A 70,026-nucleotide genomic window follows, 5' to 3' on the forward strand; every position below is an offset into this window, starting at 1 on the left:
GAGAATAGGTGGTGTAACTTTGCATTAGTGACAGTCCTAAGGTTTGATTTTTTTTTTTTCCATCTGTGAAATGGGGACGATAATGGTCCATCTCACGGTCGTGAGGATGAAATTAATACAAATGTTGGCACTGGAAGCTGGGAACACCCCACCTCCAGCTGGGAACTGGGGCTCACTCCTTGAGGGGACACCCCGCCCCCAGCCCAAGGACTCTCCCGAGGATCTCCTCTCTAAAGAGTGATTTAAGCCCCTTCCAGCCCCAAACACTTCTAATGGTGAATTGAGCCCTTCCTTTTGGCTCCTCTCAGCTTCTCCTCCCTCATGTCAGGACTTGGACATCTTCTCCTCACTTAGCACCTCAAATGTATTTCCTGCAGAGCACCCCCTTTTGCAGCCAGACACCCCATAGCTGGCTTCTCACATTCTCAGACTTGGGGCCTTTCCTCCTGCCCCTACGGTTGACTTCTTGGGATTCTTTTGATGGTCTTTCGGCTCCCTCCAGTGCCTTTGCCCTGCCCCTCTGGGTCATGGTTCCTCGTGGACTTCTCTCCCCTAAGAGGATGAAGCCTGTGTGTTGTCTCACAGCACATGGACTTCTGGGCACTCATGCTGCTGGGCACAGCTAGGTCCCCAGCTCTGGTGGGTCATAGAGCCTCTGCCAAATCTCACTGACCCGTCTGGCCAGTTGAGAGAACCACAGAGGTCCTGTCCTTCTGAAGAGCAAACTGTTTCACGGCTGAACCCTACGTGCAAACCTAGACTGCGCACTGGTTGTGCCTACAGGGTGTTGCCCAGAAAGGGGCAGTGGGCACCTGCCCTGCGGTAAACCACCCCGAGCTCCAGCTCTGAGGATATCTCAATGCCGGGAGCCGAGGGCCGTGGCTGCTCTCCTCCCTGTTCCTGGGCCCAGAGGGGACACGTCACCTTTCCTGTCTTGGCTCAGGCTCCTTCCAGTAGGCCCAAGAGGTAACCCCTTGCTGCTACGGTGCTGACTCTCCCTCCCCAGAAAGCAGTTCTGCCACAGTGGCTAATAACTGTTCCTTAGTGTGTGTGCTTCTCCACTAGGGAGCATCTCAGGTCAGGAATGTGTGCGCGTGTAGGACAACTCCACCTTCCAGAATCTTCCGCTCGAGAGCAAAGGTATATTAGCTCCCAAGGCCAAAGCAAAGCCATATTAGAGAGAAGGCAGGAGAAGGCAGGAGAGGGAAGGCCAGGCCCAAGTCTCAGCCATCAGGAGCTTCAAAGCAGAGCCGAGAACCAGACGAGTCCCAGGGTCAGGTTCTTCCTTTTCCCCTTTCTCTGTGCAAGGCAGCTTGTGATATTGTTGGCCTGGCCTGAACCCCTTCTCACAGGAACTTGGGATGCAGGCTAACAGAGCTCTCATGTCCAGCGGTCCAAAACTGGAAACCCTCGCACAGTAGAGAAAGGCCCAGACAAAGTCCGCATCCAGGCTCTGGGCTTGGCTCTCCTCTGCACCAGGCAGCTGCAGCTCTCATGCCTGAGTGAAGGTGAGAACGGACGGACAGCCTGCAGAGGGCCCTGCCATCCACTGATCCCCAGGCCGGGGCACTGAAGTGGGCTGAGGGGCTGGGTCACTGCAGGAACCTCGCCCAGGCCTGGCATGCTCGCCACCATTCTGGCTGGCTGACCTCCAACTCTGACCAAGCTCTGGAGTCGAGACCACTAACTGCTCCAGCTGTTCAACTAGGAACCTCGCTGGTCCTCCATCTCTCGCCCACTCTCCCTGCCACCTCCAAGGTGGGCGAGAAGCTCCTGGTTCACTCAGTCCAACCCTACTGCCGCCCAGTCCCCAGACCGCCCACAAAACTGACATTACAACTTTGCTCAGGCAGGATCAGACATTTATGAAACACATGAATATTCATAAACAAACTGTGGGAGAAACACACCTTCCCAGCAATACAAAACCTCTGTATAAAGTGCATTTGGCCTCCTCCCACGCTGGCCCTTGGATCAGGAGTTGGGGTGGTGCTCTGCAGGGCCAGCAGAGGGGAGACACGAAGCCGTCACCGAGCTCCAGGCCACTGGATACCCCCTCCTCATTTCCAGTCCACCGGGAAAGGGCCAGCATGCCAGGCATGGTAGGGAAGTAGGGGGAGGTGGTCCTGCCAACGTGTACCTTAGGGAAGAGACCCATCATCAAAAAGGCAGGCAGAGGGAATCATCCTGCCGTCCAAGGTGCCGTCAGACAAACACCCACTCTGGCCCTGAGCCCTCTGGCCGTCCGTTTCTTCGGTCAGCCTTTCCAGGCTTGCTCTCCCCTCCTTCCGACAGCAGCCCCCAATCCTCTCTCCTCCTGGGGCTAAGCCAGCAGTGAAGCCCCCAGCCCAACACTGCAGAAAAGGCCCTGTTTCCCCCATATGATTACAGGACATTTCTTGGGAGGTGACACAGACGCAACGGCTGGACTCTAAAGGCAGCTCTCCGGCTGAGGAAGTCTGAGGACATCTCAGGGAGAAGCCTGTCAAGGTGCTGGACAGATGCGGGAGGCAGGGGCCTGACCCAGCCTTCGGGTCCCAGGACGGAGGAGAGGAGGGCAGGGCTGGGGCAAGCTCATGGGGGAGGTGGAGAGGTGAAGGCCCAGGGCCAGCTTAATGGGACGTGTGAGGACAAAAGTCCCAAGAGGGGCTGGTCTCTCAGCCACACACACTCCTGCGCACGCACACACTGTGGCTCGAGTGTGGGCCACGGATGGGAGGAAGACGTGCTCCAGCCAGCGGCACAGTCCTCCTTTCCGTGGGGTCCTCCTTAGCACAGACCTCCAGCAGTGGGAGGGTTAGGCGGGAGCACTGGCTGCCCCTGGATTGCAAGCCCTTGGCTTCTCTGGGTCAAACGCCCCACCTGCTGCTTCCAGAAGGGTTGGCATGCCAGGCGGGACCTCGGCTAGGACCCTTACCAACTGTTCCTGGCCGTGCACCTGCCTGGGCCCTTGATGTCCAGCTACTGGGAGGGCTGACCAGCCCCGGGCAGGCTGCAGAGGCCGACAGGGTGCAGACGGTAACGGCTTCCCTGGCTGGTGTCAGCCGCCCTCGGGGGCAGGACTGAGGTGCCGTGGAGTGTGGCCAGGGGAGTCGGGGGCCCTCCACCACCAGGAACCTGGCCTCCTCCTGCCGGGGGCTCTGGGTCTCCAGTCCGCGCTGACGGAGAAGGAGCAGTGAGAGCAGGGATTAACTCCTAGCCTCGGGTTTTCAGCCCCAAAGAGTGAGATGCTCCTCTCTGCTGTTACCCTCACACTGCACACCCAGCACCGCGGTCAGTCCCTGGTGCGCTTCTCTATGAGGCAGAAAGGCTGCATATCTGCCCACAGCTCAGCCCCAGCTCCCCCAGGAAGAGTCTGGGGGATCGAGTGGCAGGGAATTTTAAAAGCAGCAGCCAGGCCAGGTGACTGTCTGGGCAGCGCCTGTCCCCCCCAGCCTGCCCAGCCCCCGGGGTCATAAAGCAGGAACTCAGAAGGTCCCTGGCTGCCTCGAGAATCCCAGCTCTGCACAAGAGCCAGAGATGCTTCCCCCTGCTCCTCAGTCTGACTTGGGGGGGTGGGGAGGGGGAAGGGGAGCAGGTGTCGGAATCCCACCTAAGGTCTGACCACCATTCTAGGCAGACGAGGCAGCAGGCCCCCAGGGACAGGTCTGGGGGCACCGCTACCACCGTGACCTCTAGTCAGGGGTCTAGAGGCTGAGGTGAAGGTGCTACCCATCCTCCTCCAGCCCAGACAGCGTTCAGAGACACACGAGTGTACACAGACACATGCACACGCAAACAGGTGGCCCTCCTTCCTCCGCACGCGCACACACACGCACACACGTTCGCTCCGTCTCTGCAGGTGATCGGCGGCTCTGCAGTTTGCACTCCGCTGCCACGGTGGCGGCTCGGGCACCCAGGCTTTGCTTATGGAGCCACGGCACTGCAGCTGCAAGAGAGACAAGGGTGAAAAGCAGCGTTCAGGAGACTCTCCGTTGCCCGGGACACGGCTCCTCGGGCTGCTTCTCTGGGGAGACGGGGAGAACCCAGAGCAAAGCGCATGGGCCGTGACACCTAGGGACAAGGTGGTTGCTGGGATGCCAGTGGGTGCCCGGACGCTGGCCCTCTCCCTCTGAGGTGCTGAAACGGACCAGCTCTCCCTGGAGGACTCTCTGGGCCTCCTCTGCCCCAGGCCTGAGGATGGCAGAGGAGGGGTCACTACCTGAGGCCTTGGGTGACACTTACTCAGATACGACAAGGGCAGTTACTGAATCAAGGCACAAGGGCTGCTGCCAGAGATGGAGAATCAGAAGAAAAAAAAAAAGGCTGGAAGAGAAGCTAGCCAGGACCAGTAATTTTGAAGATGAAGGCAATGACTGAGTTTGGAATCAGCGGGTGAGCGAACTTCCACATAGAGATAAAAGAAAGCTGTCACTGTGCCAGAAGACTGGGGGGTGGGGGAGAGGAGACACAAGGATGAGTCATTTTAAAGATTCATAACATCCTGGATCTAGGGCAGAGGGAAGAAAAGGCCTCGTGCCTGATAACAGCACAGGGCAAGCCCATCACAATGCTAGGTTGCCTGTTTCAAGAGGTCCAGGGTGTCTGAGAGCATGGAGACACACGGGCCTCCATTAAAAGACTGTTCCTCTTAAATGATGGTCAGGTGGATAACAAGACGGCCCACTGAGCCTACTACGGGTCAGGCACTATACACGTGTGTTAGGGCACACAACTCATGTGCCCCCAGATTCGTATACTGAAGCCCTGAGCCCCTCAGAATGGGGCTGCTTTTGGAAGAGGGTCTTTAAAGAGGTGATTAACTTAAAATTAGGTGCTTATTGTGGGCCCTGATCCCAAATGGCTGGTGTCCTTATATGAAAAGATTAGGGCACAGACACACACAGAGGTCAGAGCCTGTGAAGACAGGGAAACAGCAGTGATCTACAGGCCAAGGGGAGAGGCCTCAGGAGAGACCAACCCTGCGGACAACTTGACCTCAGATTTCCAGCCCCCAGAACTGTGAGAGAATGAATTTCTGTTGTTAGAGTCACCCAGTCTGTGGCACCTTGTGCGAATCCAAGTGAACTAATGCAGCTTGCGACCCCATCAACTCTGAAGATACAGCCTCCATTTTTACAGATGGAGAGAATACGAAAGCTGCCCAAGATGACAGCATTCAGGAGTGACAGAGCCAAGACAGGAATTCAAGGTCTGTCTGCTTCCGCAATCTATTTTTGCCACTAAGTAATCACTACATTATCTCCCATTTAAGACTTTAAGAGGATGTAACAAGAAATTCAACATGGTGGCATGAAGACTAACATTCGAACAACATCAATGGAAGTTCAGATGTTAACAGAAAAGGAAAAAACGCTCTCGAGAGTCGAAGACATTGGAGTCAAGGGGTTCAAAATCAGTCTCTGACCCACGCAGCCCTTTTCAGACAAATGCTAAATCCGAGTAAGATTTTAACTGGATGATGATAATTTCTCTGAAAGTTGGGAAGAATCAAGAACAAACGCACAAGGATACCTAGATACCTGTATGGGCCAATACTGAGTACCTCTTCAAAATATTTTCAACAATTTTCTCTTTAAGTTTGTACTATAATGACCTAGTCATATTTTTTCACTACAAATGAATATATTCGTTACTAAAGTGTACACATGTTTATGGAAACATGCTAATTGACTCCTTCTGAAGCTGAAAATTTCAGGACTGGAACGTAAACAGGTGCTCTTACCCACTACCTCCATTTCTAGTGTTTTCTCCACCTTCAGGGATGAGGGAAGATTAAGGGTGCTTGAGGATTCCTTAGAACAAGGGCTCTTATTCTGGGGTTCCTGATCCTTAAGGGGTCCAAGGACAGGCCCTAAGGGGCAATCCACAGAGACCGTGAAGTTCTGGGTACATTTCACTGTGTGTGGGAATAGGTGTAATTTTCTGGGGAGAGGCTCCATCCCTCATCAGACTCTTCAAAGCATGGGTAACCCAAAGAGGGATTAAGAACCAACGCCTCAAAAAAAAAAAAAAAAAAAAAGAAAAAGAACCAATGCCTCAGCTTAGATGCTAAGGAGATGAGGTGCAGGCAGGCAGGTGTAATACTAAAAATTCATTCAGGCCTATGCTCACCTGGACATGGATTAGCCATGGGGCAGACTCGTGAAGGGACGTGGCAGTGACTTGGCCTCAGATGAGCCCCAGGACCCACGACCCTCTGTGATGGCTTCAAAAACCCACATAGAAAGCCAAGGTTTGGAAGAACCAGCTTATCCTTGTCTACAAAGCTAGTCAAAGGCCTGGTCAACTACTTACTCAAGCTGCTCAGTCAGCAAATAATTAGATGGCTCTGTGCTCTTCTACTCAAGCTAGGGCATAAATCTGCAGAAAAAGACGCTTGGGGAAATCAAACGAGGCCGCACAGGAAAATGATAGCATCACCAGAAGACAGAGAAGCGCAGCTGGGGGAGAGGCACCAGGGGAAAAATCAACTCATAAAACATGTGCTAAAAACAAAGCCAATCTCACAACTGTCCAACTCTTCAGCCCGTAAGAAGCAGCTGGAACACGGACTAAGTAATGACCTCTGCCTCAGCGTGCCAATGTCGGTTAGGATGGCCGTGTGTCCCTGGGCCCTCACACCCCTTCTCCCCCCGGGACGCTAGCCTGCAAGCCCGCCCCACCCCGGTCCCCAGCCCGGGAGGGGTGTGGGTGAACACTGCACATGAGGCTTCTCAGCAGAGCAGACCACTGCAGCTCAGGGTCTGGACGAAACGTGGCCTGGAGCCTGGCCCAGGCCTCAGTGGCCATCCCTCCCCACCACACGGGCGAGGTGCAGGGCCTGAGAGCTTGAGGTGGGCAGAAGGCTGCCACCAGCTCCCACATCAGGAGTGGGGAAGGGCAGAGGTGCGGCTGGGCCTGGAGGGGGTTTACAGCTCGTCTCTCGGCTCAGCCTCATTCTTCACTTTAGCTACACGCCTGCCCTTCCTGCCGCACCACAGAATTCACACGGCAAAGGGGAGGGGTGTCTGTCAGTCAACAGCTACTGAGTAAGTGCCAGGGAAAGCGCAAGGGGATGTCAAGGCCCAACAAATTCTTGTTTCAGGAACTGAGTCAGAGAGGCGAGAAAAACCTGTGTGAAGGCTCCCAGGAAGGGGGTCTGACCACCACAGTCTCCGCTTCCCCCGGGCAGCGTTTTGCAGACTGCCCAGCGCCCCTCACACGTGGTTTCACGTAAGGAGGGGAACACATGGGACAAATGTCAGAAAGACAACAAAGAGGTCCCAGAAGTCAGGTTCTCCTCACTGAAAAGTAAAAGTGAAATTGTTACTCGCTCAGTCCTGTCTGACTCTCTCTGTCCCCATGGACTGTAGCCTGCCAGGCTCCTCTACTCCTGGGATTCTCCAGGCAGGAAAACTGGAGTGGGAAGCCCTGCCCTCCTCAGGGGAGCCCCACGGCTAACCGAGCTTGCGTGAACTTCAGGCGGAGGAGCGGGGAGAGGTGGTCCTTGGCCATGAACCTTCTGTGTTCAGTGAGCTTCTCTCAACAGATCAGTGTGTATCAGCAGAAGGGCAAATGGATCATGTGCACCGTTAAAATAATTGGGCAAATACAAAAAACCTGCACACAATTGGAAGCTGATGGAATCCTGAGCAGTCAGCAGCTTTGGGGATTACAGAGAAGCAGCTGAAATGAAAGCTATTTGAGGCTGGCTTATTTTTCAATTTTGTGAACATCGTACAGTAACCAAATGCAGAACAGATACTGATGTGGGTTTGAGGTAAGTGTGGAAGCAACTGATATCAGGATATGTTTTCCCACAAGATCAGTTTAAATCATTGTCTGGCCCAGGCCTGAGGCATCAGAAACAACAGAATAACAAACTAGAGAGGCTGGAACCAAACGCGGCCTGAAGGGTTGGTGATGGAGCCTTCCGGCTGGTAAAATGTGCTTATTCACACCTGACAGCTAGAGCATCTCGGAAAAGTTATGAGTCCTGCCTTGAGTCACTCAGCTAAACTGACAGAGAGGAGAGGGGAGAAGGCAGTTGAGACTATCGACTCAGGCCCTGGGGCCACTGCTCTGCGGCCCATCCAGCCCAGGGCCGGCTCTGACTGAGCTAACAACGACAGAGTCAGACACCCCGAGAAGCACACGCGAGGAGGCGATGAGATTTCATCTGTGCGGTGCATCTTACTCAGAGGCTTTTCACACACGCTTTCTCCTCTTTCCCCAGCGTGCGTGCTTGATGGGCAGGGCAGGTGACGAGACGCTGTTATCACTGACTCACTGATGACGACGCCCAGCCATCTTCAGGCCCGGTGCGACCACCAGCACTCACTGAAGCAAAAGCATCACCGAGAAATTCTTTTCCTTCAGGGTTTCCAAAGAACATGAGTATCTGTCCTGTCCTCTGACCTCCTGGCCCCACTTCCAGTCGACTGGCCACAATTAAGGGCTGACCCTTGAGAGTCAGGCCTCCTGACCCCGACAGGCTGGTGGACACCTCCTGGACTGCAAGGCGAGGAGCGGCGCTGGCCTCTGCACCCTTTAGGGTCCACTTGGATCACCACCACGGCCTCTCGACTGGCTCTCTCCCCACACTGTTTCCTCTCACAGCTCAGCCCAATGCCTGGTTAATCTTCTAAAAATGCCAGTTTGATCATTCACTCTGTTTCAAAATGCGCCTCCATTTCCACAGAGTACACACCAAGGACTCTGTCTGCCTGATATTTAAGACCCTCCATAACTGGACCCAACTGTAACCTTATGTTCTTGTAAAAAAAATAGTAATAACAATGCCCATAATAATAATAATAGCTATCATTTTATTTAGGAACTTCTAAGGCTAAGTGGGGCTTTCCAGGTGGCACTAGTGGTAAAGAACTTGCCTGCCAGTGCAGGGGATGTAAGACACGAAGGTTCGATCCCTGAGTGGGGAAGATCCCCTGGAGGAGGAAATGGCAACCCACTCCAGTATTCTTGTCTGGAAAATTCCAAGGACACAGGAGTCTGGTGGGCTACAGTCCATAAGGTTGCAAAGAGTCAGACACGACTGAAGCAACCCAGCACGCAAGGCTAGGGACGCTGCATTACACAGGCGCTGTCAGGTACCGACCAGCACCCAGCCTCTGTCGCTAACAGGACCTGGACTGTGTCTGGCAGCTTGTGGATGTGGCTCAGACAGCAGATCAGGAATGGGCTAAGTCAGTGGTTCTCAGAGCGCGGTCCCAGACCAGCAGCATCATCAGCTGCTGGGAACGTGTTAGAAATGCAAATTCTCAGGCCCCAGCCCAGGCTTGTTGGGGGTGGGGCCCAGCCATCTGCGGCTTAACAAATCCTCCAGGGGCTTCTGCTGCTCACTCAGGTTGGAGATCAATGGTCTGAACAATCCCGATCCTATTTCCCAGCTTGGGGGTGACTTTATGACTCAGTTCTGCCTCATGATGCCAATGTGAAAAGCTGGGGAAGAGGAGGTGTCCTGGTAAAGGTTTTATTTTCCTGATGAAAAGGAAGAGAGGCACCCCCTGACGACCTGGCACAGTATAAAACTGCAAAACTGTGCCCCAAGCCCAAACCACTTTGTCTTTTCCTCAACTTTACTCTTCCTTCATACCACTTAGGGCTTCTTGACACAAGATGTATCTGTCTGTTTACTGTCTGTCTCCTCCCACAAAGGTGAATCCAAGGGCGGGCAGGACTCTGTCAGTCATGTTCACAACCATATCCAGTGCCTACAATGGTGTCTGGCAAAGTGTGATCACTCGATACATGTTTATCAAATGAATGAGTGCAGCTGTCTCTGTGATTTCTTCTCTTTTTTGCTTTGAGCAAGGAATTGATGGCTGAAGCTGTGGCAGCCACCTTAAGGCCAAGAAACAAGAGGATCTCAGAAAAACTGGCTCTGACATTGTTGAGCCATCAAACCCAAACCAGCAACACTGTGCTCTGGGCCTTTTGTTCCTTAAGAAAACTAAATCCTTCTTTTGTTTTCACCACAGTAGTCATGTTTTTTATTCTAGCAGCCCCATACATTACTAACTCATATATTTAATCATTCAATCTTTGTAACAAGAACCTAATTTTTGGTGAGGAAACCAAGTCTCAGAGAGGTTAAGTAATTTGCACAAGACCATGTAATCATTAAGCTGTTGTTTTTGTCGGAAACGCCCCCCTTGCTGCCTAAATTCGTCTTCCAGGTCCTCTAGGGTAAAACTTCTGTGCTGTACTCCTGGATCGCTCTAGCTCACCAAAATCTGTCTAAGGCTAAGCTGGTGGAGCCTTAATCATCTGTCCAGGAATTATAGATCATGAGTCCTGCTTTTCTAGGCAGACTATTACACCCTTACAGACAGGCATCGTACCGTGTTTACGTCCTAAGCGGCCTTTCCTCACACGTTTGCTGGCAACAGTTTCAGGCGCAAGTGGGTGCCAATACCTTCCTGAGCAACCATGACCCCGACGTTTAACCTCTCTGTTCTCTGATCTTCTCACCTGAAAGTCAGAGCATCAGCCTGGCAAGTTCCAGATTTGTAAGACAGAATGAACTTTGCTTAGTACTACAGAGTTAAGAAAGAACTAAGAGGTAATGTCTAAGGTTGCCAGTACTCCCAGGACGAGATAACACAACTCTGTCCACCTGTGACGTCTGTGACAAAGAGCCTAGTTGGGTAAAGGGCATCAAACATTTGCTGCATCACTGACATGTGAGTCTAGATGAACAGACCAGATGGCCCCACCTGGCCTTGAGGTGCAAGAGCTTAGAAAAAAAAGAATTGGCTTCATGAAGAAAATTCCCTTCCCATCTAATCTTGCCGACATAGCACATAAGGAACAGCCCAAGATGGTGACCCAAAGTGGATAGTAATTTATGTCTTCCCCAGAATGGCATAAAAGGCCCTTCTTGCTCTGGGGAAGGAAGAGCCAGGTTTTGGTTTTTGAAGACATTCAGGGGCTTCCAAGGAAGATGAGTGCTGAGAGGGAAATGCATAACTGAAGCCACAAGAAAGACGTGGATGGAGGCGTGGCTGTAAGAGGCACAGATAACTGACTGGAAGCCTGGGTCTTCCAGTCGGTGGGGGGCTGGGCTGAGTGAGCCTCCAAGCACCCCTAAGCCTACATTCTGGAAGTATGTGCTGCCCTCTGCTGGCCAGCCTCAAGCGCACAGCCCACTGGGGCAACTGGCAGAGGGGCCTGGAGCACTCCCAGCCCTGCCCTGGGACAACATCCCCCTCAGCTTCACATCCAGGTCTCCGCTTTCTTTGTTTTGGATCTGGCTCACTTTGATAGGTAGAAAGAGTCTTTTTTTTTTTTCTTTCCCATAGCTAGTAAAGAAGGAACAAGGCTTTATCTTTAAATTCTCCTTTTAGTATTAGAAGGTGTAAAAGTCAGAATGGTAGAATTTGAGCTGAAATCCTAAAAAAGTCATGCAGTCCTCACCAGGCTTTAATCCCGTTTGATGGGTTTTATGCGCCTCACCCCACCTTCTCCCCCTCCTCACCCCCGCCTCCCTCCCACTCCGTGGCCTCACTCACTCTCAGACGCCCCTGCTCGGCAGTTCTGAGGGGAGCGACTCTGCCACCCTGGCCCGTTTGCTCAGCTCTCCACCAGGCGGCTCCTCTGATGCTTCCAGTTTGCGCTTGGGAGACGCTGGGCCCCCGGGCAGTGGTCTTGGGCCTGGAGGGAAGTAGGTCAGTGTCACACGGACGCATGTATTCAGCCAATATGACCCTCATCTGTGCAGAGGCTGCTCTTTAGGGGGCAGGGAGACTGCTCCTTAGACCCGACCCCCTCCTTTCAGCAGTGACCGCCTGGAAATATCCGAGGAGAGCATGACCAGGCCTGCAGGCAGCAGTGCCAGCTCTGGGCCCCAAGTCCCAAGGGCTACAGGCCAGAGACGACGGGCCTGGCAGCTATGCTTGCTCGGGGACTGAGGCCTTCGCCCTGCAACCGGCCTCCCGAACCTGGGATGAGCACACTCCCCCCTGTGGAGCCCCGCTGGCCGGGCAGAGTAAAAAGCTCTGTAGCTCTCGACAGTCTGAACTTGCCAGTCTTCGCCCCGGAGCTGAAAGGCAGAGGTTAAGAAGGGGGCAAGTCTGCCTACCCCTCTCTCCTGCCACCTCCTGCCTGGACGACTCGTCGCCCCGTCCAGCCTCCCCGTCCTCGGGGGTTCCTGCCCACACTGTGCTCTCCACACACACACACAGCAGGCAGAGTGAGCTCTTTAAATCACAAAGCGGTCATGCCTCTGCCCTGCTGACCCCATCAGCGCCTTCTCCCTGCACATGAGGGAACGCTAACCCTCCCCGTGGACGCAGAGTCTACATGGCGCTGCTCCGGCTATCCATCCTCGTCTCACTCCAGCTCGTCACTCAGGACATGCTGGCCCCACTGGCCTCCCTCCTCTCGTTCCTGGGACGGGCAGCTCGATTCTGTCTGTGTCTTTTCTTGCTATTCCCTTTGCCTGAGATGGTCTTCCACTGTTCTCGAAAGGCTGGCTCTGCTTACCACGTGGGGCCCTCCACCTAAAGTCACCCCCCTCTCCAGCACTCTTTTATCAGGTCATTCGACTTTACTTTCCCGCAAAGCACTTGGTATCTGACATGACCCTGCACGGTTCCTTTACCATCCGTGTCCCCAGGGGGAATACGAGCGCCACCGGGGCATGAGTGTTCTGGTCTCTGTCCTCAGCCCCCCGTGACTGAGGTGGGGGTAGCTCTGCAGTGCCCCTGGACGGGCACAGGCCCCCGGAGGCCAGCCGTACTCACCCGCACTGCTCAAGCTCCCCGCCTGGCTCGAGCTGGGCTCCACAACTGGGTTGCTGAGGTCTTCCACACAGGAAGGGACAGACGCCAGCAGACCTGGGAAGGAGGCAGGGGAGTAATTGGAATGCAAACTCACAGGACTGCACAGGGCCCCAGGACCGGTAAGGACAAGACAGTGGGGTCCTAGGTCCTGTCTCTCTCCACTGGCTACAACTAATTCAGGCCAGCCTGAGCGGCCTGTGCCCAGGAAGTCAAGTCAACAGCCTGAAAGGCAGTACTCAGCGGTGTCCCTCTGCAAATATATGGGAATCCCCATCCCCATCCCCACCCCGGGAGCCTGGAGGTGCTGTCCCCTCTGTTCGGGGATGAGGGGATGGTTGGGGGGTGGCTCCTTACAGAGTCCCCGGTAGCGGGAGAGCTGCTGGTAAACCTGCTTCATCCGCTCGATGTTGAGCCGGCTGGCTTCAGCGTGGTTGACGATGGGCCGGGGGTAGTCCACACCAATGACACACTTGGCTGCCTTCTGAATGGACTCTGGGGCGTTCCAGGGCTCATAGATGTACCGGGAGGGGAACCCTTTCAGTTTGGGCAGGTATCGCCTGAAACACACCCAGCAGATGCCCTGTCAGTGCGCTGGGAGCCTCCTTCAAAGGCCAAGGGTATGTCACCCGAGGAGGAGGCTGAGTGGTCAGAGAGCCTGGTCTGCATCCTCACCTGATGTAGTCCCCACTGGGGTCTGTGCGGCGGCCAAAGCCCACCGGGCAGTAGCAGTGGAAGAACTGCTGGAAGAAAGCGCTGCAGGACAGCCACATCCAGCTGCCGGCATTCACGCTGAAATCTGCGTCCAGGAGCAGCTCATCGAACACCTAGGTGCAGGCAGGAGAAACCATGAGGCTCTGGGGGGCCTACGACCACGGGTCTCCCCCATTACCACATGCCCCCGGAGAAGGGCATCAAAGCCTTCTGCTGCGGGCAAGCCAAGAAGGATCCGGAGGGAATTTCCTGGACCCAGGGGTCCCATCCCGCTCCCCAGCCCCCAAGGGGGCTGCCCGCTGAGAGAGCACTCACCCGGACACCGCTCTCCCAGCTGACCCAGAGGTCCCCACGCGTGAGGAAGCAGGCCACGGCATGCCGGGCCAGGTGGTGGATCCAGCCCTCCTGCCTCAGCTGGGTCATGATGGCGTCGATCCAGGGGAAGCCTGTCTTGCCCTCGGCCCACTTGGCCAGGGCCTCGGGGTTGCGATCCCAGGGGATCTGGATGCAGATGGGGTTCCCCTCCATGCGGTCGAACCTGGGGTTGTTGGTGGCCGCTGTGTAAAAGAACTCTCGCCACAGGAGTTGCCCGAACAGGGAGAGCGGGGGCGTGCTGTTCCGCTTCACCTGGGGGCGGGGACGGCACAGGCACAAATGTGGGCCCCGCCCCGGCACCACTCCGGCCTCCCCACGAAGGAGTCCGGAGCTGCCACCTCTACCCTCATGCGTGGAGGGGCCGTGCCCTGGGAGATATGGCAGAGGGTGCCTGCAGACCGAACCCGGCGCCCTGGCTGTGCCCACTGCTGCTCTGAGCACCAAGAACGGCTGAGGGTCGGCAGGAAGCGGACGGGCAGTGCTGGACTCGGAGCTGGGAACCGAGCTCCCCAGGCTGGTCATGATCCTTGTCCTCAGGGGCCCCTGTGTAGCTCCACTTTCTAAAGCGTCAAAGGGAGTTTCTCAACAGCACAGACACAAAAACGCTCAGTCTAGATTTTGGTTAAATACGTGATGCCCAACAGCCTGGATCTGGGGCCATGAGGGACCGAAGACATCAGACCTCCAAGCGAATGATGCGTGTATGCTCAGTCACATCCAACTCTTTTCAACCCTCTGGACTGTAGCCCCAGGCTCCTCTGTCCCTGGGATTCTCCACACAAGAATGCTGGAGCGGGTGGCCAGGCCCTCCTCCAGGGGATCTTCCCAATCCAGGCATCGAACCTGTGTCTCTTGTGTCTCCTGCATCGGCAGGCAGATTCTTTACCACTGTGCCACTTGGGAAGCCCCAAGGGAATGATAATTTTCCTAAAATCACAAGATTACCCACTGAGCTGGCAAGGCTACCCCAGGCCACAAAATCTGGATACTGGCAATAGTAAGGACACATGAAACAACGCAGATGCAAGGATGATTCGATGAATCTGAAGAGCTGGAGGTGTGGCCCTCTCTCTTTGTGGGGGCGGGAACACACAAGGCGCCCTGCCTGTTGCCCCATCCAGCCCTGCATTCGGCCCTCTGTCTACTTCCTCATCACTGATGGGCAAGCGCCGCGAGACGGTCTGGACACCGCCCCATAGCCAGCCATGGTGCTCCTCACCTCAGGACTGGCTCCAGCCTTGCCCACCCTGCCTCCCACCCTGAGGGCTCAGTCCTCAGCCCCCTGCTGCTGGCAGCGCTGCCACCCCGGGCTCACACCCTGAGGTTGGCCAGTCTGGCTCCCCTTGAGAAGCTGAATTTGGTTTCCATCAGCGGTTGGGGCTGTGCTTGGCTCTGCCACCTCTCAGACGTGGCCTCCTCCCCACTGTCTCTGGACAGTACCTACACTTTAGCCCAAGGGAAGGCCTCCCTGCAGGCCCAGAAGACCCCGGTCCTCTCGGTGGCACTCGGGGGCGGGCTGACTGCACTCACCTTCTTGTACAGGTCCCACAGGCGGTAGTAGAAGAGACGGCAGGAGAGGCAGCCAAAGCGCAGGTAGGGGCTGAGGCCTGTGGGGCTGGCCAGCAGGGAGTTGGCGTTCATCCGGGGCCTCTCATAGTTGGCAACCCAGGCCTGCAGCAGGGAGAGAGGGCGGAGGAAGGGCAGACTGGGATGCTGCCGAGGAAAACGCCTGAGGCACCCGGTGGTTAAGGAACCTGCTTAAGGTCAGAGACCAGAAGGCCACGGAGCCCGGACAAGAGTCCTGTGTACGTCCCACCCCCGCAGGCTGGCACAGTTTCTGATGGAACCACCACCGACCAAACAATGGGGCCCAAGTTCTCACCCTGACTCTGTTTAATTTGTGCTATGACTGTAGTAAGTTATTTAGCCCTTCAGCGACTTTTCTATTACATGAGGAGAAAGTCTCCTACCTGCTGGAGATTAAATAAACTGACGGATCTGAAAGTTTCTGAAAGCACAGAACGGGCCACAACTCTACAGAAGAAAGGAACAGGGCTCCCACATCACAGAAGAGGACCGCTCTCGTTCAGCCCCAGCTGCCACAGGCGCCCTGAGGCTGCTGAACACTCACCCAGGCCCTTCCGCCTGCCGCTCACAGCACTGAGAAACCCACTACTGCGGACCCAGAGTCATGAATTGTGGGGGTCACTTGTCTTGTTTCTCTCATCAGCAGCTGCTGGGAGGGTGCTTAACCTCCACAACTCAGGGACACCTGTTCTCTCTTTTGCTATTAACAATCCCGTGAGGCAGCATTTGTCACCTCCTTTTGAAAATGAGGAAATAAGGCTAAGAAGCGTTAAATGACAGCTGGGGTTACAGAGATGCTAAGAGACAGGGCGGAGGGACTGACTCCAGTCTTTTCCACTCCCTCTAACAACTATTTTCTTTCTCAATTCCTAATGCCCTCTTGTTCTTTGTGAGGACTATTTCACAAACTTATACCCTCTTGAGATCTCCAATTTCATCCTTACCTACCCCTCTTCAGCAGATGACCTTCTTTCCTCATGATAAGGAAATGGAAGCCATCAGGTAGGAAACACCTCAACTTTTAGCCACCAAATCTACAGACTCACATGCACCCACCCCCGCTGCGACCCTGCCTGAGACTAAGGCCCCCACCTGGCTCTGGAGCCCTCCTCCATTCCTTCTTGCACACATCCCACCTCTCCCTCTTTTCCACGTCCACTCCAAGAACACTGGGGAAATGGTCTCGGTTCTTTGCAAACAAAACAAAAACAAATACTTTCCGGTCACCCTGCAGACTCCCCCTGCATCCTCTTTCCTCCCTTTATGGCCAGCCTCACTCTATTTCCTCGAACCCACCTCCACGTCCCCCTCCACCACTCCCACCAGAGCCTCCATGATGTCCACGCCACTGAATCCTGTGGGCACTTTCTGTCCTTTTGTTTCTGGACCTCTCAGCCACTCACCCTGCTGCCCGCGCCCCCGTCTCTACACCCACCATTCTGTTGACCCCGGTCGCCTCTCACCTCTCACCTGGTTGGCCATTCATGTTTCACCAGCTCCACCGTACCTCCCAACCCCTTAACTGTTGGCGTCCCAGAGCTCTGTCCTAGGGCCTCTACCCCACTGTGCTCCAGCTGCGTTCATCCTGTCCCGTAGATCCCCTAAGACTATTTCCTTGCAGACAATCACGACGACTCTAGCTTGCACCCCGACTGCAACCTAGACTCCCAAATCACCCTATCCAACTCCCTGTCAGAGATATCCACTTGATTGACTTTCAGGCCTCAAGGGTAGCAAGCTCTTTTCTTTAAACTGCCCTTCCCTTGGCATGCCTTGCCTCAGAAAGTGCATTGTCATCCACCTCGCTGCCCAAGCCAAGAGCCTGGCTATCACCTTTACCTGCCCTCCCTCACGAGGTCATGTCAATCCTACTGTCCAAGTATTTCTCCACTCTGTCCTTTTCTTCCCATTCCCTATTGCCATAACCTGGTTTAGGCTAAGACTATCTATACTGGACAACCGTGACAGCCTCCCACCTGCCTCTCTGCATCAGTTCTTGTCCCCTCTAATCCACTGTCCACACTGGGAGCAGAGCGTTTCTTTAAAATGCCTGTCCCTGAGGGCAACGCCTGCACCAGGCCCCCTGGTGTTCTCAGGCTAGAGTTCCAAATCCTAAACAAGGCTCACAAGCACCCTGCAGTCTGCAGGAGGCCCATGTTTCTAGCTTCCTCCCTCGCCACTCTTCTTGAAGCATTATGCTCTTGCTAGCCTTTGCACACGCAGCTCCCTTTCCTTGGTTAATTTTGACTCTTCCTTCAAGCCTCAGCCTCAAGGCCACCTTCCCAGCAGGTGATCCTCAGGTACTGGTTAAACACCTCTGACACAAGGTGTATTTGCCTGCTCACATCCTTGCCCACCACTCTTTGAAAATCTTTTTAAGTGAAACATAGATACAAAAGCACACCGATGGGTGGCTTAATGAATTATTCCAAGGCAAATGCCTCTGCAAACACCACCAAAGTTCAAGAATCAGTACCTTGCCGGCCACCCCAGAAGCCCACCTACATCCTGGCCATCAGGTCCCTTCCCTGCTCCATCAGTGACCACCTGCCCAACTTTGTTAATAATCAGGTCCTGGCATTTGAAAATGTTTATATTTTTCTGTTTTTGCAAAGCACATTAGGAAGGGAGGGCTTTACCTTTTCAGTTATTCCTTGCATTTTTAAGTGTTTTCTATTCTTTTTTTCATCCAAATATACATCCCTAGGCACATTTTGTTTAGTCTTGGTCACGTAAAAGAGTTTGACGTGTTATTTATTTTATTCTATGCATTTCCTGCCATTTCCTTCTTTTCCTTTTAGATTTCTTGTAAAAGAACTCAAGACCTTTGACCTGTACTAATTCCCACAACACAAGATTTCCCTGTGTTCTTACAGGTGCAGTTCAACACATTCCTCTGGCCTGTGTGCTGCTTGCAGACTGGTGGCTGGTACCAGACAGGCTTGGACTCAGGTATCCTGTCTTTGCCAAGACTACAGGGGGAGCATGCCTGACGGCCGCTATCCTTGGGGTTAGCAGTCATTAGTGAATCACTAGGGGCTGCAAGATTCCATTGTTCCTCTTTCATTTAATAACTGGGACACTTGTGTGGAGAGATGCTTGCCCTCAGCTACTACTGGGCAACCCACTGGTAAAGATCATATTGTTTGGCCCCCTCTTTCTGGTAACAGCACTTAATGTTCTTGTGGTGACCCAACCCTTCCCCAATCTCAGTTCAAGTGGGTAAAGTAGAGCTAAGCCCACCTCGGACTCTGGGAGTGGGCTCACTACCAGATATCCTCTTAGTAAGAGAGTATCTGTCCTCTTACCCACTGACCTCTTAGTAAGGGGACACACAGATGGGAAAAAAGCAATCTAGCCCAAGTTTTAGAACCATGTAGAACAAAATCTCACTCTGCTACTTAGTAACTGCGTGAAGGCAAGTTACTTAACCACTGGAAGTCTTGATTTCCTCATCAGTAAAATGGAGAGCTTAATACCTACCTTGCAGGGCAGATGGAAAGATGAAAGGAAACAGCAAAGCAGGTGCTAGACCTAGAAATGCTCAGCCCGTGGCCAGCCCGTGGTGTGATCACTCACTAAGTGGCAGCTGCTCCTGTTGCGGTCACTGACATAAAGACTTCTTCAGCCAGCCTGAGTTAAGAGGCGCTAAGGGACATGAACCTGGCTCCATCTCCATGGCTGCATGGGGGTGTCCGCACCTGAAGCCCTGTGTCTCAGAACCGGGGCCATACCTTCCGTTCCAGGTGCTTATCCAGGCGGGCCAGAGCTTCCGTCTCTCCTCCCCGCCAAACCGCTGGGCCGAGTCCTTCAGTGGGGAACCCTACACGAGGAGCAGCAGGTCACAGGACTGGAGGTCAGGTCAGTCTGCTTACAGCTCAGCAAGTCCTCACCTGCTGTCTGTTCTCTGAGCTCTGTACGAACTGAACTATGGCGTTCTTGGTGCTAACGGGACTAACGCAAAGTGAAGTGAAGTGGCTCAGTCGTGTCCGACTCTTTGTGACCCCATGGACTGTAGCCTACCACGCTCCTCTGTCCATGGGATTTTCCAGGCAAGAGTACTGGAGAGGGTTGCCATTTCCTTCTCCAGGAGATCTTCCCCACCCACGGATCGAACCTGGGTCTCCTGCATTGTAGGCAGACGCTGTGCCGTCTGAGCCACCAGGAAAGTCACTGAGAGAATCCTTACTGTTTCCTTAGTGATGTTTTCTAAGTCATGCAGGTTTTCTTCCCACTGTGACCTCTTCTCTCCTTTCCCTTGCCGCCCTCATCTCAGCCACGTCTCATTATAGGCAGGTGAGAACAATCCCATAGGGCTGGCCCTGGCAGCTGTGGTTTTCAGGTGAGAAAGGCTAACTTTGTTCAGATCAAAAAAAAACCGTGTGATAGGGGAGGCAGGGGAGAGAGGCTGACATAGCCCCTTTCATCAGAAGCAATACCAGTTATGTTGGTATTAAGAAGCCCACTGATGCCAACACTAGGCTATGTCTATATCGTCTGAGACGTAAAAGTACAAAAATAGTCATGAACTAGAAACAGAGCTGAACATGTGAATATGAACAGGAAAAAAGACCAGAAGGATTGCTGCAAAATTATCAGTGGTAGGTAACTGTGACAGTTATTTCCATTTTCACCTCTCTGTATTTTCTAAAGAGTCCACAATAACATGTATTACTTTGACGAATAAGAAAACAAAATAGTAAGCTTTTTTTTTTTTTTTTTAACAAAAAAGGTGGTGACAGTACAAGTGTCTCAGGCAGGAGTACGCACCCAGCTCCTCCAGGGAGGGCACGCCGTAGGTCTCGTCGTGGTTCTCCTGGATCTCGGCCCGGCAGCCCTCCATCTGTGGGCTGGTCACGGAGTCCACGGGCTTCCTGGGCAGCTCCATGCGGCTGATGATGGCTTGAAAGCGCTTGTAGGTAAGGGGCGGCTTCTGCCCATTCAGCTCAATGATCCTGGGAATCCCAAAGATGCCTGCCGTCACTCATGAGGCCCTTCGTCTCAGGTCCCTGCCCACCCAGAAAAGAGCCCAGACTGCGTAGGCTTGGAGGGTGGCCTATCCTCATCTGATCTGGGTCCCACCCCTAGGGGGAAAGGAGGGGGCAAGGGAGGCTACGTCTCCATGTTACTGAGAGGGAAATGAAGCCCAGATTGCTGGAGCAGATGCCTCAGGTAACGGAGCAACTCAGGGCCAAAGCTGGGGCTCACTTCCAGGTTCCCTGCTGCCGGGGTGGAGCGCCTAAAGACAGAGTCGCCATATCTCTCTTATCACAGGAAAGTCCCCACTGGCCTTCACGGTTCTTGGCCTGCCTGTCCAAGTCACAGGGTGCCCTGTGGACTGTCTCTAACCCAGCGTAAGCCTCCAGGAAGTCCTTTGATGAGGGCTGCAAATGTGTTCCTTGGCTGGAAACTCATTCTCTCCTTGGGCCCTAGTTACTAGAACAGAGAGGTGGGGAACAGCCTGTCCCTCCCTAAATCAGAGGCTCGGGATTTACAGTCAAACTCAACCTTAAAGAGTTTTTTGCAGTTCACAAAGTATTTTTTCATGAGCCCAGGAAACACAGCTGCACTCAGGCAAGAAGAAAAGCTATAGGAGAGTTTAGAGGCGAATTGAGGCTGTTTATGTAAGGATGAATTGGGATGGGCTGGAGCCAGACTCCCGGGGCTCCTGTTGGCCAAGCAGCAGCTGACAGTAAGCCGAGACTTGCCGGGTGAGCTCATTTCTCAGTTCCTCTCTCCTCCTCTCTATTAGCAGAGGCAGAAGGTTGGCTGCGGCCCCTGCAGTACCTCCCGCCTCCTCCTCTGGCACGTGGCAGGAGGCGGCGCTCCATACCCAGCACCTCCCGTGAGCAGAGCCCAGCTCACATGCAGAGCTGTGTGACCCGGCCTCCCAGCAGCCACCACCGGTCTAGGGGAGGCGGGCGGGGAGCCGCCGTGGCGGCAGCAGCGGAATAGGGACAGCTCTGGCAGGGAAGGAAGGGGAGGAGGGGGTTTCCTCCTGGCCTCTCTGAAAGCACAGGGCCCCGCAGAGATCTCTCAAGCCTCCGGGGCAACACCTAAATTCGAGGCCTGAAAACCTAAGAGCCAGGGGGGCCCAGGGAACGCAGCTGGGGAACAGAGGCTGTGCCTGTGAGAACAGAGATCTACTGGGAGGGGCCACAGACAGGCCCCACTGAGGTCAGAGGGCGGTTTCTGAGCAGCAGGATGGAAGCAGGAGTATGTGGGGTGGGTGGGCGGGCCTGGATCATGTTAGGAGCAGATCTGTGAAGATCCTGTTTGCGTCTCTTGGGCCGAATGAGCCTCTCTGCACCCAAATCGGGTAAGCTCTTTGAGCTGTTCTACGGGCCTCCACTCTGACCTATTCTCCCCCGGCTCTCTATGCCCCATGTGCCAGGGGGCCCTACTGCTGAACCTCCCTGAGTTCCGCTCAGCAGGGGCCCAAACCACCAACTCCCACAATAGGCAAGCTGAGCCCTGGGACCCATCTCTTACTTGTCCAGATCGTAGAGAGTATGCGAGTTCTCGGTGACCACCTCCACACCAGCCTCCTTGGCCATCTTCATGATGGCTGCGTCCCGCTCCTTCCCAAAGGGTTCAGAGTCATACTCAAAGGTCAGGCGGGTCACCCCCCATTCCTGTGGGGGGAGAGAATCTGTAATGCTCACCACTGCTGGGGAGAAGGAAGCTGGGCGGGCACTCAGCTCCCTGCCGAGAGGAAACCAAGCACATCGGGAGACCTGTCAGAACAAACTGGGGAAAACAACCTGAACCAGAAAGCCAACCGTCTGAGAGCCACGAGGTTTGAAGAGGGCAGGCCCCTGAGGAGAGGCCAACAGCCCACAACAGTGGAGCCCGAGGCTAGCGGTCCCTGTGGGATCAGGAGAGAGGCGGGCAGCTCTGGGCGCTGCCGGCATCCTTGTGGTAGAAGAATGCAGCAGGAGGCTATAAATACACGCTCCCAAGGGAGCCCCCTGTCCCAGAAAGAGGCACAGGATCGCCACCTCCCATCCGCTCAGCAGGCCTTTCCCAGAGCTCCTCGGGGTCCTGCAAACTTCTGGCCTAGTTTTCTCCGCAGACTTGGGCGATGTGAAGTGTCCTCACGGTTTCCACGGCAACACTCCTGAAGGCAGTAGCAAACAGAGCTAGTAGGCTCCAGCTCTCAGACAGCTGGGAAAGGAGAAGCAGCCCTTGGCCCAGAGGTCAGAGAAACCAGAGCAGAGGGGCCACATGTTTTAAAAGAAGGGAATTCTTTTCCAAGTCTTTAGTCATGTCTGGGAGAAATTTCTGTATTTCCTAGCAGATCTGGGAGAGAGCGGCCCACTGAAAGGCTGTACCCTTTCTGGAACCCACAGAAAGCCCTAGAGCAGGCAACTAGCAGGAGGAAACCACACTCCAAGCGAAGTCTTGGCCACAGTCTCTTAAACTCTGAACCCTCGGGGCAAGCGTCCTGGCTACGCACACGCCGGTCCGGTCTTGACTCAGTCCTGCAGGGTGTGGGTCCCGGGCAGAGATGCTTATCTCTCCTCCAAGGCTAAGGTTAGCACTAAACATTCATTGGGTACTTACTATGAGCCAAGAAATATGCTTAGCAGTTCATAATAGGTTACAAGGTTAAAGCCTCACAACCCTATGAATAATAATAAAAGTGTTATTATTAGATGACACCTTCTCCAAGAAGCCTCCCTGACCCTCTTTAGAACGATTCTCCTGCACCTGCCCGTTTCCCATCACAGCAGTTTCCATATAGCAGTGAAGCTGCCCACTACGTGCCGGCTTCCTCCATTAGTGTGAGTACTCGGAGCAGAGATCGTGTCATCTCATTCTTCATCACCCTAGGACCTGGTGTGGGGCTGCGCACATAGCAGAAGCTTAATGATATACAGAGAATGGACGCTGTGTCTGTATCTCTGGGCTATTAGTGGGCTGGCCTCCGAGGTGCTGGGAGGTGGGGGCAATGCGGCGGGGGAAGAGAGGCCCGTGTGTGTAATGGTATGGTGGCCACAAACACAGCTCTGGGCTCAGAGCCGGGGCTCAGCTCCCAGACCGCTGCTCTGAGTTTTGCAGGCATGGGCGAACTATTGCTTCACCGTCTGCAGAACAGGGGCAGCAGCACATACCTCTGAGGGCAGCGGCCAGGAGCACAGGCATTAACGTACACAGAGCGTGAACCGAGAACAGCGCTGGACTCACAGGCAGCCCCCAGTGAAGGCTGGCTCCTACCAGCACTGTGTGATTTGTGCATGTGTGTCTGTGTGTGGGGGTGTGGGGAGGTGAAGTGAATGCTGAAGATTTACTCAGCTGCCTGCCTTGACATTTAGTCTTTCCTCTTGTCTTTGCCCCCCAGGAAGAATAGGAAAGGAAGTAGGGTGCAGACAGGCCCAGAACACTTGTGTGCTGATGCACTAGAGCCCTCTGTTCATGAGCACTTACGCCTCCACTTGGGTCTTAGAAAACGTGTATGATAAAGGGTTTGTGGGGGCAACTGGGCTGGCTGCCTGATACAGCAGCCAGAGGCCCATGTGGCACTGAAATGAAGATTCTGTCGATCATTTATGGAGGAATTAGGGACACTCCCATTAAAGAGGCTGATTTTTTTTTCCCAATAAGAAGAGCAAAGCAAAGAAGGGAAACGCCCCTAGATAAACAGGAAGCCTCACCCTCAAACTCCTGGAGCAAGAAGAGCCCTAACCAATCTTGCTGGCTTGAACCAAGAAAATATTTAAGGAAGCCAGGGATATCTGGGGTGAAATAACTTGCCACATCCCATGTCTGAACTAAGCTGGGAACTTTCCAACAAGACACCAGATTCCTTGATTTTTCCCTTAACACAGTTTCCATTCTGTGGGCAGCTGACCAGCTTCATTCCCTCCCAACTTCCCTAGCAGCTCGTGGTCAGCCCATCCCTGACTGTTTCCATTTCCTCAGTCAGAACATCGTCTCATTCAGTCTGTGGGGAAACCCTAGGAGCAGACTCCCACTGTCATCCTGGACTCTGCGCACGTACCTTGAACAGCCTTGGGAACACGTCAGCCGGCTGTCCTCGGACCACAAAGAGGCGGGAGTTCAGTTTCCTTAAGCTTCTGTCCAAATCTTCCAGCGACTGAAGTAGGAACCTGCAGAAGCCATGGAGTCCTTGTTGGTAGTAACATAACAAAGAGTCACTCTTTCCTAACAAAGCGGAGAGAACCTTGTTTATGCCAAACAAGTAGCACGGTTCTCCTGGGTTCTTGTCCAGGCGTGATGTGGTAGAGGGTCAGGGCTGCCTCTGCTGAATCCTGCTTTTGCCATTACTAGCTGCGTGACTTTAGGTAATTACTTAACCTCTTTAGCTTCTGCCCCCCTAATCTGTGATACAGAGTTGGTGTTAGTACCTATCTCATAGAATTGTTAAGGAAAGAAAGCCAAATCATGCAAGAGGACAGTTCCAAGTACAGGCCCTGGAACAGAAAAAACCTGGGGTAAGTGTGAGCTGCTCCTACTCATGCTGTTCCTCGGCGATCAGGGGCAAGTCACTTACTCCCTCTTGGCCTCAGGCCCTGGGTGTAACTATCCACCCATCACTAGGAGGCTGTGAGAATCACAAGGGAGAAGAGATGGGGGAGCCATATGAGAAGCAAGCGCAGTCCTGTGGTATGCAGGCAGAGGCCGAATCAGCAGAGGAACAAGACTGCAGTTGCCCTGGACGGTGTCACCCACCCTGGGCTGACAGACTCCCCGTCTTTCTTCACTCACACTTTGGTCTGCGTGGGTGTCTCCTGCCACAGCTCCATGGCCCCGCAGCCTGGGCTGGGTCACCACCATTTCATTTGGCAGGCAGCCCCTTCTCCAGGCCTCTCCAGGGCCCTGGCCATCAAGTTCTTGTCCCAAGAGGGAGAAGGTGTGTGTCTGTAGGATTCCCTCCCATGTATCCATGGGTGTGGGGGACTTCAGAAACACCTGGCCTAAGGGCTGGATCAACACGGGACAGGGACAGGAAATGAACATGGCCTGAGAGCTTTCAGCGTCTGTTTACTTTAGGCAAAAATTTATTACTTGTACAGCTAGGCAAAGGAGAAAAGGAAAGATACACTCATTTGAATGCAGAGTTCCAAAAGAATAGCAAGGAGAGATAAGAAAGTCTTCCTCAGTGATCAGTGCAAAGACAAAGGAGAACAATAGAAAGGGAAAGACTAGAGATCTCTTCAAGAAAATTAGAGATACCACAGGAACATTTCATGCAAAGATGGGCTCAATAAAGGACAGAAATGGTATGGACCTAACAGAAGCAGAAGATATTAAGAAGAGGTGGCAAGAATACACAGAAGAACTGTACAAAAAAGATCTTCACGACCCAGATAATCATGATGGTGTGATCACTCACCTAGAGCCAGACATCCTGGAATGCGAAGTCAAGTGGGCCTCGGGAAGCATCACTACGAATAAAGCTAGTGGAGGTGATGGAATTCCAGTGGAGCTATTTCAAATCCTAAAAGATGCTGCTATGAAAGTATTGCACTCAATATGCCAGCAAATTTGGAAAACTCAGCAGTGGCTACAGGACTGGAAAAGGTCAGTTTTCATTCCAATCCCAAAGAATGCTCAAACTACCGAACAATTGCGCTCATCTCACACACTAGCAAAGTAATGCTCAAGATTCTCCAAGCCAGGCTTCAACAGTATGTGAACCGTGAACTTCCAGATGTTCAAGCTGGTTTTAGAAAAGGCGGAGGAACCAGAGATCAAATTGCCAACATGCGTTGGATTATCGAAAAAGCAAGAGAGTTCCAGAAAAACATCTATTTCTGCTTTATTGACTATGCCAAAGCCTTCGACTGTGTGGATCACAATAAACTGTGTAAAATTCTGAAAAAGATGGGAATACCAGACCCCCTGATCTGCCTCTTGAAAAACCTATATGCGGGTTAGGAAGGAACAGTTAGAACTGGACATGGAACAACAGACTGGTTCCAAATGGGGAAAGGAGTACGTCAAGGCTGTACATTGTCACCATGCTTATTTAACTTATATGCAGAGTACATCAAGAGAAATGCTGGGCTAGATGAAGCACAAGCTGGATTCAAGAGAAATATCAATAACCTCAGATATGCAAATGACACCATTCAAGGCAGAAAGCCAAGGAGAACTAAAGAGTCTCTTGATGAAAGTGAAAGAGGAGAGTGAAAAAGTTGGCTTAAAGCTCAACATTCAGGAAACTAAGATCATGGTATCTGGTCCCATCACTTCATGGCAAACAGATGGGGAAACAGTCGAAATGGTGAGAGATTTTTTTTTTGGGGTTCTAAAATCACTGCAGCCATGAAACTAAAAGACCCTTACTCCTCAGAAGAAAAGTTATGACCAACCTAGACAGCATATTAAAAAGCAGAGACATTATTTTGCCAACAAAGGTCTGTCTAGTCAAGGCTATGGTTTTTCTAGTGGTCATGCATGGACGTAAGAGTTGGACTATAAAGAAAGCTGAGTGCCGAAGAATTGATGCTTTTGAAATGTGGTGTTGGAGAAGGCTCTTGAGAGTCCCTTGAACTGCAAGGAGATCCAACCAGTCCATCCCAAAGGAAATCAGTCCTAAATATTCATTGAAAGGAGTGATGTTGAAGCTGAAACTCCAATAGTTTGGCCACTTGATGCGAAGAGCTGACTCACTGGAAAACACCCTGATGCTGGAAAGATTGAAGGCAGGAGAAGGGGATGACAGAGGATGAGACGGTTGGATGGCATCACTGACTCAATGGACATGAGTTTGAGTAAACTCTGGGAGTTGGTGATGGACAGGGAGGCCTGGTGTGCTGCAGTCGATGAGGTCGCAAAGAGTTGGACATGACTGAGCGACTGAACTGAACTGAACAGCTAGGCGTGATCACCTTTCTGAGAAACTCATCAATACTTTTTTTTTGGTGGCAGTGGGTGGGAGGGCCGCACACCACAGAGCATATAGGATCTTAGTTCTCTGACCAGGGATTGAACCTGTGCCTCCTGCATTGGAAGCATGGAGTCTTAACTGCTGGGCTACCAGGTAAGTCCCCATCAATACATTTTATGACATCTGCTTTATCTTCAAATTAACATTTTAAATAGATTAACTATTCATGTGATTCAAAATTCAAGTTACAAAAGGGTACACAGTAAAAAGGTCTCCTTCTCCTGCATCCCCCTGGGAATTTCATCCTCCTCTCTAGAGACAACTAATGTTATCAATGCTATTATATACCTGGGATGCTTTTTAAGTGCGTTTTCTTTTGAATTGTCTCAACACATTTTGAAGGAAAATACTACCCTTGTTTTATAGATGAGGAAAATGAGCTACAGAGAGGATAATAAATTTGCTGAAGATCACAATTATTGGGGACAGTTTTCTACCCCACACTCTTGGTCATACTCAAGCCATGTTTTCTTCCTTAAGTTTTCTAGTGGCATATCAGACACTGCTCCAAGGGCTGAGATTCTTGCAAGCTCCCGTGTGTTATGACGAGCATACACCTGACTCCAGGTGATCCACTGACCTGCTCTTCCGCAGGAAAGAGGCCTTGGCAGGTGAGCTTGGTTCACAGCCACCTCCTGTTATCTACCCTGGGGTCTCCCACCCAGGCCCATCAACAATGGGAGTCACTAGAGTTTATTCTGAGCACAATGAAATCCAGGGCTCCTCCGAAGCACAGCACGTTCCCTTGACTGTGGGAGTCTTACAGAAGCATCGACTGTTCCCAGGCTGCCAACTAGAACCAGGCCCCCCTGCCGCCTCTGATGTCTACGATATGACACTCCCAGGTGGTTAATGCCACAGATCCACATTCCGGCACGAGCTGAGTCCTGGGTTCAGCCTGAAGCATCGTGCTGGCTGACGAGCAGGCAGGGACTCTCCGAGGGGTTGCGATGGGAGACCGACAGGCTGGATGCTGGTCTCCACAAAGCCAGAGCTCCGCCTCTGTGAATTTCTATTTTTGAGCACCGACACGCTTAGAAAAGGAAAGCTGAGACAGAGTGACGTACTTGTACTTTGCGCTGGCCTCCTCTCAGGAGGAAAATACAAGAAATTGCTTCCATGCCACCTGCACCCTGACAAGCAGGATGCCTAGGGATAACTGGCAACTTAGACCCCACAACCTCAAGACAGAGGGTCCTCCATCTGCAGCTCCCAGACATGTACCTGCCTTGCACTTGGGGGCCCACATCTTTCACAATCCACTAGGCTGCACAGGGCATTGAAGCTACAAACAGGACTGGCATGCACATGAAAGCGAGGTTCCAGCTGCCTTCTGTAGACTTTATTTCTAGATCTCATGTATTTATTTGGCTGCAAGGGGTCTTAGGTGCCGCACGATCTTCACTGCACCATCATTTGTTTCAGCGCATGGACCCTCTAGTTGTGGTGTGTGGGCTCTAGAGAGAGCACGCTCAGTGCTGTAGCCCCCGGACTTAGCCACTCCAGGGCATGTGGGATCTTAGCTACCCAACCAGGGACTGACCCACAGTGTGTTACTTGCACTGCAAGGCGGATTCTTAACCACTGGACCACCAGGGAAGACCCCAGACCTCACTGATCAAAAGGAGAGATTTCTTGCAGCACCTCTGAAGTACAGATGACCCAGTGAGAACCCTTTTCATTTTTGACAAGAGAAGTCTACAGCCAAGGCAGGCGGCAGAAGGCAGGACTCCAAACTCAGCAACCAAATGATAGTAACAGCAGCAACTAACATTTCATGTGCATTTACAGTGAACCAGGTACTCTTCTCCCTGGAGGAGGAAACGGCAACCACTCCAGGATTCTTACCTGGAGAATTCCATGGACAAGGAACTTCGTGGGGTACAGTCCATGGAGTTGCAAAGAGTCAGACAGGACTGAGCATGCATGCACAGGTACTATTCTACTTGCTTTACATACATCACCTCATTTAACTCTCATTTTACAGTTGAGGAAAACAGGCACAGAGAGACTAAATAATGTGTGTAACATCATTCACCTAACGAACAGCCAGAATTCAAGCCCAGACAGTGTGGCTTGGTGTCTGCATTCGTAACCACCAGGCTCCACTGACTCTCAACCAGGACTCACCCCTGAGCACTGAGGCTGTGCTGCCAGGGATGCGGCCATCAGGGAGCACCAGAGCTCAACTCATAGGCCAACACTTTGCTACCAAATCCTGGTTCCTCCAGGGGGATCAAAACAGCTATGAGTCACCCAGAAGCTTGCCAAAATGCAGGACCTCAGGCTCCCTCCCAGACCTCCAGAAACACAATCTGCGTTTGTAGCAAACTCCCCTGGTGATTCCTTTGCACGTTAAAGTTTCAGAAGCATCGTCCCAGAAAACAGAATTTGACTTCTAGCTTCTCTTGACAAGTTGCCTGCCTTGGCTTCTAGTTTGTTTTCACTAAAGTTCCTCTTTGAGATCCTGGTTTTGGCCCTCTAGAAATGCTGTTACTTCCAACTCCCCCAACCCCCAGTCAAGCCCTGCAGAGCTTCTGCAGAAAGGGAGGTCTCACGATGACCTCCAGAAGCCCCAGCCTCCAAGCAGAGAAACTGCAGCCGCTGCTACGCACCACCCGAGAGGCCTGCCAAGAGGGAATGTGGAGCGGTGCTGCTGCTGGGCAAAAGCGTCCCGGTGCCGGCGGCGCGTTCTTTCACCAGACAGGACCTTGGGCCTCTGTGCTCCCCTGGAGCCCTCCTCCCCATGGGGCCAGTCTCTCTACTCCAGCGAGGGACGGCTCCAGAGAAAACTGGCCTGGGCACTGGAGGTGGCAGTGTTCGGGCAGCAGTTCACCCTTGGCAGCTCCAGCTGAGCTCACATGGCCGAAACTCAGAGCACACAGTCCTGTGTGAGCGGCTTAAGCTCACCCTTTGGGGCAGACATGTGCCGCTCAGTTGCATTATGTAAGTGCTCTGCAGTCAGAAGCAGAAGTGGAGGAAACCCACTTGGGATTTCCAAAAATACTAAAAGGACAATAATTCAGGGACTCCGTGGAGCTAGCCTTTTAAAACAAGACAGACAAATCTTTAGGCAAGGACTTCTCCAGAGACAGCAGATTCTGTGTTGAGAAATATTTTTGTTTATTTGTTATTAATAGGAGGAAGGAAAATGATTGTGAACTCTTTTTTTGGGTCTAGATCGCCCTTGACCAAGTTTCTCTGCTTCAAGCCAAGGTTACTGAACTGTAATGATGATATTGTTGGCTGGCCCAGACTGGCTGCACATGGCATTAATAGAAATTAATTTCTCCTATGGGCTTCCCAGGTGATGCAGTGGTAAAGAAGCCGCCTGCCAATGCAGGAGATGCAAGAGACAAGGGTTCGGTCCCTGGGTCTGGAAGGTCCCCTGGAGTAGGAAATGGCAACCCACTCTAGTATTCTTGCCTGGAAAATCCCATGGACAGAGAAGCCTGGCAGTTTATAGTTCAAGGGGTTGCAAAGAGTTGGATATGACTGAGTGAGCGTGCGCACACACACACACACACACACACACACACAATTTCTCCTGATTTCTCCTGGAGAATGGGATGAACTGAGAAAGTAGCACTGACATATAGACACTACCATGTGTAAAATAGCTAGTGAGAAGCTGCTGTACACAACACAGGGAGATCAGCCTGGTGCTCTGTGATGACCTAGAGGGGTGGGGTGGGAGTGGGGTGCGAGAGAAGCTCAGAGGGAAGGGATATATGTAGGCATATAGCTGATTTATGCTGTTGTACAGCAGAAGCTAACACACATTGTAAAGCAATTATACTCCAATTTAAAAAAAAAGAAATTAAGAGTGCTTAGGTCAAATGGAAAAGGATAACTCAAACCCACAATCCGCAGCAGGGATGGATCTCTAGGTATCACTTGGATAAAAATATATTTATTCTTTCCTAACTTCAAAGAGAAAGATGAAGATCAAAGTTTTCACCCCTTTGGGGCAGATGGAAACATTTTCTCAGCAGCAGAACAATAAAAATGCTCTGTTGGGTAACCAGTGTGAATAGCTCAGAGAAACTCAAATTTCCCTGCCAGCAGACCACAGTTCTCAATCTCCTTCTTGCTGACCAAGCTCCAGGGAAGAACCACCCAACATGGACAGTGCATGCGTGTTTAGCTCCCAGCAGTGGGAAGAGAGACACATTTGTTCTTACCAGGCATCCCGGGTCACCTTATTTATTAATTGAGCAATTTCAGCTGATATTATATTTTTACCAACTCCTGCTGTCCCCAAAGTTCCTGACGACAGGTGCAGCACAGAGCCAAGGAGAAAATGACAGAAATAAAGGGTGAGGTGAATGAACTGTTGCCCAACACCTATCTCGGTGGCAGTAGGGACAGAAAGGTAATTAAAAAAAAAAAAAAAAAAAAAGCAGGGGCCTATTTGGAGTACCCATTTTAAAATCTAGAAGCAGCTCACACCCCCTCTTTTTTGGGAGGGGGATTCTTACTGCAGTACTTCCTTCCAGACGCAGTAAATTTGGGGCAGGTAGGGCTGGGCAAAGTGGAACAGGGCTTAGCTAACTAGTACTCGACAAAAAGAAAGTCCTGAGGTTCAAATGCTACAATGAGCCATAAATTTCCCGCTGCCACCAAGGCAAGGAGTGCACTAGCCCTTCTCCTATGCTAATAAATCTACATATTCTCAGCTGCCTTTCTCTGTCCATTTTTACTCTTAGAAAGTGTCCTTCATGGTTATTTTAATCTGATTTATCTGCTGAAGGACGAAGTGTGGGAGTCTGTGTAGGAAGTGCAGGAGGATAACAGAGACATAGATTGTGTCCCCTTGACCTCTGGCAGAAGGCCGGGAGCCCACTCTTCTGAGGAAGGCTTCTCAGAAGCAGCAACTGAAGTATTTGCAGAGCTAAAATGTTCTGCTGCAGCACAGGTCTCCCAAGTCACTTCCAGATCCAGAAACAGTCACCGGAAGACTACACATATTATAGTTATGCAGAGGTACGTCTGGTTCTATCACTCCCCCAACCCCCAACAAAATGCACAAAACCGCCTCCAGTTCTGCCTTCACTCTGAACCTGGGAGCAAAGAGTATGGTGGGGGTGGTATGAATGTGTCTGTGTCAAAACCCAAAAGCAAGGATCATATTCCATCTATTTTGGGTGATTTCACCTCTCGTCTAAGGCCAAAACAAATCGCACTTCTTGCCAATGAGCTGCAACACGTATCCCAAGTTGTCAGGCTGGGTCCAGTGCTTCTCTGACTTTGCTGCACATGTCAGCTTTAAAGACCCTAGTGCCCAGGCCATGAACAATAAAATAGAATTGGGAGAGAACAATGAAATAGAATTGGGAGAGAAGGGGACCCAGGCATCTTTCAAAGATCCTTAAATGATTCCTGTGTGCCGAAAGGTTAAGAACCACCACTCTAGTATGTCCCCCGGTTTTACTTATTTCATGGCATCAGTTCTACTAAACGAAGGCTGGTTACTTGTCTTGTGCCACGAAAACGTAGGCTCCAGGAGCTCTGGACACCACATCTGCATGTTCACTGCTGCATGTTCATGCCAGCAGCCGTGCCTGGCAGATATTAGGCATTCGTTAAATAATTGCTCAATTAACATCTGCATTCTTGCATGGCCTCTGACTTCAGGATTTGACCAGGGCATCTGAGCTGCCACATTCCTTTTCTCTCTCACAAGCTCAGAAGCACAATCACAAAAGGGTGACCCACAAAAATCCATTAAACGCCTAATTTCTATCGCATTTGCGTTTAACCAGCAACAGAGTTTTTGTCATTGATCTGTGACCTCCACTACCACAAAAGAGCAGGCAGTCCTATGCAATGTCCTCCAAAACCTAATAAAAGAAGAAACTCCTTCATGACAATACAACCAGCAAGCAGTCTGGATTCTATTTACTCTGCTCTGACTGGCACGCTGCCACTGGGAGAGGGGCAGAGTCAAGGCTTAGTCCATGCTAGGGATGGCAGGTCATTTGAGGGTGTTTGTCAAACCCAAGCTCCTATCTATAGAAACTGGAGCAGAGGCAGAGCAATAGAGCAGTTGAAAACTGTGTGGGCAGGCTCTCCACAGGACTGTCTTTAGTGGTTCTCTCAACATAAGTGGGGCAGGAGGGGTACTGAACAGATCCACTGCGGGGGGCACTCGCTCTCCTAGCAGGGCACACACCCTGGAAAGGAAAGAATGGTGTTGAGCCAGCATATCCTGGGAATAACTCTGCCCCTTGTGCAACAAGGCCACAAGCAAATATCCTCCAGAACAATGCAAACAAACCAGAGGACTGCTGCAGGGCGTGTTGCAGACAGACGGGAACACAGTGTCTCAGAACCCCTTGGTTTCAAACACTGCTTGAAGAGTTTTTGTTTTGTTCATCTTTGTTTTGTTTTTGTTTTGTTTTGTTTTGTTTTGTTTTGTTTTTGTTTTGTTTTGTTTTGTTTTTGTTCATCTTTTCCCATGATCCTGTCCACTCCATCTCCTGGGAGTCATCAAGAGGGGCCCTCGATATCACAGTTTTCCTACTCCCTAATCTCAGCACATCAGTTGATAAAAGTCTAATCCACAATCGCTCAGCCGTGCTTTAAAATCAATCTCGAGAGAAGAAGAGGAAGGAAGGGACATCTTTGGTTCCTTTTTTTTTTTCCCCTGGCAAGTCCATACCTACTGAGGGAATTCTCCAAAGTGGGTTAAGCACTGTTCTCTGCTCTCTAACTCAGGACAAAGTGTCTCTAACTGAACATGCCCTTGAGGTCTTCATCTATAATAAAAGGGAGCCTGGCACTTTGCCTTATCTGATGCTAAGCCAGAGTCTCTAGATATCTCCCAGAGACAGGATGATCTCGGTGGAGGGAAGGCAGGATGGATGAAAAAAAAAAAAAAAGGATTAAGAAAACCCCAGAGGCTTAAAGATGACCTTCAGGAGCCGGGCAATGCGCTCTTTACTCGATGAATGCAGGCATCTGCTGTGCTGTTAATTCAGGAACCCGTCCCTGCCCTCACACCACAATAGCTCCTGTCCTCTCCGCCATCCCCACCCCGGCCCCAGGTTCACCCCCGTTTTGCCACTCACTGGCTGCAAGTCCTCGGGCAGGTCAGCTTTGTGTCTCTAGGACTCAAGAGTCTCATCCGTACAACGGGGATCACGATCTGTCCCACTGGAACGTCGTGAGGACCAACCAAAGAGGGAGGCACACAGTGCGGACCCGCGGTGTCAGAGGCTAGCCTTTCTGAGACTGACCCTCCACCCCAGGCCGTTACTACCGGGACTTACTGCTTCCCCGGTCCCGGCGTCTCCCCTCCAGGGACTCGGCCCGTCGCCCTGCTGCACCTCCTTAAGGTCGGGGTCTTTCGGCAGAGGCGACTGGGACCAGAGCCTCCGCTTCCGAGGGTGGGTGCCTCAGAGGCCAGGCTGCGTGCCCCGGGCCCACGAACCCCACCCCCGCCCCGGGGACCCCCCCCCCTCACCTCCATCGGTTGATCCCAACTGAGGAGGAGGCCGCGAACCAAGGGTCGAGGATGTAAACGCAACGCACATAGTGCGCCCCGCGCACGGCCGCCAGCAGCGCCGGGTTGTCATGGAGCCGCAGCCCCTTGCGGAACCAGTGCACTGAGGAGGCGCCGTCCCCACGGGCCGCGGGCGCCTGGGCCGCCGCCGCCGCTGAGGTAGTCGCCGCCGCCGCCGCCATCACCGCCCTGACTGCTAGGGCTGCCGCCGCCCCGCCCCCGTAGTCGCCACGGGCCTGGCCCCCGGCCCGCCCAGTGACCTATGACGCCGCGGCTCCTCCCCGGGGCCCCGCCCCACGACCCTGGAGCGCCTCTGCTATTGGCTGAGCGTCTCTCGCCGGGCGATTGGCTCTGAGGCGCCCCCGGTCTGTCCCCGCCCCCTCACGTTCCCGCCATGTGTGGGCTCTCTGGAGAGGAGCCGGAGGGCGGGGTAGGGTGACGCAGAGGGGCGTTTCCCTAGGAGGTCTGGGCGTGGACGGTGTCTGGAGGGACAGTGGATCCCAGACGTGTTGCTTGAAGCTGTGCGGGCTGGCGGGGTTGCTGTGACTCCAAAAAATGACTAACAGGACGAACAAATGGCTGCCCCACGTCATCATCGTCATCGATAGCATCGTCACCTACCTCACTCTATACATCGTTACAACCTTTTACTACAGCCGCTATTTATTGAGTGCATCTTTTAAGCCAAGCAGCATGATAACACCCTTACACTGACGTGTGGAGACGTGCCCTGGTGTGCAGCAGTAGATGGGTTGGGAGTAGGGACTGGAGATGGGGAGGATGTGATTTGAGATAGATATGCCATCCCATGAATTTTTTCTTGTTGTTCTATGCTTAGTAGACTCAGTGGTACCTCTGTATGCAAAGCACTGAACTGAAGTCTGTGTGAGATGGACACTCCCCAGTCCTCCCCAGGGGAGCCAAGTGGAGCCCTCTTCTGGGGGTTGTCAAATGAAGACTCTGTCTCAATCCGGCCCTAGGTTGTGCCTGTGCTCAGAACCCTTCCTGAACTTGGGAATGAGAAATGAAGGAGTTTAGCAATATAGTCAGCAATTTAGCAGCATGAATTGGAACAACTCTGTTAACCACTGTGTTGTTGCAATCCTAGGCTCGCTCATTGTCAGGGCTTTGTACAAACTGTTCCCTCAAACCCGGATCACATACCACACCCCGCCCTGTTTCTAACTGCCGTCTGCCCTGTGTCACTGCCCAGCGTGACGTCACCAGGGCTTCCCAGGTGACGTGGTGGTAAAGAAGCCACTTGGCAGTGCAGAAGACATGGGTTCAGTATCTGGTCGGGGAAGATCCCCTGGAGGGGGAAATGGCAACCCAGTCCAGTATTCTGCTGGGGAAATCCCTGGAGAGAGGAGCCTGGCAGGCTACAGTCGTGGGGTTGCAGAGTCAGACACGCCTTAGTGACTGAACAACGACAAAACAACACTGTTCAGTGTAGAGGTCGTTTGCTGTCAGTGTAGACAGCACGTCTCACTCTGTGCTTTTTATCACTGGACTTATACATGGTATTAGAATTTCTTATCTGTCTGCCTCATTAGATTATAATCTCCTGGAGGGCGAGACTGTGGCTCATTTACAGCTATGTTTCCAGGAGCTAGCTCTGTGCTTGGCACTAAATGCTCAAGGATTATTTGAGTAAAAGTTGGACAGGGACCAGAATCTCAGGTTGCCAGGAACATTAATGGTCTATCCCAGTCCTGACCCTTTTGTTATTTTTTAATCTTCTCTCCAAAGTCCTGCTGAATGATGAGATGCCACCTCTTGTTACTTTTTAAAAAATATTTATTTGTATAATATTTAAATTAAGACATAGTTGAGCATTACTTTTCTTTTGAGACTTTGGGTTCTGTCTTCTAGCCCCTTTTCTCTCCACAAGGAATGGAACAGAGAGTGTTCTACTAGGAATGGAACAGAGAGTGGAAGGAGATTGTTCTTTCCTACAGCCTCAAAGATGGGTATTTCTTTTTCTCCTCTGAACTCCCATGATGCTTTCTCTATAGAGCATGAGCTCTATGAGGGCAGGGACTGCATTTATCTTGCTCATCAGTGTATTCCCAGCACTTAGTTTGGTACCTGACATGCGGTGGGTGCTCATAAATGTCTGCTGAGTGGCTGGGTGATCATCATCTCTCTCTTTCTTTTTCTTTCGTTTTTGGTTGACATGTCTTGCAAGTTTATTTTAATCTTTAGGTTCCTTTTTTCTCTCTCTCTTTCCTTTTGGCAGTTTATTTGTTGCGGAAATAGGGTCATTTTCCCTGCAGAGAGTCCACATTCTGGGTTGTTCTCATTGACTGCATCTCTTAGAATCATTTAACATACCAGTCTCTAATCCTGTACTTCCTGTCATTTGGGATTCAGGATTTTTTTTTTTTTTTTTCAGACAAAGATAGCTTATAAATGAACTTTCCCCAGGAAGCAGGCGCAAGATATCGACTTTTGTGATTTTAAGATTGAGCACTATTTTCCAATGCCATGGCTCTTTCTATCCTATAGGTTATTATGACAGGTAGTGTGGTTAAGCCCAAGGTCTTACATATTTGGAATGACTGTGTTCAAATTCTGATTCTGCTTTTGCTCTGTGTGATCTTAGGTAAACTAGTTGACCTCTCTGTTTCCCACTTTCTTAACCTATATAATAATTAGGATACAGTAAGCATTTGATAATAGCTAGCTACTGTTATTCTAACCAGCAGGATCTCTGTCTGCTTTTATTTTCCTTGCAATACCCATGCCCCGGGTCACATAATGAGTGCTCCATAAGTTGCTGAGTAAATAAAAGATTTTAGTTAGTTTTTTAAAATCCTCAAAATTATACCATTAATGAAAAGGGAAGTCATCACCATCAATCCCCAAGCAAATCAATTAGTTTTTATCTTCATGTAGCCTTCCAGACTTTGTCCATAAACATCTAAGTTCTGCAACTTTAATCAAAGCAGAGGTGCAGTGTTGCATGAATCTTTGAACAAAATATTAAACATGTTTCATAAGGCTGAGCACCGAAGAACTGATGTTTTCAAACTGTGGTGCTGGAGAAAATTCTTGAGAGTCCCTTGGACAGCACAGAGATCAAACCAGTCCATCCTAAAGGAGATCAACCCTGAATATTCATTGACAGGACTGAAGTTGAAGCTCCAATACTTTGGCCATCTGATGTGAAGAGACCACTCAGTGGAAAAGATCCTGATGCTGGGAAAGATTGAGGGCAGAAGAAGAAGGAGGTGGCAGAGGATGAGATGACTGGATGGCATCACCGACTCAATGAACATGAGTTTGAGCAGACTCTGGGAGATGGTGAAGGACAGAGAAGCCTGGTGTCTGCAGTCCATGGGGTTGCAAAGAGTCAGACGTGACTTAACGACTGAACAACAATATATTGCTGTGTCGTTGTCTTTGTGTTTGTTATTTTTATTTTCAAGTTGATAAAGATGAATTATCTTATTGAATGATTGTGTATTATTTGGGTATAATAACAGGATAATATCCAAGAATCAGGACGTAAATCTGGCACTGGATGGAATACTGGAGTGCAAACTACACTTTTGGACTTTGCAGTTCCAAAGGGATATAGAGAAATTGGAGAGGGGGGCCTGGAGTGTTGCAGTCCATGGGTTCACAAACAGTTGGATACAACTGAGCAACTGAACTGAACTGAACTGAATCAATGAGAATAGCGTATCTATTTAACTTTAAAAAAGAAAAGAAAAAAAAAAAAAAAGAAATTGGAGAGAGACCAAAGAAATCTGTAAATTGCTAAGTAGGTGAAATGTACTATGAGTTATTACATCTTTGAGATAAAACAGAACTGAGTTATGCATCTTGTTTTTTATTTATTAACACCTTGCTATTTACTAGTGTCTCTGAAGAGTAGTTGCCATGTGAATGCCAAACGGTTACTCCTTGTTTCCACTAAAGAAAGTGACAGTCACTCAGTTGTGTCCGATTCTTTGCAACCTCATGGACTGTAGCCCGCCAGGCTCCTCTGCCCATGGAATTCTCAAGGCCAGAATACTGGAGTGGGTAGCCATTCCCTTCTCCAGGGGATCTTCCCAACCCAGGGATTGAACCCAGGTCTCCTACATTGTAGGCGGATTCTTTATTGTCTGAGCCACCAGGGAAGCCCATGTTTCCACTAAGGGCAGAACGAAAGAATCTAGTTTAGGTTCGAAAGAGTAAGAGACTTAAGGAGGGACTTTATACCAAGTGGGCTTCCCTGGTGCCTCAGTCGGTAAAGAATTCACCTGCAACGTGGGAGACCTGGGTTCGATCCCTGGGTTGGGAAGATCCCCTGGAGAAGGGAATGGCTACCCACTCCAGTATTCTGATCTGGAAGAATTTCATGGACTGTACAGTCCGTGGGTTCACAAAGAGTCGGACACAACTGAGCAACTTTCACTTTCCCTTTTTATACTAAGTGGTTTAGGAATGAGACAAATTAGCCAAGATTGGGAAGTTTCTTTCTTCGCTAAAAATATTTAAGAAAACAGAGGTCAGAGTTCTGTTTTCTCTTTTTGTAGTAGTCCTGCATGGAGACTGGATTAGGCAGTTTTTTTACATTCCCTAAGAACTACACTTTGGATAAATATTTGACAATTGGTTGAAAGGTAACCAGGAGCAGGAGAGAGGAAGGGAGGGAGTGAGTTTAAGTGACCCTCGCCCTCTAGTGGTCAGACTGAGCAAGAAGCAGCGGCTCAGTTTCAGGCTGAGCTGGGAGCCCTAGGGGCCCACCCTCCTCTTTTAAGTTAAACGCAGTGTGCAATTGCAGTATTCTTAGCTTCAACACTTCATTCAAAGCCTACTTTGATGTATGCTATTTGAGCTATTTGGCTTAAGGAGCTGTAAAACTTATTGAGAGGATGGACTGAAAAGCCAGACAACTTGTACCATGTCCAACTCTGTGGTTAACTAGTATTAATAAACTACTTGGGCAAGTTACTTAATCTCCTGGACCTCAGTTTCCTCATTTGTAAAATGGGGATAATGATAACAATGATGATGATAATGATGATAAATAATAATAATAATAAAACAGGTGCAGCATGGAATTGGAACAAGATAAAAAGGATAAACATCTCAGAATTGAGAATCCAGAAACAGACCCTCACATATATGGGTATTTATTTATGACAAAGATGTCTGTGTAAAGAAGTGGAGTAAAAATGGTTTTTCATACAATGGAAGTGGGCCAACTGAGCGACAAACACTTTCTTCTGGTTGGCCCATTTTCATTATAGGAAAAACCATTTTTAGTTGCTCAGTTGTGTCTGACTCTTTGCGACCCCGAGCAGGCTACTGTCCATGGGGTTGCAAAGAGTTGGATATGACTGAAGTGACTTAGCATGCTCGCAAGAATATTGGAGTCAGTTGCCATTTCCTCCTCCAGGGGATCCTTCAGACCCAGGGGCTGAATTTGTGTCTCTTGCATTGCAGGCAGATTCTTTACTGTCTGAGCCACCAGAGAAGCATCAGGTCAACTGGGTATCCTAGTGTTAAAAAGAAGAGAAAAGAAAAGAAAATGGACCTCTATGTCAGGGCCTACACGCAAATCAATTTCAAGTAGATTACATGCTTAATGTGAAAGGTAAAACAGTAAAGCTTTGAGAAGATTACATAGGAGAATATCCTTACGACCTTGGGGGAAGACATAGAATTCTTTAATACATCATGGAAAGTGCTAATCATAAAGGAAAGATTGATAAATTGAACTATATTAAAATTAGGTTTTGTGTATCAAAAAAAAGCATTATTTAGAGAGTGAAAAGGCAAATTACAGAATGAGAGAAGATAATTGTAATACTTATTCTTAGAGAGCTCAGATCCAGAACATTTAACAAATTCTTACAAATAAAAAGGAGAAAAAAGATAGGCAACCCAAGGTGAAAGTCGGCCAGCCGTTGGAACAGGCACCTTCCACCTCCTCCCCGACAAAGGATATACAGGTGACCAATGAATACAGCAAAAGGTGTTCACCTTTCTAAGTTCAGTGGAGAAATACAAACAATCACAGTGAGATGCCACCGTAGACCCACTAGAACAGGTAAAATTGCAAGAGTTGACAAAACTGTGTGTTGGGGAAAAAGTGAGCCATCAAAACACGCATACTTTGTTGTTGGAAGTGTAAATTGATACAACTCCTTTAGAAAGCTGTGTTATAAACTAGATTTGAAAAACCAAATGCCCTTAGACGTTTAGGAAGATAGGATGCTGGCTCTGATTGGGTCTGGTGTGATGAGTCCAGAATTCCAGGCATTTGTCCCTGTCCTCTCTGGCTGTGTTTGTCCCAGAGTGTTTGCTCCTAAGGATGTCCCCAGCAATGGCCAGGGTTTGGTGGAGTTGAAACAGCCGGTGGCCCCCCAGATCCTATAAAGAATGGTGGTTTTGGGACTTCCCTGGCGGTCCAGTGGTTAAGACTTGCTTCTACTATAGGGAGTGCAGGTTCCATCCCTGGTCAGGGAACTAAGGTCCTGCCTGCTATCTTTGTTACATGCTCAATCATGTTTGACTCTTTGCAACCCTGTGGACCAGAGCCTGCCAGGCTCCTTTGTCCATGGGATTTTCCAGATGAGATACCTGGAGCAGGTTGCCATTTCCTCTTCCAGGGGATCTTTCTGATGTAGGGATGGAACATGGGTCTCCTGCATGGGCAGGTGGATTCTTTACCATCTAAGTCACCAGGGAAGCTAGGCGGTGCAACCAAAAAATACACGGAGAATTGGCTTTAAAAAAATTCTTTACTTATTAAAAAAAATCCCCAAAAAACAGTGGTTCTCTAAAGATTGCCCTAGGAGACTTCCTAGACTGTTCTGCTGGTCAAAGAAGTTGAGGGCGATCATCTTGAGGAAGACTATCTTACAGACACACAGGAGGTATCACCTGAGGCAGGAAGTAACCAGTATCACCTTCTTGTTAAATCCTATGGGGGCTTGAGGGCTTCCCTGATGACTCAGCGGTAAAAATCTGCCTGCAATGCAGGAGCCTCAGGAGACAAGGGTTTGATTCCTGGCTCGGGAAGATCCCCTGGAGGAGGAAAATGGCAACCCACTCCAGTATTCTTGCCTGGAGAATCCCATGGACAGAGGAGCCTGGCAGGCTACAGTCCATGGTGTTGCAGAGAGTTGGACACTGAAGCATGCAGCACGCATGCTTGGGGGCTTGAACCAATCGTAAAACTCAAGGAGGAGACAACATCGGGTGGGTTGGGCCTCACCTCCTGCTGACTCACCACTTGAGACTTTGATAACGTTGAGCAAAGGGCCAAAGAAATGCGTGAGCGCTTTTCTAATCTTTGTCATAGATGACCAGGAACCTATGGGATGTTTGAGCTGTGATCAGATGAGATGTGGCCATCAGACTCTGGGCCCAGTGGCTGGTGGGGGATGGGCTGGTGGCTGTGCTCAGATCCCCCGGGACTTAGCCCTCTGTCACTTTCATCAAAGGAAAGCTGCCCTCAGAGGTGAGGCCCCAGCCTAGGATTAGTCGCTCAGTCGTGTCCAACTCTGTGACCCTATGGACTGTAGCCCGCCAGGCTCCTCCGTCCGTGGGATTTTCCAGGCAGGAATACTGGAGCAGGTTGCCAGTCCCTTCTTCAGGGGATATACCCGACCTGGGGATTGAACCCCGGTCTGCTTTGCAGGCAGATTCTTTCCCATCTGAGCCACCGGGGAGCAAAAGGAGTAAATGTATGAAAGCAAAACCAGAGGAAGGACTGCAACTGGGAGTAAGGGGTATAACCTTGTTTAATTTCATAGCTTCTTGAAATTTAGTTCTATGAAAACTGAAATTTCATAGGTTCTTGCTCAAGAAAACAGCAACTGCTCTTTAAGCTCAAAGGAGGGCAGCGTGGTGTGTGTTTGTAGGTCTGTGCGTGGCAGGAACCCAGCTAGCAAGAGTAGCCACAAAACACAGTCCTTTAGGCCGCCAGAAAAAGGACCTCATAATAAGCCTGTCTCTGCTAATCCCACTCCAGGGCCTTGGGAGAGAGGATGACTTCGAAGAGATGGATTGCTGAGGCCCCTTGCCTAGGGGTGCCCTCAGTTACAAGCCTCTGTTGGAGGAGTGGAGTCCCCTTCACTGCTCCCCACACGAAGAGGAGGCTTTTGGCTGCTATTGTGGGACCCATGGGTATAACCCAGATCCTGCTTCACCAGAAATGAAATCAAGCATCAGAAAACCACTGCAGGGCTTCCTTGGTGGCTCAGTGGTAAATAACTCACCTGCCAATGCAGGAGAGGCGGGTTCGATCCCTGATCTGGGAAGATCCCACATGCTGAGGAGCAACCCAACCCGTGAGCCACAGCTATGCTTTAGAGAGCAGTCTGTGCTTTAGAGACTGAAGCCCGCTTGTCCTAGAGCCTGTGCTCTGCAACAAGAGAAGCCACCGCAATGAGAAGCCTGCGCACCGCAACTGGAGAGTAGCCCCCACCCTCACTCACTGCAACTGGAGAGAAGCCCACACAGCAGCAAAGACCCAGCATGGTTAAAAATAAATAACATTATTACTTTTTAAAAGCCACTGATATAAAGACAGACATCCTCGCCCCGCTTCCCTCTCACTCTAAGATCTTGTGATCTCCTGTGTGCCTTTCTTTGGAATTTTCTGCATTTTCTTTCTCTCCAGACCAGTTTTCTCTGCCTGTTCCAACTTCTGGCTATGTCTAAGAGACTGTCTCTTGAATCCTGACCAGTGTCTCTTGAATCCTGGCTTAGGAATGGTGATTGGCTTAGGACATTGGTCCAATCAATAGTGAACTGGGGGCTTGTGTGTGTGCTCAATCGTGTCCAACTCTTTGTGACCCCATGGACTGTAGCCCGCCAGGCTCCTCTGTCCATGGGATTCTTCAGACAAGAATACTGGAGTGGGTTGCCGTTTTCCTCCTCCAGGGGATCGTCCTGATCCAGGGATCAAACCCTCATCTCCTGTGTCTCCTGCATTGCAGGCGGATTCTTTACCCACTGAGCCTAATTAGGGGTCGCCCTTGGAGAACCTCAGTGCCTTGTTAAGTGACCTGACTAGACAGTGTGAATCAGGGATTTAAACACAAGTTTGTCTAAATTCAAAGCCTAAGAGTTTTTCACTGCATCAACAAAGTTTTTAGAAAATGCCAAGGACTTATGTTATGTCAATTTTATCTCCATAAAAAATAATAAAGAGGATAAGATTACTTTAAATTTAAATTATTATTTTTTTAAAAGCCAGCTATGAAATAATAGGTATAGGATGACCGCATCTCGCTGTTTTTTTTTGTTTTTTTTTTTTGGAAAAAGTTTACCTGTGTCTGAAAATTTGTAAAAATAAAGAAATGATTCAGAAACACACATCAGAAGGTAATGGGAGTTATTATTGAGGAAGGTGACGTAATTGTGTTCTCAGGGATGGGTTACTGGGATTGCGAAGGCGTGGATGGAGGAAAAATTGACTCTATGTTTCTGTGCCATTTGAACTTTTAAAATATGTATTATTCAATTTACAATTAATTAATAAATTTTTTCAAAAGATACTGTTAACTAACTTAAAAAATGACAAGGACAATGACTTTGCTTAGTTCTCATTCAAAAGGAACATGCTCCCATCCTGATACCAAGTGGTGATGGACTTAGCTTCCAGAGTTGGGGACTAAGGTGTCTCCTGGTTCCCTTCCATGTTACTCTTAGAAGCCCTGCAACCCCACCCAGCCTCCTTTTATAAAAGAGAGTGTATTAACAAACCTTCCCACACCTGCCAACAGTTTGGTGGGGCTAGAAATGTGATGTGATTCCAGTCTCTCTAGTGGAGGTTCTCAAATAGGAGTGTTCCTAGGTATTCAAAATGCAGACTCCCTGCAGAGTGTGACCCCGGGAAGGCTGGGGTGAGGTCTCGAAATCTGCATTTTGAATGGTTCATAGGCAGTTAAGATGCTGGTGATCCTGCCTGAACCACAGACCGGAAGACACTGCTTTAAGCCATGGCTGGGGCATGCTGGGTCCCCGAGGTTCTCAGGTCCCTTTGTCAAGCCAGGCGAAAACAAACAAATCACACTGAGCCGGCGCTAGGCCTGCCAGCATCATGTTTCCCAGCACCTCTTCCAGTCCCACCACAACCTCAGCTCAGGAGAAGGCATCGTGGGGCTTGGTAACACTGGCTGGAGGAGGGGAAGGCAGAGGAACCCAACACTGAGCAGCCTCCCATTCTGGCTTAGGGCGTAGGTTGGGGAAATTAGCACTAATTAGAGCTCTTCTAACCCATTGAGCTTGTCCTGTGCCAGTTTCTCTGCTAAGCTACAGTTCAGTTCAGTTCAGTCACTCATTCGTGTTTGGCTCTTTGCGACCCTGTGGATTGCAGCGCTCCAGGCTTCCCTGTCCATCACCAGCTCACGGAGCTTGCTCAAACTCATGTCCATTGAGTCAGTGATGCCATCCAACCATCTCATCCTCTGTCGTCCCCTTCTCCTCCTGCCTTCAATCTTTCCCAGCATCAGGGTCTTTTCCAATGAGTCAGTTCTTCGAATCAGGTGGCTAAAGTACTGGAGTTTCAGCTTCAGCATCAGTCCTTCCAATGAATATTCAGGACTGATTTCCTTTAGGATGGACTGGTTGGATCTCCCTGCAGTCCAAGGGACTCTCAAGAGTCTTCTCCAATACCACAGTTCAAAAACATCAGTTCTTTGGTGCTCAGCTTTCTTTATAGTATGTACACATACACACACATTTATATGTACATGTATTCATTAAAAAAATGAAGAAGAATTCGGTTTTACCTCGTCTCTACAGAAGTGGAGGTGGGGGCTCACAGAGGTTAAATCATTTGCCCAAGGTCACCCAGTGGCAGAGCCAGGGTTTGAACCTAACCCAGGGAAATGAACAATTTCCTAAGACTGGTCCTCAGACCAGGGATAGCTAGATGGGTCAATGTGGTTTTCACAAAGACCTGCCACGCATGAGTGTTAGGAAAGAGTTGGATGTTGCCAGATGTCCCTGGAGGGGCAAAATCACCCACAGTGGAGAACTGCCAAACCAGGGGGTGAAGGCCTGAAGGGCAGAGGGAGCAGTCATAAAAGATGATCCAAAAACCTGGCCCAAATGGGGGCCCAGATATGATGACCCATAGGGTTAAAAAAACCCAGGTTGAAATTATGCCCTGTAGGGTTAACAGAAACTGGTGACTAACAGAAATTCTTGAGCTAGTCATACAGCTTACTAAATCCCCCACAACCAGTAGCCTGCCTTAATTATTTTGAGCAAGCCCACCTTAATTATTTTGTTGCAAATTATGTACTCTCCAAGCTTCACTGAGCCTAAATGATTATAGATTTGCCCACTTTGTTTTCCGGGAACTTGGAGTCAACTACTGTCTTGTTTGAGCTCAGCTGTTTGGGACCAGCGACCCTAAGACTGGGCCTCTGCAGATGTCAGATAAACACCTTCTGCCATTGCGGAGGGCCCAAAATGCCACCGTGCCTCCATTTTTTAAATCCTATGAGGCAACATGTAACTCAGATATGCCTGAGCAGAGCATGGGTTATGTCATCTTTTCCCTTCCTTCAGTCACCTTTCCCCACAACTAAGGCCACCCTGCTTCTCAATCCCACGACTATCCCAAGCCCCTCGCCTTCGGGGAAGCAGGTGTGAGATATGTCCTCCTGTCTCCTTGCTTGGCTGAAGTGAAAGTGAAAGTGTTAGTAGCTCAGTCGTGTCCGACTCTTTGCGACCCCATGGTTTGTCCAGGGAATTCTCCAGGCAAGAATACTGGAGTGGGTTGCCATTCCCTTCTCCAGGAGATCTTCCCGACCCAGGGATCGAACCCACGTCTCCTGCATTACAGGCAGATTGTCTACCATCAGGGCTGCCTAGGGAATAAACCTTTGCCGCAAACCTCCATGTCTCAGCATTTGGCTTGGTGCGATGCATCAGGCAGCAAACTTAACCTCATTCAGGAACAGAAGCACATAATATGGAATCACACAACATCTGTGTCTGTTTAATTTCACTTCGCACAAGGTTTTCAAGGTTTATCCATGTTGTAGCGTGTATTAGTACCTCATTCCTTTCTCTTATTCACTTGCTAAGTTGTGTCTGATGCTTTGTAACCTCATAGACTGCAGCAGGCCAGGCTCCTCTGTCCTCCACTATCTCCTAGAGTTTGCTCAGATTCTTGTCCACCGAGTCTGTGATGCTACCTAACTATACTATTCCAATGTGTGTATATTCCACTTTTGTTTATCCATTCATCTGTCCGTGAACTCTTGAGGAGTTTCTACCTTTTGGATATTGTAAATAATGACGCCATGAACATCAAAGTACTCTTCCTCTTAAGCAGCTTTATTGAGATATAATTTACCTACCAAAAAAGTACCCATTTAAGTGTTCAATTCAATGTTTTATGTTGAATCATATGTACAGAATTGTACAACTGTCACCATAGTCTAATTTTTGAACATTTTCCTAACTCCAGAAGACCAGCCCCCCATACCCATTAGCAATTTCCCCTCCATTCTCTCACTCCCACCCTCAGTCCTAGGCAGTAACTAATCTATTTTTTGTCTCTAGAGAAGTGCCTGTTCTGGATATTTCATATCAGTGGTATCAGCATGATGTGGTCTCTCATACCTGGCTTCTTTCATCTAGCTTTATATTTTTGAGCTTCCTCCATCACTACCTGTTTTGTAAATAAAATTTTATTAGAACACAGTCCCATTCATGTTTTAAAAAAATATATGGTTGATGGCTGCTTTGAGCTACAAAGGCAGAATTGCTAAAGAAACTATGGCCTGAAAAGCCCCAAACAGTTGCTATCCAGCCTTTTATAGAAAAAGTTTGTCAACTCTGGATTTAGGCTCTTTAAGTTGGGTTTTCTAGCATCTAAACTGATAAAGGCACCCAAAAAGAAAAAACAAAATGAGGAGAAATTGATGCTGAGAACCCTGGGTCAAAAAGAGCAAAGAAACTCAGTTTTGCTCTGAAAATCCTCACTGCCTGGGAGCAGGAGGCCGATCTGCTTAGCAGGAGAGACGGCCTGAACACTGGCCTCTTGGAGCCCCGAGCAATGTACTGAAAACTAAGGGGGGAGGTGTGTACAGAAACTGCACCGCCTTCCTGGTATAAGAACAATGAAAGCATTGTCAGGACAGGGGTTCCGCCTGTCATTGCCCGTCTGCAGGTTGAATGCCCTCTCACCTTCTTTCCCCGCCTCCGGCACGCTGGAATGCACTTTAGAGATATGTATTAAGAGCCTTCTCTGCAATAGCCTCTTAACCAGTATTGAGGATTCAGCTGTGGGCAAGGGAGACCCCCATGCCTGCTGTCAAGAACTTGACACAGCTAGTCGGTGGCAGAGCTGGGGTTTAAATCCAGGCAGTCTGACTCCAGGATCCATGTTGGGTGAATAAAGGATGGCTTTTCTGAGGAATCAGTGCAGACCAGGTGTTCCCAGATGCCTGCTTCTTACCATCCGATCTGTCTTTGATACTGAAAACTCAGCTTCTCTGTATGCTGTACTGAATCGAATCTCACAGAGAGAGTTCTGGGTCAAGTAGAAAAGGATAGCTTTATTGCTTTGCCGGGCAAAGGGGGTCACAGAGGGTTAATACCCTCAAACCTCTGTGTCCCCACTTGGGGAAGACAGCTTAGTTCAGTCGCTCAGTCGTGTCCGACTCTTTGTGACCCCTTGAACTGCAGCATGCCAGGCCTCCCTGTCCATCACCAACTCCCGGAGCTTACTCAGACTCATGTCCATTGAGTCAGTGATGCCATCCAACCATCTCATCCTCTGTCATCCCCTTTTCTTGATGCTTTTAAACTGTGGTGTTGGAGAAGACTCTTGAGAGTCCCTTGGACTGCAAGCACATCCAGCCAGTCCATCCTAAAGGAAATCAGTCCTGAATATTCATTGGAAGGACTGATGCTGAAGCTGAAACTTCAATACTTTGGTCACCTGATGCGAAAATCTGACTCATTGGAAAAGACCCTGATGCTGGGAAAGATTGAAGGCCGGAGAAGGGGGAAGATAGTGAGAAGTTTTATAGTAATTGTTCAAAGAGGGCATGATCAGCTTGTGGACATTCTTCTGAGGGGTCAGTAGTGAGGTAAGTTGGAGTCAGCAGTTGGACCTTCAAGTCCAACCGGTCTGGGGTCTACATGCTTGTGGGCATCAAATCATCTTAATTGTTAACGTCTCCCACCTAGAGGGGGTTTCAGGGAAAAGAGTTCAAAGATACTGTTGTGTGTTGGGGGGCTTCTCTGGTGGTCAGATGGTGGACAATCTGGCTGCCATGCAGGAGACTTGGGTTCAATCCCTGGGTTGGGGAAGATCCGCTGGAGCAGAAAATGGCAACCCACTCTAGTATTCTTGCTTGGAAAATTCCATGGACAGAGGAACCTGATGGGCTACAGTCCACGGGGTCACAGAGTCGGACAGGACTGAGCCACTAACACGTACTTGTTGGGTTTATCTGGTGCTGGGGAAACAGGGCCTTGCCCCAAGGCTGCTCTTCAGTTTGCTTCTCCCTGGTCTTGCATCCCCTCCCTTCCCTAACTGAATCTGCCCGCTGGAACCCAGGGAAGGTCTTGGAGACTGAAAGAAGGGTGTTTCCTGTAATCAGAGAAATGCAGAACACAGAGAGGCTTTGTGCCCAGGAGCCCCACAGGGCCCCGCTGAGCAAGCACCGAGACAGTAGACTGTGCCTCCCCTGTCAACTTCTCCTGGGAATCAGCTGACCACAGCCAGACGATTTTCTTACCAGATCCCACTTGTCATTTTCCATGGCTTGTTTGGCTTCCCTCCAAAGATCCTGCTTGCCTCCTCCTTTATCCTAGAAGAGAAAAACCTTTCTTGGCTTGATTTTGAGATGCTCACAGATTTCTGAGACGGGTGTGTCCTGTCTATTGCAGTAGACTCTTTCTTTCTAATGAATGTCTCTCCCTAGTTACATCCTGATTTGTTTTTATTGGACAATGTTTGCGCTGAGATCTGAGATGTGTGGTGAAGGGAAAAACAGTGTTGTGGGTAGAGGAAACAGCATATACAAAGGTCCTGAGGTGGGTGGGAGCATTGACCACTTGAAGAATTAAAGATTAGATGCTGAATAAAGAAGCCCCAGGTCAAGGACCCAGGTTCCCTCTATCTTTCTGCTTACCTGTCCTCAGGTGTTAGCTGATTCCCTCAAAGCCCCAAAATAGCTACAGCGTCTCCACCCACCCTACAGAAGGCTTCCTCCCACTCCTTTGTAAGACAGAGGAAAGTCTTCAGGGAAGCACCCCCAGAAGACCTCCCTCAGGTCTTGTAGGCCAGGATGCCTGGCCTTGCCCTGGCCAATCTGATATAATTTAGATCAATCATGATTTACCCCTGGGGTGTGGAAGGGGCTGGCCTCAGGAAATCAACAGGCCACCTGACACTTGAACAAAATGGGGGCTCTTTGGTCTAGAAGGGAGGGCTATGGATGAGCACCCAGCAGCGGCTGCCATTTGCACCTTCTATTAACACGGTTATAAGCCTTGAGGAATGTCTGGAGGAGGTTGACAGGATAGAATTCACTTTCTCAAAATAAACTGTGCAACCATATACAAACATTCCTTACAGAAATAGACGGCTTTGTGATAATTACTGTTCCGTGAACTATTCTTACTATCTGCAGTAGCAACAGTGATCACAGAAGCCCCACAGGCATGCTCCTGCATTCCTGCACATTTCAAGGACAGAGTGAAGAGAGGCAATAAAATGTTTTAAAGACTGTAAGTGTTGTTTCTCCTTATGGCTGCTGGAAAATGCTGGAATCAGCTAGACTGACTCCCTGCAGGAAGTTTCTCTTCTTGGGAGGTAGCAAAAGAAGGGCACTTTTAGCTGGCACCTTCCAGAGTGACAATCCCCATCAGCTCTGGTCCACAGAGATCCTGCCACCTTTGCCACCTGGTTCTGTGTCCCACAGCTTCCCTTGTGGCTCAGCTGGTAAAGAATCTACCTGCAAAGCAGGAGACTTGGGTTCAATCCCTGGGTCGGGAAGATCCCCTGGAGAAGGGAAAGGCTACCCACTCTGGCCTGGAGAATTCCATGGACTGTATAGAGTCGGACATGACTGAGCGAATTTCCCTTCACTTCTGTGTCCTACTTAAGTTTCCACAGATATGACAAAGAAGTTAGATTCTGGGTCCTCCCTGGTGGCCCAGTGGGTAAGACTTCATGCTCTCAATGCAGGGGGCCTGGGTTCCATCCCTGGTTGGGAAACTGAGGTCTCACAGACCGAAACTAAGAGTTCCCATGTCACAACTAAAAATCTTGCATGCCGGGACTGGGAGCGAGCGAAGCCAAATAAATAAGTGGATATTTTTTTTTAAAAAGGAAGAAGAAGAAGTTATATTCCACAAAAGAAGGCATGAAATGGTGGCCCGAGGCTGAATCTGGTCGGTGTACATGCCACACAGCCTACACAGTATTTTATATACCCAAGTCACTGTTTAAACAAATCAGGAAGGGAGGGAACTGAGACGGCGGGGGAATAGGATGGGGAGACCACTTTCTCCCCCTAAATTCATCGAAAGATCATTTGAACACTGAGCAAACTCCACAAAACAACTACTGATGGCTAGCAGAGGACATCGGACACCCAGAAAAGCAGCCCATTGTCTTCGAAAGGAGGGTGTCATCTTGGTGCTGAATCTTGAACCTGTGAATTGCCTTCTTAATTACATCTGAGAAAAGGTGATTGATCTGTTACGTTTCTAAGAGTCTACCTACATTAATAGGGTCATTTCGATATGTATACAAATAGAAGAAAACGTATACTGTTTAGGAATCCTTCCCAAATGGCTGTGCTACTACTTTTCAGCATTACTGTAAGAACATCTACTGACTGGAGTATTGACTTTTCCTTCTTCTGAGAAAAAGATGCTAACAGTTTTTTCACCTGTTCCATTTATGATTGCTGTTACTGCTTGGGTCTTATGGAAGATTGCTTGTTATGAGGACTCTGCGAAGTTAAAAAGTATATATGAAAGAAATTCAAATGCCCAAAATTTTTGATCGTATTTATAATCTTACATATTTATAAAGACTGTCTTGATTTATTGATTGAATATGTATACGGGTTTTTGTTTCCTTTTTTCCCGTGCTGTAAAATTCACGTAAGGAGTGAATCATCCAAACTTATGCCCGTTTTCCCCTTGATCATCAGTCATTTATTGACTGATGACGAGGTGTTTAGAGAAAAAATAAAATGAGATTAAAAGTAAAAAAAAAAAATCAGGAGATGGCACGTAGAGATTCAGATTTCCAGCTCCTCTTGCCAAAGTATAAGCTCTAGCAATATAGACCCACATTCCCAAACAGCAAACATATAGATCCAGAGTTCTGGAAAAGAACTCTGTCATGGCTCCTCTGTGTGAAACTGTCTGTGCGTGCATGCTAAGTCCTATCCGACCCTTTGCAACCCCATGGACTGTAGCCCACCAGGTTACTCTGTCCGTGGGGTTCCCCAGGCAAGAATACTGGAGTGGGTTGCTGTGCCCTCCTCCAGGGGATCTTCCCAACCCAGGGATCAAGCCCACATCTCTTGGGTCTCCTGCATTGGCAGGCGGGTTCTTTACCATTCACGCCACCAGGGAAGCCCTCCATTCCACCACAATTCCCATCCAGCTTGCCTCCCTCCCTTGTGCGACTGGTGGGCCACATTGCTGTTTTCATCCGGAGTTCACTCCTGTGATAAATAAGGGTTCACCTTCCCTGTGATTGCAGTGGGAGGGGAGGAGTGGAGACTCATTTAGCAGATGAAGGTGGTAGGGAGGGACAGTCCTGGCAGCTCCAGCTCCGGCCAGGGCAGCTCTTTCCCACCCAGCAGGCGGCTCTGGGCAGGTCACAGAGCTGAATCCACAGGCCTTTGTGGCAGAAGGGACAAAGTCCTGTAATTCTCTCTGCTGTGAGCTTCCACCTAATAATCACAGCTGCTATTTATGTAGCAGACAACATGCTAAGTACGCAACCTGCATTATCCCATCCGGTCACTGCGTTGCCCTCTGGAGTGGGAATTATTGTCATCCTTATTCTGTTATTAGAAGCTCAGGGACATCAAGTCATATTGCCTATGGCCACACAGCTGGAAAGTGGATAGGAAACTGAGTCTGCAGAGATGTTATCCTGCCCATGTAAAGATGCCCAGCCCACAGATGGCAGAGCTGGGATTTTGACTTAGGTCCAATGGCCTAGAAGTTGAAAACTGATGGTCAGAGGGGCAAACTAGTTTTGGAAATTAGGAATTTGGGGCCCTTTGCTGGGTTCACTGGCCCCCAGTCTACTGTAGTCTAGACTAATCCCTGTTGACTCACATGCTGGCTTCTCCCCCATTGCCTGTTGCCTGCCTGGCCTCTGGAGAAGGTGACAACCTTCATGTTCCTTTTATTTCCCCTCACCTTCTTGCAGAGTCCAACTCAGGTGAATATGAGCTCTTGGTTCTAGGACAGAGCTGGAAGTCTGTGTTTGTCTCTGTGGACCCCATCCCACCAAGCTTCATGAGAGCTGAGAGCTGAGATTAAGGAGATACAGTTTGGGTTTGGGTTCAGCTCCATGACCACAATGCTATTCCAAAGCTCAAGCTTTGTTGGATAGATTGGGCTGGCTCCAGGATCTACTGACTCACTGGGGGTGGTGGTTGAATTGACTTTACCATTTTAAGTCATTTCTTTCTATTTGAGATTCCATGTAAAGTGATCCTGCTTTAAATCAGGGTTTGTTAAAAGTTATTTCAGGTGAGGGTTCTCAGGGTCTCATTTTCCTTTCTTGGGGAGGGGGCAGGACAACCTGGGTCTAAGGGAGCAGGTATTAGGGCAAGAGTTTGGGATCAGGCTGGATGGGGCTGGTGGTTACACAGAGCAACCAGAAAGTCCAGGAGACAAGGGAGGGTGGAGGTTCAAAAGCAGAGTCCAATTTGGTTCAAGGTGAAGGAGGCAAGCCATGGAGAGAGGAGAGGCTAGGAGCAGGCCAGGGATCACAGTGCAGAGTGGAAGGAAGAGAAGAAGGTTGCTTGGAGGTTTGGAACCAGGCAGGTGCCCAGGAGCACGCTCTGACAGATGCTGTTGGATGATAAATTCAATTCAAGCCCCAGATGGGCTACATCATCCCATTGTTCTAGTCATGGGTGCTTAAGGCTTAGGACAGGGCCATGTTAACCACAAAACAGAAAAGGAGAGCTAAGCCAGCTAAAATGCTTCTGGCTACAAAGGGAAAGCTTACTGAAAGAGGCTTAAATTGTGCCTGAGTTTCTTAATTCCAACACTCAGTGATGTCACCAAGGACCCAAGTTCTCTCTATCTTTCCACTCTGATGGTGTGTAGGCTAGAATTCCTAAAATTGACTCTTCTCATGATTCCAAATGGCTGCCAGAGCTCCAGCCATCTTGCTGAGGATCCCTCAAGAGGCCACAGCAGGAACATTCCTGTTTTGTGTCTCTTTTGAAGAGTTAGGGGTTTCCTAGTAGTAGACTGGCCACTAGTAGACTTTTCATGTCTTCTTAGTCAATTCCATTTTAACTAATAACAGACAAGGAGACTGGGATTACCATGATTCATCTTTACTCATCAAGATTTAGTGCCTTCTTTACCCTCTGGTAGCTCAGAAGTTAAAGCGTCTGCCTGCAATGTGGGAGACCTGGGTTTGATCCCTGGGTCGGGAAGATCCCCTGGAGAAGGAAATGGCAACCCACTCCAGTATTCTTGCCTGGAGAATCCCATGGAGCTTGGTAGGCTACAGTCCACGGGGTTGCAAAGAGTCGGACACGACTGAGCGACTTCACTTTCACTTTACCCTCTGCAAGTCTCAGAAGAAAAAGGATCAAAATTATGGCAATGGCAGCAAAGGCAAAGAAGCAGGGATTGATACTGGGTCAAAAAGATACTGTATGCACCACACAGTTTTCTCATGTTCTCTCCTGAAGTCTTAGGGGCCCCATTAGCAGCGTAATATGCAGAAGGCCCCCTACCCCCTGGTTAGCATAGTGGACCATAGTGTTAGTTACTCAGTCATGTCCGACTCTGCGACTCCATGGACTGTAGCCTGCCGGGTTCCTCTGTCCATGGAATTCTCCAGGCAAAAATACTAGAGTGGGTTGCCATGCCCTTCTCCAGGGGATCTTCACAACCCAGGGATCGAACCCAGGTCTCCCACATTGTGGGCAGATTCTTTACTGTTTGAGCATAACTAAATCTAAATTGTATCCTTGGTGTGTAAATGGGTGAAACTGAGGCTGCCCTGGAGTGGAGGCTGGGGGTCCACTTGGTTCTCCCTTCTGCTTTAAGGGGGCTCCCCAAATTTCCTAGAGGAACTGATCTAATCTAGCATTCTTCCCCCTGTGTTATAGGGAAGGAAACGAAGTTATGGAGGGTTGGGGATTAAATGACTTTGGACACAGAACCAGAGACCAGTGTATCTCAAAAGCAGTGGAAAGATGATCTTGCCTCACGAGGTACCTGGAATGAAGATGTAAAGAGACTAGTTCAGGCCTTGCATATAGTGTACTCAATAAGGACTAGAGGAATGAAAAGTGAGGTAAGGCAGGGACCCTATGCATAATGACCTGGAGAGGAAGCAGAGAGAGGGTCTCTAGCTGGATGGAAAATCATTTAACCCTTCTGGGGCTACAGAGCAGCCTTCGAGCCAGAGAGCCAGACCGCAGGCCTGGTAGAAATGCAACTGCTCCTACCCAGCCCCCACCCTACTCCACAGGCTTCTTCCAAATCCTTCTGCCTGCCTGGGGCTCCTCTGAGACTATTTCCTCCTTCCCAAGCCAGTCTGCACCTGGACAGAAAGCTGATAGTGAGTGGGAGTTCCAGAAGTAGACAAAGACCACCCACAAGAGAACAAGCAGGCTATCTATTCTGAACTTGCTATAGCAGGGGAGTCAGCCACCATCACTCGCAGTGTGGTAAAGATTCAAAGGCAGGCAGGGGAGTGGGAAGGCTTTCTAGAGAAAAGGGAATGCTTCCGGAGGCTATTAAAGAGATCGGAAAGGGGGAGGTGGGCTCATTAGAAAGGGGAGGGGAGTCTTGTGTGATTGCTTGGTCCTAAGTTGGAAGTAGGGAGTGGGGACCAGAAATAGGGAAATAGGCTGTCATCACCCAGATCCTGAGTGTTCTGGGCTCATGCCACTGGAGGAACCGGTTTAGCATCCAGGGCTGACTGCTGCCAAAGCTGCGGGTCAGAGTTCTGTCGTCACATATGGTTTGGCCCATGTCCCTTTCTGTTTTCGTTCTCACTGTACAGAGGGGTAACCCAGCTCTGTGATTTGGGGCACGATGCTAACTTCTCTGGGGTTCCCTCATCTGTGACCGGGGGCTGTTCATGGTACCTGTTACAAGGGCTTCCCTGGTGTCCAGTGGTTAAGACTTTGCCTTCCAATACAGAGGGTGTGGGTCTGATCCCTGGTTGGGGAGCTAAGAAACTATATGCCTCCTGACCAAAAAAACAGAACATAGAACAGAAGCAATATTGTAGCAAATTCAATAAAGGTTTTAAAAATTGTCCACATCCAAAAAAAAAAAAAAAATTTAAAAGTTCCACATCTTAAAAAAAGAAAACCAAAACAGTACCTATTGCAGATGTTAATATGGGTCAATGGGTGTCAGATGTTAACGGGTAATATGCTTAGAACAGCACCTGGCATGTGGTGAGCGTCTAACAAATACTAGCGATAATAATAGTCATGGTGGCTATCATTATTTAAAAAATGGTGATTGATGATGCTTAGCAGAAAGGGCACTGGCCTGAGAGAAGGGGTCTGGGTCCTGCCCCATCGCACTGCAGCTTTGGGCAAGTCAGTCACACATTCTGAGCCTCAGGCTTGTCTGAGATCTGGGGCTGATTCAAACTCGCTCCCAGCTCTCCGGCTATACATTCCCCACCAGGGCTCAGCGATACCCTGCAGTCACCCTCACACTAGTCGCCACGCCCTCCCTCCCCTCCCCCTCCCCCTCCCCGCCCCCTCCCTCCTCCCCCCTCCCCCTCCCCCTCCCTCCCCCTTCCCTCCTCCCCCAGCCTTCCTTCACCTAAGCTCCCAGCACACCTGGGCCAGCTGCTTCAGTGCAGCAGGCTCCGGTGTCCCCGTTTTAGCCGGTTCCAGGTCCTAAATTTAGCTCTCTCACAGGAGCCGAGGTTTCGGTGGGGGCAGGGTCTGTGTCCAGTGAGGCAGCTATGGGATCATCAGAGGAGGGGCCAGGAGGGCGGAGTACCACACTCTAGTTTGTCCTTGGTGTCTCTAACTTATCATGTGACCCTATGGGGCCGCGGTTTTCTCATCTAGTAACCAGATTTCGTGTACGTCATAGCTCCTTTCATGTACTTCATAACTCCTTAAATCGTCATGTTATCTCCTTTCAGTCACTCGGTTGTGTCTGACTCTTTGTGACCCCATGGGCTGCAGCACGCCAGGCTTCCCTGTCCATCACCAACTCCTGGAGCTTGCTCAAACTCATCTTCATCATGTCGGTGGTGCCATCTGACCATCTCATTCTCTGTCATCCTTTTCTCCTCCCGCCTTCAATCTTTCCCAGCATCAGGGTCTTTTCCAATCTCTTCATTATGGGAACTTTCTTTTCTTTTATTTGGGAAAAGGATCTGAGAGGGTAAGTGATTTATCTAATTCTTTCTTCTCACTAGAGGAGCTCTTTTAAAGATGTAAACAGCTAGGGAGAATCTTCTTAAGACATGAACCAGTCATGGCGCTCCTGGCGGCTTCCCCAGGGAACTGAGAATAAATCTGACCTCCTTGCTGTGGTCAGTAGGTGCTCCCTGGATGGAACGTGGCCTCTGACCTCCTCTCTTTCCACCCCACGGTGAGTGGGACCAAAAGGAGCCAGTGTCCCCAGTAACGTCAGAAAGTTGCCGAATCTGTCTCTTCGGCCTTTCCTGTTTCTGGGGAATTTTGTTCCCTGGGAATAACTGGTTCTTCAACTCTGCTCCCTCACTCCCTGCCCCCACTGCCCCCTCCTCAGCTTACTTCTCTCTGGCTCTGGACTACACTCAGCTCTTCCCTCCTCAAGGCTTTTGCCTGAGCTGTGACCTCTGCCTAGTCCACCTTTTTCTCTAGCTCTCCCTACAGCTGCTGCTTCCCATCATTTGGGTGAGGTTAAATGCGATCAGAGAGAGGCCTTCTCTGACCTTTTTATCTAGAGAAGGTTCCCCTCTAATATTCTCCATTTTGGCTTTTTTGTTTTCTTCATTTTCCTAAACATGCTGTATTTATCTGTTTCTTTAAAAATACTTATTCCTTTATCTGGCTGCATCGGGTCTTACTTGCAGCACTCGAGATCTCAGTTGCATCGTGAGGGATCTTTCGTCGTGGCGCATGGACTCTTTAGCTGTGTCAGCTGGGCTCTGCAGCATGTGAGAATCTCAGTTCCTTGACCAGGGATCGAACCCACATCCCCTGCATTGAAAGGCAGATTCTTAACCACTGGACCACCAGGAAGTCCTTATTTGACTGTTCATTTGTTTCTAGGGTTTTGTCCACTATTTGTCTCCCTGGCACCTGGTGCATAGTTATCACTCAAAGAGGTTGCTGTTTGTTGATGCTGATAAGAACAATGCTGCTGCTGCTGCTAAGTTGAGTCAGTCGTGTCCGACTCTGTGCAACCCCATAGACAGCAGCCCACCAGGCTCCCCCATCCCTGGGATTCCCCAGGCAAGAATACTGGAATGGGTTGCCATTTCCTTCTCCAATGCATGAAAGTGAAAAATGAAAGTGAAGTCGCTCAGTCGTGTCTGACTCCTAGCAACCCCATGGACTGCAGCCCACCAGGCTCCTCCGTCCATGGGATTCTCCAGGCATGAGTACTGGAGTGGGGTGCCAGTGCCTTCTCTGGATAAGAACAATAACTCACCGTTTTTCAGAACGATGCTGAGCATCAATTCACAACCATTTCGTATGGCAGGAGGGACAAGGATTACCCCCATATCTCAAGAAAAGTGAGGCCTGAAAAAGGTTAGGAGACTTGTCTGAGGCCCCCTAGCTTCTAAGAAGTGGAACCTAGGTCTCCAGACTTCTGATCAAGTGCTCTGTAAAAACAGAAGTAAAGAGTGATGCATTCTGGAAAAGTGTGTGTCAGTGTTGAATCAGCTTTCTGTTCCTAAATTTTCCATTTCATCCACCATTTTTCTTTTTTTTTCTGGGCAGCTTGACTTCCACATCTCTGCCTTTTTGTACCAGACTATTTTATGCTTGTTTTTTGGGGGCATATTAAAATATTTTCTGAGGTTTTTTTTTTTTCCAAGTTGTATTCCCACTATTTCAGGGTATCTTTGTTGATGTCAGATGTGTATATGACATGTATATGGTTCTCTTTAAGCCTTCCTGTTCTTTTCTTAGCAGAAATTTTGGAGATAAACTCCTTCTTGATATGTACATTTTCCCCTTAGCAACCTGTTACCACTGGAATCAAAGGGGAAAAGTGATCTTATTTTTATGTTACAAACAAGACACTTTGAAAAAAAAAAACTTAGACACTTCGTTAAAAAAAAAGGGGGGGGGAACCAAAGAGAAGGGGAACTGTGGACTTGCCAGGGAAGGCACACTTCCTTTGCTTCTTGCAGGCGAAACATTCCTGGGGGCGGCCCTGGCTCCTTTAAACACCATAGAGATGAGCTGGGGGCGGTGGTGCTGACTGTGGGAACCTGGGATGCTGGAAGGCTGGCTCTGGTTGTTCTCTGGGCTTCGTGTGCCTCAGAACTGGGTGTTCTGCTGCATGTGGATGCAAATCCATCCTCAGACACCATATATCTTTGTGCTCTTCTGTGTGGAGGTCTTGGATAATAGGCTGTTCAGTTCTGTCCTGTGAATTGAGACTGCCTGAATATTTTTCAAACTATTTAGATTTCTCTTGAATCTTGTTCAAGAAAGTGCTAATAACATGAAGAATGTTGTCTCAATCTTCTGACTATACAGAGGGTGCAGAGACGATTATGTCCCTTCTCTGTTTAAGGGATCTGGTGATGGCTTTAAAATTGATTAGAATCAAGACCAGATGGACCACTGCATTCAAGGCTGTTCACGCCATGGTCCACTCTCCTTTTCTATACACTACCCCCCTCGCCAAAGAAAACCTCTCACCACTCCCCATGTACTCTATTCTTAGCTTAATCTTGTTTCCTGGGTCAGTCTACCCTTGCTCCTGGAGCCCCTGCTTGCCCAGTAATATTCAAACACCCTGGCCCTTGTGAAGACGTGGTCTCTTCATCTTCTGAGATCTCAGGGCAATACTGCATCTGTTACGGGAGCCTTGATGTGTGTTTATATTCTTGTCCCCTGAAGCAGATTTGGGTCCTCATACCAGTACGTCCTACCACCAGTGCCTGGCAAGCAGTAGACGCTCAAAAAATGCTGGGTATACTTAAGGCCACTGTGGTTAAGTAAGTGTGCTCTGAAAGCAGAGACCTCTGTCTGACTCCTACTGCTGCCTCTTCCTTCCTATGCTGCTTTCCGAGCCTCAGTGTCCTCATCTGTAAAATGGGGGAACGAGTGATGGCGCCCACCCCAAGGCGTGTTGCAGAGGGTTGTGGAAATGAATGATGGAACAGAGCACTCAGCAGTGTCTTGTCTCTGGCAAGTACCCAGAAAGTGGCAACAATTACCCACAGGAAACTTGAGGTCTGGAAGCAGCTTTGGTCTTTGGATCAACCCCTTGCCTTGAGGGAGAACAGGTTCTGAGAAGGGCTGCTGTGCTAGAACCCCAGCTTGCTGATGGCAGGCGAGAGCCTTTGTTCACAGGTCGCATCCAGACCCTGCCTGTCCCTTCTCACTCCACACACACAAGATGCTTTAGTCCAATTTTTAATTAAATCGCACACAATTCAGGGCATCAAGTCCCACCAACTTCATCAGAAACCACCTGGGAGGGTGGAGGGACTAGAAGAGAGGGGCGGTGAGAAGGCCCACTCTCCCCAGCATTTTGCTCCAGGGACTGAAAACACCGGGAGTTACCCCCCAAAAGTTGGGTTGAAGGAAACACCCGACGGAAGGGACGGAGTCATGAAAGCCACGCTGAGTCCTGGAGGGTGGGGGTGAGCGGAAGGGAAGATTCTTTCAGCCTTAAACTCAGGGATGTCTGCAGTTGTTAGCAGAACGCCTTCATCTAGATCAGGTTACCACCCCAGCCCTGCGGGAACTGTATCTTGAGGGGGCCCGGCACAGCAGAGGTAGAAAGCTCTGAGCTGACCCTTGCTCCCTCAGCACCTCCTGGGGAGGAGCAGCTCGCAGAAGCCAAAGTGGCTCGCCGGCTCCACTTCGGAGCTGCTCCCTGAGCCAGGCGGCTGTGCCACGTGGCAGCTGCCCCTTAGGGGCAGGGGAGAGAGGCGGGGAAAACTGGTGTTGGGGATCGGGGGAGAGGGTCGCTGACTCTGCTGAGCCTATGAAGGACGTATCACGTTCAAACAGCAGAAACGTGGGGTGCAGATGGCGGGGACAGGGAGCTCTCCCGTGATGCCGCCCATCCCCAGGCCATTTCCCAGTAGCCCTTGCGGGTGCCAGGACCAGGCTTGGGTACCGCCAACCTTTCACCCCCTTTCATGGGACCTGATGGTCTCATTGCAAAGAAGAGGGAACGTCTGTCCATTTCCTCCCGCATCCCAGCCAAGCTCTCCTCCAAAAGAAGGCTGGTCTGGGGTTGGGTGGGGGTGGGTCAAAGCTATGCTACTTGCCCGGGACACAGAGAGGTGAGGTTTCTCAAACCCTAAACCTCTAGTGGGGTCACAGCCCCATCTCCCCTGAGTGTAAGTGAAGACTGGCTGGCTTTGCCAATGCTGTCCCTTCAAGGCTGTGGCCTGTTCCCAACCTCAAAGGTCGTGTGGAGGTAGAAGGCCCTGGAAGGGGGCATAATCTCTGGCACGTGCCCCTGTCCTACTCCCTGCAAGCTGGTACTCCTCCAGAGGACTTAACTGGCTCTTCTCACGGGGGCGTCCCTCCTCCCTATGGGAGGACAAAACCCTGGAACTAGGAAAAGGGGTTGAGACGGGTTTGGCAAGTTTCTGACGTCACTGGGAAACACTGGCTCCATCTCAACCACCAGATTCCCATCACGTCTGTAAGGCCACAGTCTCCGGGTCCAGAGAGACACCTTCACCGCATTCAGGGGCGTGCTCCCCAGGGGCTGGGCTGTGCCTGGGTCTCTGGAAAGCTCACACCTCCACGTTGTTCTTCTCGGTCTCCCTGGGGTGGGGCTCCTCCTGCATCTTCTTCATCTCCCGGCCCCTGACCCAGGTGTAAGCAGAGGAGCCCCCCAGCACCATCATGTTGCTCGTCCACCAGAGAAAGCTCTTGGCCTCCTCGTAGTACAGGACGGCCAGCACCGTCTGGGCACAGGCTTTGGCTGTGCCGGACACGTTGTGGGTCAGGGGACTGGTGAACTTGATCTGTAGTCCCGTCACATAGCCGATGGCGAAGCCAAACAGGCCGCCCAGCGTCATCATACCCCAGAAGTGGGCGCTGCCCAGCTGGGGGAAATTGAAGAGGGCCCGGAGCTCCCCCAGCACCAGGAGCAGGGGCAGGAAGAGGACGCAGGCGTTGACGTTGTTGTAGAAGGTCAAGCGCCAGATGCTGCCGTCCACCGCCGGGAGCACCTTCTTGGTGTAGATGGCATTGAGTGAGACGCAGAGGCTGGCCAGCACGCCGAAGAGGGTCCCTGTCCAAGACAGGGTGCCCTCCGCGCCCTCCTGGTCCACTCCGAGCCAGAAGCCACCTGCAGCAGGCAGAGGGGAACAGCATGGGGAGGAGGAAGGACAGAGAATTTTTGCCACCCAAGTTCACAGACTGTGTCACGTTGATCTCACCATCCCATCCTCCCGGCCCTTCCTGCAAGAAAGGTGTGCAAAGTGTCCACTACGTGCAGAGCACCGCACAAGGGCTGGGGGAGTTAGTCCAGAATAGGAACCCTTCCTCATGGGGCTTGCGTTCCGGCAGAGGACAGAGCCATTAAAATGATTCCTTTCCAATTACTTCTTTAATTACAATTGTAATGAGCTCCATAAGACAGGACAGGGTGCTGTGAGAACCCTGTAACTGGACGACTGGGCTGGCCTGGGGCCTCCTCAAAAGCAACGTGTGAAATGGTTCCGAAGGTTGAGCGTGGCTACAGCACTTAGTGGGGGAGGTGACCCTGGGTGAGTGACTTGAGGTCTTAGAGCCTCACTCAGCCTCCCGGTCTGTGACATGGGAGTCTACTGTGGTGAGAAGCACTTATGGCCCGAGGTCTTTGGAGCTGCTTACTCTTTCCGAGACTCATTCTGTGACACCTCCTACCCATGGAGCCTCCTTGGTGCCCCACTGCCCACCCTCGGCTTGGCATGCTGGGCTCCCCAGGCGCTTGAACCCCACCTCTGTGCCGCAATCACCCCGAGTCGCCACTCTCATCTCCCTGCTTCTCACACCAGGGTTCAGCACCCTTGATCATCTTCTGAACCAGAAACACTCTCCTCCTTCTTGGGAGATTCCACTCGTTCTTCGAGGTCAAAGCCAGCCTCTCCAGGGCTGAAGTCTCTCCTGGTGCCCCCATCACCCAGACCTCTTCCTGGCTCCCTCCTGCCTGTGCTTTCCTCAAGACCCTTGCCTGCCCTGGGCTGCTAGGCGCCTGCCCAGGGGAAAGTACAGTCTCTCTAGCTTAGACTCCACTTTCCCAGAAGGCAGGGGCTGAAATCTTACACATGTTGTATCTCCTGCCACAGCAGCCGGCCACATGGTTCTGGTGTCAGAGAGGTCTGGACTCCGATTGGGCTCTGTCATTTAAAGGCTGGGTGGCCCACGGAAAGTCTACTTAAATTCTCTGAGCTCCCCTGTCCTTCCACTGTGGACATCTGGGTTCATGTTCTTGACACCGCCCCACCCCCGCCCCCAGTCAATCCACTCTCCACCCTGCAGCCAGCATGATCTCCCTGCAGGACAGATCTGCTCGGGTCCAGTCCTGGCTTAAAGCCTCTCTGGGCATCTCCACAGCCCTCAGGAGACAGTCCAGGCTCACTTAACTTGGGCAGCCTCACGGGCACAGCCTGCTCTGGCCCAGCCACGCAGATATGCGGGTTTTTTCTTCTGCCTAGAACGTTCTCTCCTCACTTCTTCCTTACATCAATCTAGTACTTCCTCTGGAATGCCAGCTTAGAACCCTCCCTCCCCGCTCTTCTCTCTCCCCCTCTCCACCCCCGCCAGGGTTTCCGCAGCACCTTTTATGTCCGAGTCACGGCATAACTCTCTGACTGCTAGGCATCAACCCCATGCCCTCCAGGAGCGTGGGAGCTGCATCTACCTTTTCAGAATTTGCATCCCCAGAGCTCTTGGCACATGCTTGGCCAGTGAGTAATATCTGCTGAGCGAGTGCACGTAGGTTGCTCTGGAGGTGGTCGTGAGGATCAGAGGAGACAAGACTGGGCGGTAAGCACTTGCTGGCAGTGTTCTGTTCTCGGCAGAACTTTTGCAAATGGGTACCCACAGCCTGGTTCTGGGGGCACAGCCAGAGGGCCCCCAGCCCTCTGGTTACCTTTTGAGTCCAGAAGAGAGACTGCCCCTTTTAAGATTCCACACCCCAGAGGGAATCTCAGCCAAGAGGGAGCACGGAATGATACTATCCGAGGAAGGGAGGAGGAGGGGGCATGGAAAGTCCATGTTCCCCCATAAGGAGGAACGGGGGTGGGGTGGGGGGATGGGGCAACACTGCGGAGAGGAGGCCCAGGCGCTGGGCCAGCAGACAGCACTATCTCCTGGGCGCCTGTCCCAACAGCAAACCGGTGAATGCACTTTCCCAGAAGCTGTCTCACCATCCGCTGCTTTGATTACTTTTCAGACTTGGGCCTAGTTTCCCTAATGACCTCACCAGCCTGCATGCAAATTCGCCAATCAGGAAGTCCCTCCCTCTCCTCCCTCACCCCCCACTCCATAAAGTCAGTGGGGCTGAAATGGAGATCCCTGGGGCATTTGTCTAAGTGTGGTCTGGGAGTCCATACCAGCTCCCTGGGGGAGGAAATGGGAGCAGCTGAGACGGATCTGCCAGGGGTCTTGGCAGCTGCCCTCACTCCAACCTCTGCCCTTCTTCTCTCTCCCACCTTGAACCTAGACTGGCCAGGCCTAGGTCCCCCAGTGGCTCAATGAGGAAAACATTTTCTAGGACAGGTGGCATGGGATGGGCCCCTCCCCGCAACTGCTGCAACTCAGCCTGGGAACTCAGATACTAACCAAGATGATGTAGGTCAACCAAGATGAAGTCTGCTGAACCAGGAAGAACCTGAAGAGGTTCAGAGAAAGATTCCATTCCTGGAAGACTGAGCCCCAGCAAGACTCTAAGAAGGTGGGAAGCTGGGGGTGCTCCTACCTAACAGGCTGCAATAAAACACTTTGTGATGATGGAAATGATCTACCATCTGTGTCATCCAGTACAACAGCCACTGGCCACACGTGGTGACTGAGCACTTGAAATGTGGCTACAGAATCAGGTCACGACTGAGTAACTGAATTTTAAAAATTTCATTGAATTTGAATGGAAATAGACAAATGTGGTCAGTGGCTACTGAACTAGATGGCACAGTTCTAACCTCTAGGGCAGGGTCCCCAGCCTCCAGGCCATGGACCAGTACGTCCTGTCAGATCAACAGTAGCATTAGATAAGAAATAAAATGTGTAATAAATGTAATGGGCATGAATTATCCTGAAACCATCCCCCCACCCCCAAGTCTGTGGAAAAACTGTCTTCTAAGAAACTGGTCCCCAGCGCCGAAAAGGCTGGGGGCCGCTACTCTAGGGGACAAGAACAGAGCGGAGTGATTAGAAATACAGGCCTGGGGGGCCAGCCAGTTTGAGTGTCCAACCCAGGCTGGATACTTCTTAGCTGTGGGGCCCTGTAAGTGACTTAACCTCTCTGGTGTTAGTTTCCTTGTGTGTATGTAGTCGGTCATGGTGATGATAATACCATTTAGGGAATCTCTGGGGAACATAGGAGATGTTGTATGCAAATAACTAACACAATGTCCCCATTAGTAATTTTTATTTTCTGAGGGTCAAGTCTGGGAAGACAGCTAAGTTATCTCAAAGCATATCTCTTGCCACTGTCTCAGGCATTATTGTAAGCCTGCAAGGTCAGAGGATGATGGTATACACATATTTTTTAAAAGATGTAATGTCCTCTAGAAAGAGCACTGGATGAGAAGTCAGGACACTCGAACTCTTGAGAAGCAATAGAGTACAGTGGTCAAATGTAAGGAGCCAGATTGCTTGAGATCAGATCCCACCTCTACCACTTATTAGCTGTGTGATCTTTGACAAATCACTCAACCTCTCTGTGCCTTGGTTTTCCCTGTGTGAAGTATAGATTATAATCCCATCTTGTTTGAAGGGCCCTAATTGGGCCCCTAGCTTGCTGGGTGACCTCCAGAAAGTTACTTTTCTCTCTGGACCCTAGACTCTTCCTCATATGACTGTCAAAACAAGGGAGCCGGGGCAGATAAAGCCCAAAGACGTTTGACAGGGTTGTTCTTTAGGGTTTCAGCTCCCATCCTCCCCCAATCCTTCCCCCCTCAACCCCCCGCGCCCACTCCCCGCGTCCCTGGCTGGCCACTCACCGATGATGACGCTGCAGGTGAGCAAGGCATAGAAGGAGGTGGTTTGCTTCAGCAGCAGGTAGGAGAGCAGCACGTTGAAGACAGTGGTGAGTGAACGACCCACGTTGTAGAAGGCCACACCCACATACTTGAGGCAGAGGTTATTGAAGGTGATCATGCCAATGAAGACCGCCGACAGGGGCAGGACGCTGCGGGCCACCTTGAGGTCCAGGTGCACGGCGGGGAAGTCCACGGTACCAGGGCAGCAGGTGGCCAGCGAGCTGAGGCCTTTGCACAGCAGCACGGTCACCAGGCACTGGTAGAAGGTGACGAAGATGGGGGTGTCCAGCCGCAGGGAGGGGCTGTCCAGCAGGTACTTGTTAAGGAACACCATGGAGATGGACGTGATCCAGTAGAGGGAGACCACCAGGGCGATCTGCAGTGCCCGCAGCACAAAGGGCTTCTCCTGGCTGGCCTCTGCCTCTCCGGTGGGGTCGGAAGTCCCCATCAGTGCCATATGCAGGATTTTTGACCGCTTCAGAGAGGCCCTGTTCATGGTAGCAGAGGAGGTGGGTCAGCTTACAGCCAGACTGACTTCCTGGAGTACAGGGCAGCGAGCTCACATCTGCTTTCTGCAAACTGAAGTCCTCAACTGTCACATGGCGGGTGGCCTGGAGGCCTCCCACTTTTCTCTCGGATGGAGAGGTTCTGCTCTGGGATGAGCTCCACCACCTGCTCCCACCCTCAGGGGGCTCATGAGACAAGACAGGGGAAAGGTGCCTGATGGGCTAAGGTTGGACAGAGATGACAAGTTAGGGGGGAAGGGGCTGGAACCGAGTAGGGAGGAAATCAGCGGGAAGTGGGGGAGGGGAGGAATGGAAGGAGAAGGGGGAGCAGGAGAAACGCTGGGCGAAGGGGCTTCAAAAGGGCGGGGGACAGCGTGAGGAAGAGGTGCAGAGAGAAACAGGCATGGGCTGCTATGGGAAAGAAAAGGTTTGCAGGGCGAGAAGGGGGTGGCAAGCAAGGAGCTGAAAGGAGGGTGTGCGGGAGGGGGGCGGTTGGAAAGAGGGTGCAGGCGAGGTAGGGGGCGCTCAGGGCCTGGGTCCTCCGGACCCGCAGTAGATTCGGCCGGTACAAGCCCACGGCCCAGGCTCCAGCCTTCCACTCGGCCCCGAAGCCTGCCGACATCCGAGGCCCCTCCCCCGGGGGAGGCGGGCCCAGGACTCATTTCCTGACACGCCCCCAACACCCTCCTTAAAGAGCCCGCGCGCCCGGCATCTCCCATAAAGCCACAGCCTCGGAGAAGTGGCTTTCCAAGTCGCTCGCGGCGGGCCCCTGGCCCCCGCAGCTGGTGGTGCTGGGTGTTGGATCTCGGTAGCCGCGGAAGGGTCCTGTGGGTGCTAGAGCCTCGGCCCCCTTCCAGCAAGCCCTCCCTCCCTGCTCCATCTCCTCGAGAGGCTTAACTCCCACCGACTCCGCTCATCTGCAGGGCCATCTTGCCCCTCATCCCCAGGCAGAACCGCGTCCCCAGAGCCCTGACACCACCCCGAGTCCCCCGGGGTCCAGAGAACAGTGGCCTCGCCGCATCCCTCCACCTATCCACGCTCACACTTCCGAAACCTTGTTGCAGTGGCCTCCTTCTCCCTACTGTCAAAGCCCCCAGCCCTCTCCCGAGCCTGAAACCCACCACCCCGCCCAGCAACGCCCCTACCCCATATTCGAGGCCCTCCGGGTGGCCCGATCCGACCCTCAAGGCAGCGCCCCACTCCCCCTCCCAGAAAGCCACCCTCCCCCCCACCCCAGGCCGGGCCCAGCCGGAAGCTCCCGCCCCGGGGCTGGCGGTCCCTAGCCGCGAGGCGACCCCGGCGCTCACCTCCTCTGCACTGACCGCCAGCCCGCGCCGCCTGGCGCTGCACCTGCCGCGCCGCGCCCAGGGCCTCGCCCGCGGGAGATTACTTCCTGCTCCCAGCCCTGGGTGTGGGCGCCGCGCCAGTCTCGCCAGCCAACTCCCCACGTGGAACCGGGTCGGCCGCAGCCTAATCTTGGCTGCGAGTTATCCCGCCGGTCGTGGGAGCAGGCCCCTTTCTCTTTTCAAGGCCACCCCAGACCCGGGTATCCCGCCCGGGATCCCCCCCAACTCGTTACCGCGACTTGCAGGTCCCAGTACCCCGCTGCATCCGTGACCCGCTGCCAGGCACCCGGCCTGTGCTTCCAGAAATATGTTCTGGGGAACAGCCGAGATTCTTCCCTCCGGCAGTCCGGAGGTTAGTGGAGGGTCCCCCTCCCCCTCCCAGGGACGGGGCCTGGGAAATGGTCGCCAGCCTGGGCCATCACTCACCAGGCAGCCGGGAGGACTGGTTCCAGAAGAGGACTGGTTCCAGAAGCTGAGCGGACTTCTTCCTGGTTCCCGCTCTAGCCACTAACGTTGGGTAGCTCACTTCTCCAGAGTTACCCTCCTTAGAACTAGGAGGCTGGACTTTGCCAGTGGGTCTCAACCTTCTAGCTGATATGGTTGAAAGTAAGGACTGCTATTTGTTTGTAGTATTTCAAACACCATTTGACTAATCCTTTTTGATTTGTGAATGAGAAGTCTGAGATTTACTTGAAAATACTCAGTATTCTCAAGACTATCCCACTCCGGGGCAAGAAAACCCCAAAGGTTGATAGATAAAAGGAGATAGGCAGTTGTTGAAGTTAGGCTTAGGTTCATGGAGGGTACAAGAGTCTCCTTACTTCTATGTACATTTGAAAATTTCCGTAATAGAAAGGTAAAACCTATGGAGTGCATTTAGAGTCTTGCTCACTGTATAAACCCTCACTAGGGTTTCAAACAGCCTGTGGTGGGCTATGGGAACTGGAGAGGTTGCAGTGGAATAAACACGGACCAATAGCCCCCGCCAGTGCAGACCTCCCAGGGTAAGCTCTGCCCATGGCCTGTCCTCTTCCTCCTGAAATGGGACTTCCTGCTTCCTAGTTATGGGCAGGTCTCTAGGTGGAGGATACCTGTCTGATCACTTTGTCACCTTGGGGATCAAATTACCCTTTGGGGGAAGGAAAGGCTTAAAGGGACTGAGCTGGTCCTCTGACTTGGAGAGTCTCATTTCAGGGCCTAACATTAAAGGGGGTGGGTTTTAGTTTGTGAAAAGCAATCCCTAAACCTGCTCTTCTCTCTTAGGTCTGATATTTTGACTGTGACAAATACTTCAGTGACAAACAGGGCAAGCTTGTCTCTGAGAGGTGGTGGTTTCCTGGAAGGGCCCTTCAGCTTGGCAGATTCACTTCAGTTGCTCAGTCGTGTTCAACTCTTTGCAACCCCATGGACTGCAGCATGAGAGGATTCCCTGCCCATCACCAACTCCCGGAGCCTACTCAAACTCATGTCCATTGAGTCGGTGATGCCATCCAACAATCTCATCATCTGTTGTCCCCTGCTTCTCCCACCTTCAATCTTTCCAGCATCAGGGTCTTTCCCAATGAGTCAGTTCTTTGCATCAGGTGGCCAAAGTATTGGAGTTTCAGCTTCAGCTTCCAATGAATATTCAGGACTGATTTCCTTTAGGATGGACTGATTGGATCTCCTTGCGGTCCAACAGACTCTCAAGAGTCT

The 70,026-nt window shown here is 50.8% G+C and overlaps 2 protein-coding genes across 4 annotated transcripts; both read right to left on the reverse strand.

Annotated features, from left to right (window-relative positions):
• Window positions 1-1,840: 1,840 nt before the first annotated feature.
• Window positions 1,841-35,111, reverse strand: CRY2 (cryptochrome circadian regulator 2). Its single transcript, XM_065943956.1, has 12 exons — window positions 34,850-35,111; window positions 24,466-24,574; window positions 21,954-22,096; window positions 20,232-20,416; window positions 19,196-19,284; window positions 15,405-15,545; window positions 13,815-14,126; window positions 13,461-13,612; window positions 13,143-13,345; window positions 12,750-12,842; window positions 11,517-11,658; window positions 1,841-3,928 (listed from the first exon to the last, which is right to left on the reverse strand). Exons 1-11 carry the CDS (start codon window positions 35,068-35,070, stop codon window positions 11,519-11,521), a joined length of 1,788 nt encoding a protein of 595 aa, XP_065800028.1. The 5' UTR covers window positions 35,071-35,111; the 3' UTR covers window positions 1,841-3,928; window positions 11,517-11,518.
• A 25,588-nt stretch (window positions 35,112-60,699) lies between these two features.
• SLC35C1 (solute carrier family 35 member C1) lies at window positions 60,700-68,817 on the reverse strand. 3 transcript variants are annotated; one of them, XM_065945326.1, is made up of 3 exons: window positions 68,758-68,817; window positions 66,441-66,967; window positions 60,700-62,581 (listed from the first exon to the last, which is right to left on the reverse strand). In XM_065945326.1, the coding sequence occupies exons 2-3, from the start codon at window positions 66,934-66,936 to the stop codon at window positions 62,022-62,024; spliced, it is 1,056 nt and encodes a 351-aa protein (XP_065801398.1). In that variant the 5' UTR covers window positions 66,937-66,967; window positions 68,758-68,817; the 3' UTR covers window positions 60,700-62,021. The 3 variants fall into 3 exon arrangements, with proteins under 3 accessions (XP_065801398.1, XP_065801396.1, XP_065801397.1); XM_065945324.1 differs by lacking the exon at window positions 68,758-68,817 and adding an exon at window positions 68,565-68,668; XM_065945325.1 differs by lacking the exon at window positions 68,758-68,817 and adding an exon at window positions 68,293-68,357.
• Between the last annotated feature and the right edge of the window lie 1,209 nt (window positions 68,818-70,026).

This window comes from Muntiacus reevesi, chromosome 9 (assembly GCF_963930625.1).
Source record: "Muntiacus reevesi chromosome 9, mMunRee1.1, whole genome shotgun sequence".
Lineage (NCBI taxonomy): Eukaryota > Metazoa > Chordata > Mammalia > Artiodactyla > Cervidae > Muntiacus > Muntiacus reevesi.

Coding starts and splice junctions, on each gene's coding strand:
- CRY2 (XM_065943956.1), bottom strand. CDS start 35,070: ATGGCGGCGGCGGCGGCGACTACCTCAGCGGCGGCGGCGGCCCAGGCG. Junction 13,346..13,460: donor CCCAGTGGGGACTACATCAG/GTGAGGATGCAG, acceptor GGTGTGTTTCAG/GCGATACCTGCCCAAACTGA. Junction 12,843..13,142: donor CTCCCGCTACCGGGGACTCT/GTAAGGAGCCAC, acceptor CCTCCTTCCCAG/GTCTGCTGGCGTCTGTCCCT.
- SLC35C1 (XM_065945324.1), bottom strand. CDS start 68,596: ATGCAGCGGGGTACTGGGACCTGCAAGTCGCG. Junction 66,968..68,564: donor ACTGGGACCTGCAAGTCGCG/GTAACGAGTTGG, acceptor TACCATGAACAG/GGCCTCTCTGAAGCGGTCAA. Junction 62,582..66,440: donor CACCTGCAGCGTCATCATCG/GTGAGTGGCCAG, acceptor TGCCTGCTGCAG/GTGGCTTCTGGCTCGGAGTG.